We start from the raw sequence: 59,697 nt of genomic DNA on the forward strand, positions 1-59,697 counted from the left end.
GAGAGCACCTCCCTCACCCTGCTCTAACATCCCTTCGATCGGTTCTGCCGCCTCAAGTCTTTACTTCTGGTGGCCCCAGCTCAGAGCAAGGCCGGGGACCCATTGAGCATCTCTTTGCAACTCCCTCTTGGTAGTAGGGTGGGGTGGGGTGGAGTGGGCGGAGGACAGGCTGAGATTGGAGATGAAAAGGGATGAAATTGAGAGCTGAGCTCACCCGTGGCCTAAGTCCCCTGTCTCTGACCTAGGGTCAGCCCTACCCCGGATATTTGGGGAGCTGGGGCTGAGCCTGGGGGCGCCACTGCCTCTGTTGCTTTAAGGAGCCGCTGTTTAGCATTCCTGCCGCTGCCGCTGCCGCTGCCTGATTCTGTACGCTGATTGGCTGGAATCAACTGAGACCCGAGCCAGGGAGAGATGCTCTTGACTCCACTCAGATCCATCCTGGGGACCAGTGCAGGAGCAGTCCTCGCAGCACCCAGCTTCTGCCCAGGCTCCCGCTTCTTCTTTGCCGCTGGGCCTCGGCCCAGGAGCCACGACGGGCGACACGGAGCCGCCAGTGCTGGAGGGGGAGCCGTGGGTGCGGGGCAGCGTGGGGGCAGAGGCCCCGGGACGCCCGCCCGGCCCCAGGCCCCGCTCCGCCCGGGCGCCCCAACGGGTGCCCCCCCCTTCCTGGTCCGAGCAGTGTGAGTGTGCCCGGGAGCCCGGCGGTGGCAGCGGCGGCGGCGTGGAAACCGGCGTGGGCTGGGGGGTCCGAGCCGCGGGGGGCAGTGCCATGCACAAGCACCAGCACTGCTGTAAGTGCCCCGAGTGCTACGAGGTGACCCGCCTGGCCGCCCTGCGGCGCCTCGAGCCTCCCAGCTACGGGGACTGGCAAGTACCCGACCCCTACGGGCCGGGTGGGGGCAATGGAGCCAGTGCCGGTTATGGGGGCTACAGCTCGCAGACCCTGCCCTCGCAAGCGGGGGCCACCCCCACCCCCCGCACCAAGGCCAAGCTCATCCCCACGGGCCGGGATGTGGGACCAGTGCCCCCTAAGCCAGTCCCGGGCAAGAGCACCCCCAAACTCAACGGCAGCGGCCCCAGCTGGTGGCCGGAGTGCACCTGTACAGGCCGGGATTGGTATGAGCAGGTATGGGCGCGGGGGGGGGGGGGGCGGGGGGGCGGGGGCGCGGGGAGATCGGAGGGGGGGCAACTCAGAGGGGCTGCGGAGTGGGGGGCCTAGAGGCCTGGAGTGCAGCAGGGGTTCCTGGGGCTCCAAGCCAGCAGACCCTGAGCCCCAGCACTGCAGCTGGCCCAAGAGAGATGGTTGGAAATGTGTGCTTCTCTGTGTGTGTCTGTTTGGGGGTCTCCATTTGGAGGGGATTGGGAGGAGCTGTGTGTCAGGAGGTGAAGGTATGGCGGAGGGGCACATTTTCCTGTGTGGGGGGATTGGGTTCTTCTCGGTATGGGGGTTGAGCAGTGTCTCTGTCTGACAGGGGGCGGGAGGTTCTGCGGGGGCTGTGTGTGGTGTGTGTCTCCACAGGAGGGGAGGAGGGGGCATGGTGCTCTGCGTAGCAGGGACATGTGTGTGTGTGTATGTATGTTGAGGTGTGTAGAGAAAGGCAGTGGAGCGCCTGTGAATCTATGTTGAGGAGCCATGTGCCCAGCTCGCCAAGCTTCATCCCCTGATGCCATGAGTCCCTCTCCATCCCTTTGTGTGTGAATGTGCACATGGACATGTGGAGATGTCTCTCTGAATGTGGAGATGTCTCTGCAGATGAAGCTGCAGGTTTAGCTGTGTTCGCCCGTATGTGTGTGTGGCCACATGTATGTGTGTGTGAGCATGTGGCTGCAAGTGTGTGCATGTGTGTGCCTCTATGTGTGTGTGTGCCTGTGCGGTGTCCCTGGTGAGAGGCGCTTGACAGGCAAGGGAGGGAGGGGGAGGAGGCAAGAGACACGTCCCAAGCAAGGCTGAGAGGCTGCTGAGAAGGATGGACTCTTTTGTCCAAGCAGCTCTGAAGTGTGTGTGTGCTGAGGCGGGAGCTGAAGCAATCCTCCTCGCTCCAGAACAGGCATGGTGCCTGGAGCCAGGCAAGGGGCAGCTGCTTTGGTTCAGGGACTGGTCCTGGTGGGGCATGTCCCCCTGGGGTACCCCTAGATGTGGGAAAACTTAGCCCCCCAGCCCTGACTTGGCACAGCTTGGGAACCCCTGGGTGCTGGGCACAACTCCGGCTTCTACTCCCAGCCTAAACTGCCAGCTTAGAAAATGGAAGGAGCATCTGTGGGAGAAGCAGCAAAATGGAGGCTGGGCCGGCAGAGCCAGGTCCCTGGCATGCATGGCGGAAGGCCTGTCTGGTTATTCAGCTCTGCAGCCCCCAGTGTAGGGAGAAGGGAGGAGGAGGCTTTGCTGGGGAGGGCAGGTACTGGCTGCCCCAAGCTGGTGACCGTTCTGGCCACCTCTGTCCCCCTCTGGGGATCGAATGTGCTCTCACTCAGAAGGAAGCATGGGGACTTCCTGGGGAAAGAAGTCCTCAGTTCTGCCTGTTCACACCGACTGTTTCCTGTGTTCCTTGCCTTGGCCCCTTGCCCTCTCCAGCGGGTTCCCCTCTCTCCTTTCCCCCTCCACCCTGGGGACCTGCCCTTGTAAACACTCTCTTGTACTTGTCTGGCTCAACTGGGAGATAAATGCCAGTCCCAAGGCTAGGTGGGCCAGTTGGTCAAGGTTTCTTTGCCAGGACTGATCCCTGGATGGCTCTTAGCCCTGGGAATGGGTTCCTTGAGGGGGACAATGCGAGACTGGAGCGCGGAAGCCAGGAGCTGCTGGGTCTTGCTGGAGCTGGGCTTGAAGCATGGCTCTCACATGTGGGCACACATGGTATACCAGATGCATAAAAGAGCTGCATGGAGATTCTTTTGCCTGTGTGTCTGTTGCATGGTACTTCAGGCAGCTGTGTTATTTCGGGGCTCTTAAGAGCCATCAGTTATTCCTCCTGGGATCAGGGACAAGAGCAAGGCTGCAGCAAGAATCTTCCCACCAGCTCCTAGGGCTGCAGGGCAAAAAGTCCTGGGGCCAGGCTCAGGAAAGGTGGAGGCATGATTAGCCAGTCCTGTCCTCTGCTTTTCAAAGCCAGAGCTGTGGGGTGAAGGCAGAAGCAGGGAAGCAGAGCACGGCATGCAGAGGAATTGTTACCCTGGGTCTGCAGCTTCCCTCTTCAGAGGAGGGGATCAGGGGTCAGGAAAGGGGCCTCATAGCCAAAGATGGGAGGAAAGGCACCAGGTTCTTTGGGGAGAGAGGCAAGAGGGCTCCTCCATTCGTGGGGATGAGAACGAGAGCCAGGGAGCAGGTGCTACTTGTCTGTCCAGAATCACATTTTCACTTGACAGTGGCCACAAGTTTGTCACGCATGGGAGGCTATTTCTGTGGGTTGGTCAAACCAACCCTGTGTTTCCATCCTCTTCCCTTGCTTCTCCTCCCATGACTACTGCATGTTGAAGGCCATGGACTCTGCTGCCAGTTAGTCCGTGGGTCACCAGCTTCTTCCTAATGGGGAACCTTGTCCACTCTGCTCCTGTTCCACCCTTGGCTTTGCCCTGACTCCTGACCAGATCCCTTTCTGCTGAGAAACACAAAGGGTTTGGGATCAAAAGCCCCTGGATAGAAAATGGATTAAGACTTTGACTCCTTCTGCCCACTGGAGGAATTGGGTTCTTGGGGACACAGAAGGAGAAACAGAATGAAGATTCATGAGGTACTCTGAGGGGGCAGCTTTTCTTTTTGCCCATGAGCTTTAATGGGCAAGGCGATTGGCCAGAACATCAATGGCCTCGGCAAGCTTGCGTTACTCAAAAGAGCACCTGGAGATCCAGGTTCTAGCCCTTGTTCTGCCACTAACTCGCAATATGCCCTTAGGCACAACCTGTGTCCTCCTTGGTCCTCAGTGTCACTGTCTGTCACATGGGAGAGGTTGAACAAGATGGTGACTGCTGCCTTTCCAGCTCCGACATGGTGGGAGTCTGTGATCCCCAAGTCAGGGAGACCTGTTGTTCAGAGAGGAGCAGATTCCCATCCAGGCACGGATGCTGTGTGCGGCATGGCTTGCCCACCATGGTCCATTTCTGCCATTCCCCTCAGGCCAGCCTTGCACCCCTCCTAGTGCACCCTGAGGCCCCGGAGCCCAGCCTCTTGGTGAGTGCACCACTGACTGGCTCAGTCCCAGACAATTGGTCTGGGCTAAGTGAGCAGCTGGATTTGGCCTGATGTGGCTGGAAGCAAGGAGAGGGGAGCCTCCTCAGGGTCAGCCTGCCCCATCTGTGGCCAAGAGGTGTCCCAGGGTCAATTTGGGCTTCCCTACTCTGCAGGGAGTAGGGAGACAAGCAGGTTGACCAGCAGGCAGATGGTTGGCATGGGGAGGGTTAGGCAGGAGGCACTTAGGGTCCTGCCTGTGTCTTTCCCCAGGTGAATGGCAGCGATGGCATGTTCAAGTATGAGGAGATAGTCCTTGAGCGGGTGAGTCTGGCAGTGGGGCAGGATGAAATGGGAGGAGAGGGTTAGAACCAGGTGGGGGGTTCCTGAACCTTGGTCTCAAGACTCATGGGGACCTGCATTGAGAGGATGGGGAAACGGCCCTCAGAGGCTGCATCACTACATCAATTAACCAACCGACTGTGTGTGCTAAGTGGCTTCAGTCATGTCCGATTCTGTGTGACCCTATGAACCATAGCCCACCAGGCTTCTCTGTCCACGGGATTCTCCAGGCAAGAATACTGGAGTGGGTTGCCATGCCCTTCTTCAGGGGATCTTCCCAACCCAGGGATCGAACCCAGATCTCTTATGTCTCCTGAATTGGCAGGCGGGTTCTTTACCTCTAGTGCCACCTGGGAAGCCTAATCAACTCACTAACAAATATTAATTGACCTTGCTTGCTGAGGCCTGGGGAATTGGGGAGGGGATGGCTTCGCTGAGGCCTCCATGCCAGAATGGTCAGCAGAGGGTGGGAATCTGCCAGATTTGTGACGAATGTGCCCCAGCCTGCCATGGCCCCTTCTGAGGCCTGAAGAAGCTGCTCTGGGGAGGGGCAGGGGTAGATGGGGCCCCAGAAACCCTCCCTTATACCTTTTGTTTGAGCAGACCATGCCTCTCCACTTCCTTCTGCAGGGAAATTCTGGCCTGGGCTTCAGCATTGCAGGTGGCATCGACAACCCCCATGTCCCCGATGACCCTGGAATCTTTATTACCAAGATTATCCCTGGTGGAGCAGCTGCCATGGATGGGAGGCTGGGGTGAGGTGGTCTAGAAGCAGGGCCAGGGGTTGCAGGGACAGAATGGAGGTGAGGGGGGGAGGAGGGCTGCCTGACAGGATGACCCTTCCATGAGATCTGAGAGGGGGAGGGGGGATGAGGGGAGGAGAGAGAAAGAGGAGGAGGTGGGAGGGAGGGTGGAGGGGCCGTGGCAGACTGTCATGCCTCTTGGGCTTCCCCCGCAGGGTGAATGACTGTGTGCTGCGGGTGAATGAAGTGGACGTGTCAGAGGTGGTGCACAGCCGGGCCGTGGAGGCACTGAAGGAGGCTGGCCCTGTGGTGCGGTTGGTGGTACGGAGGCGACAGCCTCCACCAGAGACCATCATGGAGGTCAATCTGCTCAAAGGGCCCAAAGGTGCGGCCCTCTAGGTTCCCGTGCTCTGGCCAGAGGCCCCTGGTTGGCCCTATAGGAAGTGGAAGGGAATCCCCTCACCCCCTGCCTACCTCCCCAGTTCAGCTCACAGTCTTCTTTCTTGACCTCACATCTCACCCTTACTGACCACGGGATGACAGCCTAGCATTTGGGATCCCTGGGGAAAGCTCCTATGGGTCTGGTGGCTTGGCTGAGCATGGGGGACTGGGGTTGGGCTTAACTGAGCACTCTAACTTCTCCTTGTATCACTCTCCCACTCCTTGCTGGCTTCCTCCCAGGCCTCGGTTTCAGCATTGCTGGGGGGATTGGCAACCAGCACATCCCAGGAGACAATAGCATCTACATCACCAAGATCATTGAGGGGGGTGCTGCTCAGAAGGATGGACGCCTACAGATCGGGGATCGGCTGCTGGCGGTGAGACAGCCTTCCTAGGGATGCCCAAATGGTGGGGTGGGGAGGTGGAGCTTTAGCAGCCTCTCCCTCCCCCTGAACCTCACTCCAGGACTAGGCATTATGGGGAATTTCAAGAGCATCATCTGAGGTGTGTGTCCCCAGATAGCAAGCCCCTAGTCCTCTTCATGGCTGGAACTTCCTCACCTGCCCACCGCTACCCTCTGCTTCTCTCTGCTCCTCACAGCACTGTACTTGGGCCTCTTTCAGACAGAGCACCATTGAATTTCACTGAAAGAGTACCCCCCCTCTCCAGGGTTCCCTGGGGAGGCCCTCCCTTCTTCTCCCCAGTGCTAGCCCTAAGACCTCTTCCAGGTGAACAACACCAATCTGCAGGATGTGAGGCATGAGGAAGCTGTGGCCTCACTGAAGAACACGTCTGATATGGTCTATCTGAAGGTGGCCAAGCCAGGCAGCCTCCACCTCAACGACATGTACGCACCCCCCGACTATGCCAGCAGTACGTACCCGCCTGTCCTGTCCGTGGCCTGAAGCCCTACCCCCTGGTTTCTGGAGGGGAAGAAGTTAATACTCCTTGTTAAGAGAGAGAGAAGGGGGGCAGAAAATAAGCCCAGTGCTGGGGAGAGCTGAGTGCAAATCCCAGCTGTGTCCCTTCTTCCTGGATGCCCTTGGAAAAGTCCCTTTCACCTGTCTTTAGTTTCCTCTCTGGCAAAAAGGAGCTAGTGATATATGTGCTGCCCTCCTCTTAGGAGTGCTGCAAGGATCAAATGAGATCATGGACGAGAAAGCCCTTGGAAAACTGTATTAGGCTATAGAGATGTGAGGGGTTATTATTAGTCACACCTCTAGTCATGCTTTTCTTTGTAGACTGCCTTGACTTTAGCTCTTTCTAAGACTCACAGGAGTGAGCTCAGGATTCAGAAAGGGACTGTGGAGGAGGAACCCTAGGGGGTGGAGTAGGGAGGAGAGGCCTGAGGAATCAGCATCCCTTGGTCTGGTTTTTTTGCATCTGAGGGAGTGGGGGCAGCCCGTGGTGGAGGGTGGAGGAGGCTACCACTGGGGAGTGGTCCGGCAACTTCTCTCTCCCTTTCTCCATTCCAGCTTTTACTGCCTTGGCTGACAACCACATAAGCCATAACTCCAGCCTGGGTTATCTCGGGGCTGTGGAGAGCAAGGTCAGCTACCCTGCTCCTCCTCAGGTTCCCCCCGCCCGCTACTCTCCTATCCCCAGGCACATGCTGGCTGAAGAGGACTTCACCAGGTAATACCCCCACCCCCACCTCTTCATCCTATCTAGGGATGGGGAGGAGAGGAATCCTTTCTCGTTGGCCACGGGCCTTCTTGTAGTATGGCAAAGAAGAGGATAAAGCCCTCCTCGCTCCTGTCTTTGGGGTCTGAGGCCCCCTCTCAAGCCCTTGGGACTCTATGGAGGGACAGAGGTGGCTGCAGGAACAAGTTCTACCATCAGGGGGAGCGCCAAGTGTGTGGCCCCTTTTCGAAAGTGTGGAGAAAGGGTAGGATGGAGTGTTTAGGGGGCCGAGGGGGTGGAGGTTGCGGGGTTTCTTGCCCTGTGACGGTTGCAGCGCCCTCTGTTGCAACCATTCCACGTTAGAGAAGAGAGCAGTCCGGCTGCTGGGGCTGGCGGGCCAGGTGGCCTCGCAGGGAATCCGCCCCGCCCCACTCTCGCGGCTGCCACGGAACTGGCCACCTTCGCCGAACTGGTCGGGCCGGCAGGGGTTCCGGGGGACAGGTTTCTGCGGGGTGGGGCCTGGGAGGCTGCCGTGGAGCCGGAAGGGTAGGCTGACGGAGCTGGGGGGGAGAGCTGGAGGAGCCATGGAGAGGACACGCAAGTTCTCAGGCTCCGGCTTGGCCCTGGGCTTGGGCTCAGCTTCGGCCTCTGCCTGGAGGAGGGCTTCACAGAGGTGGGCCTGGCCGCTCCGCTCCCTGCGGCCTGGAGGGGATACCAGGTAGGAGGAGAGGAGGGCATCCGGGTCTCAGGGAGGGAGCCCCGCACTGAGGCTGGGAACAAGAGAGGGAGAGCCTCAGACCTGGGGTTCCTCTGATGAGAGATGCTTAAAGTGAAGAGTGAGCCGGGCAAGTGTGCCGGGTTTGGTTGTGTGATTACACAGGAGCTGCTGCTGCTCTCATCTGATGACGCTGTGACCATTTACAGAGGGGTTCTTTAGACATGATTAGTTGGCGTTTTCACGTGCTCGGCTCCTCTCTTTGGTTAGGCTCCTAAGCTCCTTTTGGGGACCTGGGATTTCTTTATCTCTGTCTCCCACATAACCCAGCAAAGGTACATAGTGGTAGCTGGTGACTAAATCTGTTGTTGGAGAAAGTAGGAGGGGTCATAGCTGGTGGGTGGATTTTTGGGACTGCGGAGGAGACTGTGTAAAGTAAGTACGCAGTTTGTGGGTGGTGAGTGCAGTCAACCCCAGGGCCATTCCACAGCCCCTAACTGATTCCCCTTCTTGTGGCCCAGGGTCCACCACACCAGTTGGTAGGATGGGAGAATCTGGGGAGGAAGAGGACCAGTGAGTGGGCTCTGTGATATGGTCGCTAGAGCCCAGGATAGGGGTTTGTTGACCTGAGAGAGTCAGGGACTGCCCACTGGGAAGTTCACTCCAAGCCCTCAGGAAGCAGGGAGGAAGAACAACTGAAACTTGGCACCTGGCAGCAAACAGCAGCCAAGCAGGTTTCAGGAGAGAAAGGGAGCAACAGAGTATCATACCTAGGGACCTAAGTCCTTCTACAGACATGTGGGCCTTGTTCCAGGCTAGCCCTCACAGGGATGACAATTTATACCTACTTTGTCCTGACTCTTCCACTCTTCTCCCACCAGGGAGCCCCGCAAGATCATCCTGCACAAGGGCTCCACAGGCCTGGGCTTCAACATCGTTGGGGGTGAGGATGGAGAAGGCATTTTTGTCTCCTTCATCCTGGCAGGAGGCCCAGCTGACCTGAGTGGGGAGCTGCGCAGGGGAGACCGGATCTTATCGGTGAGGAAACAAAGGCAAGGTGGGAGGACGGGAGCTGGGCCACTCTAAAAGGGAGGAGGGAAGACCTCCCTTTCTCCAAGGAATGTTTTTTGAAGTGGGGGAAGGCTAAGAGCTGGAGAAAACATATTCTCTTTATAGATATCCTTAGTGAGGGACAGAGACCAGACTTGTACTTAAAGAAGAAATGCATATCACTTGGCTCTGAACCCTGGTTGACATTTGACCCCCACAAAGATAATTATTACACTAGAGGTGTAATCTTTAGGTTTCATCATAATAGGCAGGGATGGGCTACTGAGAAAGGCATCTGAGTAGACTTAGGGATGGGTTACCCATCTCCCTCTCCTAACTGCTACAACAGAGAACTCCTTTCTTCCTTTTGAGGTGGCTCACAACACCTCTCTTTGGACAGGTCAATGGTGTGAACCTGAGGAATGCAACTCACGAGCAGGCTGCAGCTGCTCTGAAACGGGCTGGCCAGTCAGTCACCATTGTGGCCCAGTACAGACCTGAAGGTAGGAGAGGGAAGGCGGAACAAGATGATTTGGGAAGATTAGACCTATTATTCATTGCTGGCTTTTGCCATCATAGGTAACAAAGCCACTTGACTAGTTCTCTTCTACCCTCACACAGTAACCCCTTCCTCTCCCCTTTTCTGGGTGGGTTGGAAGCGTCTATTAAGACTGTGCTCAGAGCCTTGTGATTAGGGCTGCAGTGCAGCTGAAGGCCAGTAGTGGGCAGCAGCCTACGGGAGGAAGCACAGAGATTGGGGCGACTGGAAAAAGGGGAGAGGGAAGTGGGGGCAGAGGCGAAGAACATAACTGTACCCTGGAACAGGCGAGTAACTCTTGGTTAGAAGGACCCAAGGGAGAAGAGTACCAACTTCTCAAGAGAGCTTGGACCAGCCTCTGTGACCCCCACTTCTCCCCTTATCAGGGTGACCGTGAAACACTCATAACCCCCCTGAAAAGGTGATGCTAGGTTCTCCGGATTGGGACTTGGAAGTAGACATCCCCCTCCCCCTACGGGGGTTCTTCTTTGTGTTCTCTTGGAGCGTGTCCCCCGGCCTGGGCGAGTGGGCGGGGCCAGTTATGCAAATGAAGATGTTTGATTGGCTGGGGCCAGCCAAGGTCCAGGTGCCGAGGTGAGCTGCGGGATGGCGCGCCCGAGCCAGCCCGCCGGCGGGGTGGCCATTGGCCGGCCGAGCGCGGCCTTCAGCCTCACGCCCCGCCCCCTGACCCAGGCGGAGGGCGGCGGGCGCCCCTCCTCCCCCCCCCTCGCGCGCCTCAGGCGTCTCCTCCTCCTTTCTCTCCCCTCCCCCCTCCTCCTCTTCTTCCCCTCCTCCCGCGCGGGCCCCGCTTTGTGTCCGTGGTCTCCCGCGCGGGACGGAGGGGCCGGCGGGAGCTGGCGCTTTCTCAGCACTAGACCTGGACTCTGACCCGGCGCCAGGTGAGGTGGGGCGGACAGGGGTCAGGCCCCCTCACAGTCCCCCCTAGCCTCTCTACGGTTCTGTTCTCAGACTCTTTTCCCACACTGTGCCCCCAACTCTGCGCTCTCCTGGAATCCCTGGGCCGCGTGTCCACAGCTCCGCGCGGCGCGGGGCTTTGGAGCCCCTCCTGAGGGCCCCTCTCCGCCCCACGGAGCGCCTCGCGCGGCTGAGCGTTCGCGCCACTGAGTCCCTGCGGGTCTCTTAACCTCTTGGCCATCACCTCTCCCTACCCACGAACTCTGCCCTTTCTAACCCGGGGCCTCTGTTCGCCTCCTAACCTCCTTCGTGCCAGCGGCTGCGCCCCTAATTCCTGTCCTCTGAGGAATTTTCTCCGTCTTCCCCTCCCCCACACCCGTTACTACCCCCCACCCCCGACCTGGCGACCTCTGGGAACCCCCGAGGTGGGCTTTGTATTCTCGCCCCAACCACGCCCGCTTTTGCTTGCCAGCGTTTTCCGACTGTCGCCGACTCCTTTCGTCCCCCCTCCCCCTTGTCGGGCCGGTCTTTGTCCCTTAGGGCTGCAGTGCCTGGGCTCCTGGGACACCTAGGCCCCGCTGGCCGGTCACTGAGATGGAGGCAGGGCCCTCCCCCGGGCAGGTGCTCTCTTCCTTGATGAGATTGGGGAGAGGCTGGCAGCTCTGTTGCAAAGCCGTGAGGGATGGAAAGCGCCTACCTTTGTCCTTTCCGCTGCCCCACCCCCACCCCTTGTTCAGCGCCTGCAGGCCAAGAAGAGAGGGGCCTGCCACCTTTTGCACTAGGCTCTTTTGATGGGGACTAGAGTAGGGAGATGACTAACAGGAGAGCTTGTTGATCTGAGGTACTGGGAAAGAGGGATGCAAATGGACACCTTGAGTCATTTCTTTCCGTGTTGGGTGTCCAGCTTAATGACAAGAAACACATTAGGGTTGTTGTCTTTATGATGCCTGCGTGTGCTGTTTGCTTCTCCGTGTAAACCTCACCATCTGATTTTTATTAGCAACCAATATTTATCCATTTCATGCCCACTGCTTAGGCAACCTAGGTTCTGCAAAGAAAATGGTTTCTTGTGTGTCTGTGGGGGTGTGTGTGTGTGTGAGAGAGAGAGAGAGAAATTGATGTGTTTTGGTTTTACTCACTGATACTGGACACAGGGAAACAATACTGTGAATTTGGTGGTAGTATGTTGGAAACTGGTAACTACATGTTTGTGTGAGTTTTGTTGGGAGAATGTAATTGGTTTCCATAAAGAGCCACAAGTTGTCCAGGCTGAAGGGATTCATTGCTCTCTGGGCATGTTTCTGAGCGTTTATGATGTTTGTCGAGGTGCTGTCTTATGTTAGGTTTCTCTACCATTTGAGAAACAAAGCCCTTCTTCTCTTAGGATTTAGTTGAACCACTGTTGTTAAGGCTCTGCCACCCCAATCTCACTTCTTTCCTTGGTTTGGAAAATCCATCAGGGCCTCAACATGCAAACTCTTTTTTTTGCCCATAAAAAAAATGGACCCTTAGAAACAGGCCCAGAGGGACTATCAAGCATTCTATGTTGGGCTCTGAATTTTCTTTGATAAAGTGATAGTTTTTAAGAATAAGGACTGCATGTTAATTATTTTATAATTATGTTAAATACTGTTCTTTGGAGGATTGCCTCACATAGGCATTTACAAAATGAATAATCCAAATATATATTTGTTGGCTAAAATGGCAGAGACTTTCCATGTTATTGGCCAAATAAGTGTTCATCATTTGTATTTTTTTCGCAAGAAATGTGGGCACTGGAAAGGATCATGTAGTCTAAGCCCTCACTGTGCAGATCAGAACAGCGACAGGAAAGCAGGGACATGACTTGCCTAAGGTCATGAAGGGAACGTTGCTGAGGGTCAGCGATCAGTATAATCCTAAAGTCCACCACTTGGGACAAATCGTGCTTGGGAGTACCTAGAAACCTGAGACCTTTTTGGAGCAGAGAAAAGGAACAGGGAAACTAATAGAAGAGAGAGTGAGGGAAAGAAAAATGTATGTGTGGGGGAAGGTGCGAGTGATCACTGTGGTGGCCCCTGAGGCACCATTGCTCAACCAGTGCAGCCTGTAGCTAGATATCCTTTAGTAGGAGAACTTAAAAAAATAGCTTTAACTAATTAGAACAATCAGAGTAAGAACATTTTTTCTCCTTTTTTTTAACAGCTTAATTGAGATATGATTCATATACCATACAATGCATCCATTTAGGTGTACAATTTAGTGGCTTTTAGTATATTCACAGAACTGTGCATTCATCATCACAGTCAATTTTAGAACATTTTCATTACCCCTCTCTTTTGAATACATAGAGATGGTGCAAGCATTGTAAGGGTGATAAGTGTAGGACAGTTGCTTCCTGATGTATCTCATCTGGGCACTTAAGCTGGATGGCAGCTCTAACTTTGAAATATCTGGTTGCCTAATGGGTTGAACCCATAATGAAGATAGGAATCTTGTCTATCTATATAAACTTTGTATTATGCCTAGCATGGTTGCTTTATAAACATTTGTATGGAAGCTTTGGAAGATATTAAAATGGAAATAGAAGTGCTAAATGATAAGGTACCACAGTGAGAGATGCTGTTTAATAGTTTCACTGTTGATTGCTCCAAACTGTTGTGGACACAGCAATCCTACCTATTTAGCTAAAAATAGCATGATGTTCCTGGGCATGTATAATCCTGCTTAAAATTCAAATTGAAAATTTAAACACTGGCTCTTGGCAAAGGCTCCCTTCCAGTTTATTCTAAAATGAAAAATATTTTTCTGTGACTTGTGGAATTGCTCTATCAAGGGAAGGATGGGTTTCGTATTATAACATTTTTGATTTAGAAACTATCATCTCCTACATTTTCCTCCCTAGTTACTTTCTGTCAGCCTCTTTATAAACTGAGATAGTATTTTTCTGGAAAGCCCTTTTGTTTTTAGCATAGAACCTGAACCCCAAATCAGGGGCAGAGCCAGAAATTGGTCACTAAGGTAGCTAAACTGGGAACTGATCCTTTGTGACTAGTCTTTTCAACTGGAATGTAAATCCAGACAGGCTGGGGCGGGGGTACAGGGAATGAAAAAGAATTAAGTTTTCCATACTTACTTTGAAGTGCTGAAGAAGCACACTTTTCACCATGGAAACATGTACAGGTAAGGCCTGGAAGAGTTAAAGGATCAGTCTTGATAATAACTTGTAAGCATAAAAGGGATGTTTTCCCCATAACATTGAAGTAACCATCATATCTCCCCTGTTTGAGAATGAGGGATGTAAATGTAGCTGCCACCCTATCAGCATGATCTCTCTTGAGAGGGTAGAGGTGAAAGTTTATCAAGGCAAAGAATCAAAGTCCTGAAACTCCTACTGCCATCCTAAAAGAAGAAAGGAAGAAAATGAATTCCTGTTAACAGCATTTCTACACTGAACAATTTGAAGGCAGCTACTATTGTATTTATCTTTGTGCCCCAGCACCTAGTCCAGAGCCTGGCACATATTTTGTTGAATTATTGAGTATCTCTATGTTCTTAGAACCCGCCTGCCAATGCAGGAGACTTAAGAGACACTGGTTCGATCCCTAGGTTGGGAAGATCCCCTGGAGAAGGAAATGGCAACCCACTCCAGTATTCTTGCCCGGAGAATCCCATGGACAGAGGAGCTTTGCAGGCTATAGTCCATAGGCCTGCAAAGAGTCAGACACGACTGAAACAGCTTAGCACTTAGCACAGCCCTATGTTCTTTGGCCACCTGATGTGAAGAGCCGACTCATTGGAAAATACCCTGATGCTGGGAAATATTGAAGGACGGAGGAGACGGGGGTGATGGAGGTTGAAATGGTTGGATGGCATCACTGATTCAAAGGACAAGAGTTTGAACAAACTCCAGGAGATAGTGGGCTTCCCTTGTAGCTCAGTTGGTAGAGAATCTGCCTGCAATGCAGGAGACCCAGGTTCAATCCCTGGGTCAGGGAGATCCCCTGGAGAAGGAAATGGCAGCCCATGGACATGGAAAATGGAGAATCCCATGGACAGAGGAGCCTAGCAGGCTACAGTCCATGGGGTCGCAAGAGTCTGACATGACTTAGTGACTAAACCACCAACCACCACCACCAGGGAAGCCTGGCGTGCTGCAGTCCATGGGGTCGCAAAGAGACAGAGATGACTTAGTGACTGAACGGCAACAGTGTTCTAGATGGCTTTGTAAGCACTAATATCCATATGGGATAGGTGGTATTATCTCTATTTTCTGGGCTTCCCTGGTGGTTCAGACGGTAAAGAATCTGCCTGCTATGCGAGAGACCTAGGTTAGATCCCTGGGTTGGGAAGATCCCCTGGAGGAGGGCATGGTAACTCACTCCAGTATTCTTGCCTGGAGAATCCCCATGGACAGAGGAGCCTGGCAGGCTACAGTCCATGGGGTCACAAAGAGTAGAACACGACTGAATGACTAAGCACACACACACAATCCCTATTTTACAGATGAGGAAAGTGAAGATCAGAGAGGTTGAGTGACTTGCTTAAGGTCCCACAGCCAGTAAGGGGCAGAATCAAAATTTGAAGTCAGATTTCCTGAGAACTTCGTGTCCCAGGCTTTTGCCAATAGACTGCCTTTCTCCACAGCAGAGAAGCTGTGAGCCCCCCTACCCTACCCAGAAGATACTCTCTGAGAGTCCCAATTGTTAGCTTTTTAAATCTTGATGATCACAAACTCCTATACCAAAGGAGGTAACAAAACCTGAGGGAGAACCCTGTCTCCTGCAAAAGGAAAGAGGACTTAGAAGACTGCCACAGAATGGTATTGTGGGGGATACCTCAGGAGGAGCCAAAAGATGAAAGTTGATTGGCTTGACTTAATATGTGCAGGCTTAAGAATACTAATGCAGTAAAATGGAGTTGTGTTTGTAATTCATTTTTTATGACCTTACAATTCACTCATTTAAGGGTGTAATTCAGTGGTGTAGAATTCACAGAGTTGTGCAACCATCTTGTCAATCAATTTTACATTTCACCACCTCGAAAAGAAACTGAATCCTTTAGCTATCTCCCACCCCTCCAACCTCTCCATCCCCCTCAGTGCTGCTAATCTACTTCTGCTTATATGGGTTTGCCTGTTCTGGACATTTTGTATGAATGGATTCATGTATTATATGGTCTTTTATGACTGACTACTTTCACTTGACATAGTGTTTTTGAGGTTCATCTGTATGGTAGCATGTATCAATACTTCATTTATTTTTATGGCTGAATAACATTCTGTTGTATGAATATATCACATTTTGTTTATCCATTTATGAGTTGATAGGCATTTGGGTTATTTCTACTTTTTGGCTGTTACCAATACTACTCTTTGAACATCTGTATGCATATAACTGGATCATATGGCAACTCTATATTTAACCTTTCGAGGAATACCCCAGCTGTTTTCCGTAGTGGCTGTGCCATTTCACATTCCCACCAGCAGTGTGAGGGTTACAGTTTCTCCACATCCTCGCCAACCCTTGTAAATGTCAGTCTTTTTGATTCTAGCCATTCTGGTGGGTGGGAAGTGGTATTTCATTGTGGTTTTTATTTGCATTTCCCCAAATGGCTAATGATGTTGAGCGTCTTTTCATGTGCTTATTATTTGCCAGTCAGTTTTGCTTTGCTTGGTCCCTTGATTCTCAAGCTGTTTACGAATTGACTTGAGACCAGAGCAAGCCAACTATGTCATTACTCAGGTGATTAGAGGGAGGCAGGAGGAAAGGTGCTACCTTTCACTCTTATCAACTGTGTGCTGGAGGGCTTGGGTGCAGATAATTTTAGCTAGGAATGCTGAGCTGATAAAAATGATAGGGCCCACCTTAAAAAAACCCAGCTTATTCACATACTGTACAATTCACCCATTTACAGTGTACCACTCAGTGGTTTTTAGAATGTTCTGAGTGATACAGCTGTCAATTTTAGAACATTTTCCTCACCCCTAAAAGAAGTCTCATCCCATTAACAGTCACTCCCTATTTCCCCCAAACTCCTCCCCTCTTCCTAGCCCAAGGCACCCACTAATCTACTTTCTGTTTCTGTAAAGTTTCCTTTTCTGGCCCATTCATATGAATGGAATCATATAATATGCAGAATATGCAGTCTTTTGCATCTGGCTTCTTTCAACATAGTTTTTTCAAGGTTCATCCTGATGTAGCATGTAACACTTCATTCCTTTTTAAGGCTGAATAATATTTCATCTTATGGTTATACCACAAATCGTTTATCCATTCTTCAGTTGATGGACTTGGGTTGTTTCCATCTTTTAACTGTTGTGAATACTGCTGCTATCAATGTTCATGGGAAGTTTTTGTGTGGTCATATGTTTTCAATTCTTTTGGGTATATATTCCTAGGAGTGGAGTTGCTGGGTCATAAGGTAACCACATTGAACAGTTTTGAGGATCTGCCAGATTTTGTCAAAGTGGCTACACCCTTTTAGGCCCACCCTGTTTTGCAAACTTAGAAGAGAAAAAAATGTTAGCTTTCTTTTCAGTTTTGCCTCCTGGGGCTGAACTTTATATACAGCGTGCGCGCGCTCGCTCCCCCCCCCCCCCCCCCCCCCCGTGTTTGTACTTGCGTACACTGGGCTTTTCTGGCTTCCATGTAGCTTAAGGACATGGTAGCTAGAGTTGGCAAAGCATTCTGATTCTAGCTAGACAGGTGCTTTCTTGTCCTTGTTAGATGGTTTGAGACAAAATCCTAGGAACTTTGGTGTCTATAAAACATTGGTTCTTCTGATAGGGTAGAATGATTAGAATAATATAGAAAATGAATTATTTCTTATTTATTTATAGCTTTTTAGGATTTCTTAATTTAATGTGTTGCTTGTTGAAATCTTGACCCTGATATTTACACTGTTGCTTTGTTTGTTTAAAGCTTTAGACTTATATTCCATAATAGGGTAATTGTTTTATTGTTTTTAATAGAGAGATAGAATAATTTGGGCCTATCCCTGGTGGCTCAGACGGTAAAGAATCCGCCTGCAATGCAGGAGACCTGGGTTCAGTACCTGGGTTGGAAAGATTCCCTGGAGGAGGGCATGGCAACCCACTCTAGTATTCTTGCCTGGAGAATCCAGTGCACAAAGGAGCCTGATGGGCTACAGTCTGTGGGGTCCCAAAGAGTGAGACACGACTGAGCGACTAAGTACGCACACATATCATTGTCATTGAGATGAAAAAATATGGGTTTTGCTCCTTTTATCTTAAGAAAGGGAACCATCTTGGAGGAGTAGCCAAGGCCCTGGGTTCTAGTTCTGACTTTAAGCAGCTGAATGATCTTGTACTAGTCAACTTCTTTGGACCTCAATTTTCTGATCTATAAAATGATGGGATTGTGTGAAATGATCCCACATGTTTCTTCTAACTCAAATTCTGTGTTAGATAAGTGGAATTAAGTTGTGAATTCAATTCACAAGTTCCTGTTTGTGACTAGAGTGTTACTGAATCACAGTTTTGAGTTAATAACAATCTTGCATTAGTAAAGGTCTTGTCTTCCCCTCTTCTTTTGTGTGGTAAGACTTTCATCCTCTTGAAATGGATCTTTGTTTACTTTTCATTGAATTTAGATATCTTAAAAATGCAAACACCTTAGAGATTTGGGGATTTTTCAACTTCATAAAATTAACACATTTTGTATAAATATATACATTAGGGGTCTGCATACATGAGTGTCCTTCAGATTTTCAAAAAGAAGAAAGAATTTTGCAAATCTTGGGTTAAATAAACTAGATTATTGAGTTGTCTTGTAAACACTCAGAAAAAGAAGTGGTGAGCACTGAAACCACCATTGATTCACCAAGGTCAAACAAATCATGTCAGACTGCCAAATTGCCTTGATGGACAGGGTTACTAGACTGGTACATCAAGGAAATATGGTAGATGTGGTATATCTAGATTTCAGCAAGGCATTGGCAGGGCTTCTTTGTTTTACTCTTGGATAAGATGGCAAGGTGATAGTAGTGGTAATACGTTTAAGTGGATTTGTCTGCAGCTGGTTGAGTGATCACTCCCAGGGAAAAATGAAGAATGAGCCAGGAGCAGCATGGAGGGGAATTTCTAGTGCCCGTGTGTCCTGTCTTCATCCTTGGGCCTGTCCTTTTCAGTCTGCCTCCACCTCCCCCTCAGATTATATTTTATATTGTAATATATAATTTTAAAAATTATATTTCTCCTGGGTATATAAATATTACATTCAGATTTGTAGAAAATTGGAAAACAACAAAATACAAAGTTAAAAAAAAGCCCAAATCATGTGTAAAACTACCTCCAGAAATAACCTTGTATTTGTGTGTATTTCCCTCCAAACTTTTATATCTCATATAGTATATATGTATGTCTTTCATGTCTTTCAAGACTGGGATCATTGTATTTAAGCAGTCTTGTATCCATTCTTTTAACTTAGCATATGTCATTAATATTTTATTAAAGTGGTTCTTAATAATTAAATATTCCATCATGTGTGCACCATAATTCATGTAATCATTCCCTTATTGGAGGACATGTAGGTTGTTTGCAGTTTTTTTATTTTATAAATAACACATTGATGCATATCTTTGTATGAGGCTTTTTGTGAATCTGGGATTGTGTATTCAGAATGAATTCCTTGGAATGGAATTATTGGGCCAATGGATATGAACATGTTTAAGACTTTTGATATATTTAATATGTATTTGATATATTTCTCTATCTCCAGCAACAATATAAAAGTGTATATTTTGAGATCCGTGCTAAAATGGAGTATTATTTTTAAAATATCTGCAAATTAGGTAAAAATGTTATTTAATGCATATCTTAATTTGTATGTCTTTTTAATAATAGAATTGAACATTTCTGTGTGTGTGTTCATTGATCATTTTTTGTGTGTGGATTGCCTGTTCATACCCTTTCCCCATTTCCTTGTTGAGGTATATTTATCAGTTTTTGCATGCATGCTAAGTTGCTTCAGTCGTGTCTGACTCTTTGCGACCCTACGGACTGTAACCCGTTAGGCTCTTCTGTCCATGAGATTCTCCAGGCAAGAATACTGGAGTGGGTTGCCATGCCCTCCTCCAGGGGATCTTCACTGACCAGGTATGGAACCCGTGTATCTCAGGTCTCCTGCATTGGCAGGTGGGTTCTTCACCAATAGCGCCACCTGGGAAGCAGTTCTTACTGACCCATAAAAGCTTTAAAGTAGTCAGTCATATATGTTGAAAGATTTTTCCCATTTTGTACTTTGCTTTTTATTTTATTTTGATGTACAGATGTTTTGTTTTTATGTAGTCACATCTATCAGTGTTTTCTTTTTTGTGTATTTTGCCTCTGCCCATAGCTTTGGAAAGGCCTTTCTTACTCTGAGAGAAAATAAATGTCCACCTTTTTTTAAAAAATTCTAGTTGTTTAATGTTTTTCTTTTTGCATTTAAAACTTTAACTTGCTGGGACTTTATTTATGATGTAAGATAGGATACTACCTTATTTTTGCTCCAAATATTTTAAGAAATTACCTTGGAACCATTTATCAGATAATCTATTATTTTCTTGCTGTTTTGGAGTGCCACCTTTATTATGCACATGCACACACAACCACACTCACGTACTCATAATTTGGATTTTGGGTTTCTTAATTCTGTTCTGTGATATTTTACTCTGGGATTATCAGTTACTGAGAAATGACCACAGATGCTTTGACAATAACCAGAAGGGTCTTTCTCTAGGTCTCAGTTTCTGGGTTCCTTCCACAGAAACTTGACCCAAAAGATCCAATTGATACCCCAATAAACATTGTCAGATAATTTGTGATCCTGTTGGAGTGACCACTGTGAAGAATAGTTGAATCTAGACTCTCAGTTGACATGTAAAACATAGAAATCAAGGATTTCCCTGGCAGTCCAGTGGTTAGGATTCTGCACTTCCACTCTAGAGGGCCTGGGTTCGATTCCTGGTTGGGGAACTAAGATCTTGCAAGCTGCTGGGTGCAGCTGCAGCCACAAAAACCCAAAACAAAACAGAAATCAGTTACATACCTATGGCTGATTCATGTTGATATAAGGCAGAAACCAACACAATATTGTAAAGCAGTTATCCTCCAATTAAAAATAAATAATAAAAGAAATCAGTTACATTAACTCATTAGCAAGCTTAGTCATAAAATGTTGTGTTTCAGTCACTATATTGCAATATTTCTGTTAAGTGGGAAAGATTGTTGTGAACAAGAGTACCTGCTACCTTCAGAGCAAGGAAAGGTACAATTCTTTATTCATTCTCGTGTTTTCCAGATGAGATGTTTTGTCTTGGGGTGATTCTACATAGACTTTGACTTATGGGTTAAAGGAGCTAAAGGCTTTATTAATCTTGTATTTATTTGAATACGCTGTATGAAATTCTTTAGAAATAGAGAAAAGACCCTATTTGAAGCTTTTACCCTGATCTCTGTTTGGTGATTCAGTATAGGGTGAGAAGAGCCAGTGGCTAGGTCCTATGAAAAACTTTTTCTTAGCTTGATATAAGATCAAAGCATTTTTATGCTACTCGTTTCAGACCAGGTGGCTGAATGTCATGGCACCTTATATAGTACAGTGCTTTTGCTCAGTGCCCTTCCTGCATCCTCACTAAGCTCGTTAGGGGACAGAAACATCCAGTCAGTAGGAATAATCTGGAATTTTTTATGGCATGCTGATATGGATTGTCTTGTTTTCTGTTGGATTCCCAGTATCAGGATGCTGTCCAGAACTCTGGTAATGTGTGTGTATGGCTGAGGAAGCATTGTGACAGTGGAGGGACCAAAATACAATGACACTGAAGTTTCTGTCCTGGGTTAGTCATAGTTCTGAGCCCATTGTTCTAAAAGTAGAGCTGAAATTTTCTTCAAGCACCATTTGCCCATATGGAGACCTGTTTGCCACTTTTCTGCCCTCTCATATAGCCTTAAATTCTTTTTGTTTCAATTTATACTCCTTACATTGGTATTTTTTGACCCAAAGAATGTAGAATTATTTGCAGATGTGAAGATTTCCTTCTTGTAGATCATGTTAAAAATTTTAATTAGACTAGTCTTAGGTTTGATTTCTTATAGACCGCATTGATTTGATTTTAAAATCATAATTATGTCAAAATCAGAAGGGACCTGAGAAATGGTTTAGTTTTAAAGATGTCAGATATTTTAAATAGTAGGCTCCATAATTGGAAACTAACCCAAGTAATAGGCTTCATATTATTTTATAGAGACAAGTTTGTGATTCTAAGAAATGTGCTTTTTGACGATTCATATGCTTATCTCCACACTGACATATAAAAGGTATCTTCTTTATTGGGCTTATTTTACTTTTGGCTCCATTCATTTCTTTTGAAAACATGAACTATGTTGTTGGTACTGCTGCTTGTAATTCATACAAATCCTGAGGGTTTGCATTCCACAGGCAACTGTGGAAACCTAAAACACTTCATACTCATCAGAATTTGTGACTCCCTCACATGATTCCTCTGAGCTCAGGGCAGCTCAGCAATGGCAAATGAGGGCTGTGTGAATTTGAGATTTGAACACCTTCACTTCCTTAGGAACAAATGAGTCTTTGGGCAACTATTGACTTATTTTGTGATGATAGCAAACCAAGACACTGTGCTGCTACTCAGCCCTGTCTTTTACTCAGTATTTGTGTGGGAACTTAAGGTCAGCAAGTTACATTTCTCTTTTTCATTTTATTTGTATTTGCGTCTTTCCATTGTTCCTGCCTGTCACAGTCTGTGTGTCTGAAGTCTGTCATCCAGTTGTTTCCCCACCTTCATTGTCATTTCTGAATTTGGTAGGCATGGCTTTTATTTTATTTTGGAGCATTTACCTTTTATATCTTCGTTCACACCATAGGTAGTCAGTGCTGCATGCAGACTAAGTACTCTTTGTTGCTTCTATTTGTTTCTTGTCTCTACAACATTTTCCTACCCATAATCAAATAGAACCAAATAAGTTTTCTATAGTTTGAGGAACTGAGCCCCTTTCAGCGTTTCCAAATTACTGACAAGTGTCATTTCTAATACCAAGAAGACAATTTTTCTGTCATTAGGAAGGTAGATGCATTTGAGATCAGAGTCTTAGAGGGGAGATGGCTTTGGAGGCCTGGTTATGTGTCCATTTCATAGTAGTGAACATTGTAGTTTCAGTCCTCTTTGATGCTGTATTAGGCTATTAAGTAGGTCTTGAAAGCTCTGATATGTTAGTGTTTTGCAGAAGTGGTTTACAGTTTTGTTCAGTTTTTACCCTTTTGGGGTGAGTGGAAGGAGAAAGTTTTGTGTTCTTTTTCCATACATTAGTTCCTGAGGAGCCAGAATTTGAGAATTACGGTGTCCAGGTTTGTCCTGTCAGATCTTTATAGCAAGTTTACACATTCATTAAAGGTTGTTGACTCAACAAGGGTGCTAATTGCTATGCTAAACTTTGAGAAGGAAACAAAAAACACATCAAGGAGCTTATAGTTTAAAAAGGAAATGACACCACAAATTCTGGGCACTAGATTTTAAAAAGGGAGAGGTAGTGGAAAGCCTGGAAACCATGTTAGATGAAGAATGTTTAAGGAAGTAACAATATTTAGCCTGGAAAAGAGAGAACTTATTTTGAGGACATGATGGCCGTTCTCTATTATGGCTGATATTATCCCACCTTTTCCTGGTCTTTTAGGAAACAACTCAGAAGCTGCCTTTGATCCTTTCTCATTCTACATCCAATCAGATGTCAAAATTTCTCTCCTCTGGCGCCAGCATATTTCTTGATTCTTGCCTCTCTTTCTATCCTCAGTTGCCCCCACACTATGTCAAGCCTTTGAAGTCACTCTCTGTACTAGTAGAACAGGTTCTTGGTCTCTGTTGCCTTTGTCCCTGTTTTCCTTTCTATATTATGTTCTCAGAATAATCTTCCCCCAAACCTAGTTCTAATTGTATTACTTTCCTATTTAAACACTTAACAGTGGTTCCCAAAGCCTAGTAAGAAAAGCCCTTACTCAAACTATTATAATTTGGCCCCCAACCTTCCATCACTTCCCCTTCCCCTGTTCACACTCTACATTCTATTCAGTCTTGTTCAGTAGTCTTGGAACCTGTTCCAGGCTTTCCAAGCTCTTTGATTTTCTTTAAATTGTTCCTTCGTACAGTTATACAGAAGAGAATCTCTCATGTTTATGCTGTTTTAGACACCAGAATAGGACCAGCTAACAAAAGAGATGGCCCTCAATCTAACAATTTTCTCTTGAATAATGTCTAATGATGAAATAATAGAGAGCTTCCCAACATTGGATGTATTTGAGCAGAGACTGGGAGCTAGCTGGTTTGGATGCTGTAAAGCAGGCTGCCCACCCCCAGGCTGTAGGTGCTAGACAAGAAGAGAAAGCATGGTTCTCTGCTCTGAAGAAACTTACATCTACATGTGAGGCACCACGCTTATTCTCCCCATGACAGCCAAAGTGATATACATACACACATGTTCATGTCATTCCTTTACTTAAAATCTTTCAGTGACTTCTTCCTGTTACTCTTAGGATGGATGCAGAAATCCACAAGGTCATGTATAATCTGACCTCAGTCTGCCTTCCTAGTCTGATCTGCCAGTATCTCCTTACTTCCCTGTGATCCAGATATTTTTTACCCCCACATATTTTGTTTCTTCTATCTGGAATGCTTTATCTATCCCTCTTCCCCTGGCTAACTCTTCATCCTTAAAGACTCAACTTAAATGTCACTTCCTCATGGAAACCTTAGTTAACACCCTGCTATCCCCCACTCAGTAGGTTGGGTCACCCTGTTAGTCTCACAATCATAACTAAAGTTGTAATTAAATAGTTGTTTCTTTCATTATTGTAATTTCTAGGAACCATTTGATTACCTTTATATTCCCATCAGCTCTCATAATGCCTGGCACACAGTAGACATTTAGTTAATATTTGGATAAATAAATGAATGAATAAAACTTCAGGGTGGTGAACAACATAAAGGATATTCAGTGTCAGGCAGGGAGGAAAATTTCAGGACAAGGGAGTAATAGCTAGGAATGAACAAATTGTGTTCAAGAGTTGCAGGCAGGTTAACTCAAAAGAGGATTCTGTTATTGTATGCCAGAAACCAACACAAAATTGTAAAGCAATTTTCCACCAATTAAAAAAAATAAAATGTTTTTAAAAGAGGATGATCTGTCTGATGACACATGGGCTAGATCAGCTAAAAGTGATAGGATGATGGTTTTAGCAGTCTTTGACATTTTAGTTGAGATTTAGTTGCTACTGAATTATTATAGATACTTGGATGAGGGGCTCCAAGTTGGAGTTTTAGGAAGGCTTTTCAAATAAGAATCTTAAACTGGACTGGAATTTGGAGAGCCTGGGGGCAGACTACCAGCTAGAGCAATACAGCAGTGGTTCAGAGAGGAGGTAACTATATGACCTAAATCCAGGCAAGAGATGAAATATTAATGAGAAAACAAAAAGGCAATGACAGTGGAAATTAGAAAGAAAGAGATGGATTGAGGAGGCAGTTAGGAAGAACATCAGCAAAACTTGAGGAAACACTGGTTGTGCACAGGGGAAAGGGGGCTGTTGTTTCCAGTACCAGGGAGATTTGGCTTGAAATTATCAAGTAGGTGGATGCAAAGTGGTCAAAACTAAAAGTGGGTATTTCTAGAGGTAGATAGAATGTCATATAGGTACTAGGACAATCCCTTTAAATCAGCAATTCCACCCATCGGTAAACCTTTCCTGTGATTATGCAGAGAGAACATTTGAGGTTCCTTTTTGTCTATTCCAGAATGCAGTTTTGGCTTTACTTTCACATAACCTAAATGCTTATTAAAGTTTTTTCTCCCAAAACGAAAGATCACTCTGTCCTTAAAGGTAAGTTCTATTTCTTCAGGATCAGAAAAGCTGCTGGAAGCTTTAGAATAGCAGTTTATCCTTACTTCCAGTTAGAAGGGTTTCAGAATGTTGGGGTTCAGTTTAGTAGTGCCAATCAAATTTTTTCATGTGCATGTAATTTGACCCTACAGTTTCAGTTCAAGGAATCTATGCTATAGAAATGCTCATACAAATACACAGAGCAGCACTGATTGTAATGTAAAAAATCAACAATTTAAATATATGTCAGTTGGGATATGACTGAATAAATTATGATCTGTCCATAATATGCAATACTATGCAGCTATTATAAAGAATGAGGTAGATCATGATTCATGTCAGTATAGGTTGCCATGACATCAGAGAATGAAAAAAGCATGTGAATCTTTGTGAGTTGTTAATGTATATAAATGATATATACAGAAAATAAGTCTGGAAGGATACATACTAAAAATCCTAACTAGTTGCTTCTGGGCACTGGGATGGGGAAATGATAGAGGAATGTCCAAAGAAAAAGAATTTTTTTTAATCATATGCTACTTTTATAATTTTAAAAAGTGTAAACTCATTAGCTTTCTTTGCAGGCACATTGGACAGAGGCCTCTTTAGCATTTTCCCATGGAATTTGCAATTATATTACCATTTCTTTTTTTATGAAAGCTTTCCAACCCTCTTGTCTTACCTTCTTTTTGAGACTGGCTACAGAATACTTACCTTATCTTTTCCCTGAACTAACAAAATTCAATTTTGTAATCGAGACCAGCAGTTTCAAACTTTATTTGGCATCAGAATCACCTTTATACTTGTCAAAAGTACAGATTCTTGGGCCTACTCAGTAAGTTCTGAGTCCGTGTGTCACGGGCGAGGGTCCAAGATCCTGGTTTTTCCAGAGGGCCCCCAGGTGGTCAGTGAGGAACCCTGTTTGGGGAATGATGTCTGACTGTCCTCCTTACTCCCACCTCCTTTTCTCTCTGTGATTAGTAAAGAGAATGAGGGAGCAATGACTCACTGTGGATGTCTTTTGTGGATCACAAATAGTTGGGTTCATCTGAATGGGAAAAAATAAATATAACACAGTTTAGTAGACTTAAGATTTTAGTAATAAATATTCTTTAAAATAGCCTGTTTGAAGTAGGACGTTTGGGTTATAGATGCTGGTCTGGTGGGCTTCTAAGGCAATGACTTAGGCCTAGGATATGCCTTCCAGCAACAGGTTTGTTTTGAGTGGAAGGGGAAGTGAGGCCTTGGCAAATTGTGAGGTCTTAGAATTCAGATACTGTTTAGGTGAAGCTTTTGTTCTTGGGAAATGATGCCTCTAATATTAAGATGAGGTACTATCTATCTAAAGACTATTCTAAACAGCTTTTTGTTAAAATTATTTTCTCTTTGTTATAAACCAAGTTTGCTAATCAGATGCCCACTGTGGGTTATTGGTATCTCAAAAAGGTGTTTAAAAAATATATACTCCATTTGCTTTCAACAGTAAACCTTGGGAACAAAAGTAAATGGGAATACCTCTTAACTACCTTTCCAAGCCCTCAGTGAAGCTGACAGCCATCAGTTAAATAAACTATTAGGTTTATTAGTTTGAGAACAGAAGCATCGACTTGGGCACAGTTTTCTAATTTGCTTCTCGTTTACCCAACAATCATTTATTCAGAGGCTATTCTGTGCCTACTGGACATTAGATAACTCTGCAAATAAAAGCCAGAGGCCCGTGAGCAGCTAGAACTCTAAGGGGATCATCTGAATGGGGAAAAGTGAATAAAACACTGTTTAATAGATTTGAAAGCTTAGTAGCATGTAGAAAACAGAAAATGACTTCCTTAAAGCAATAGCTTTGTTCTCTTTCTATAGTCTATTTTAAGTGGGCCCTCTGGCCCAGTGTTATCAACCTTGGATTAGGAGCTTGAGGAAATGGTGGTTTGGTGGTTGTTTTTTAAAGGGTTTTTAAAGAAATGTAATTACTAAGCAACTGCCATGACCTGCTGCTAAGTTGGAGTTCAATGGGCAAGCAATTCCAAAGAAGAGAATATATAAACAAGTTGGGAGAGGGGAAAACAGCTTAAAGATAGATTGGGTGTTTTTTCCTGCATTCAATGCATATTTCTGCCTTTTACTTATCTTGTGCAAGAAAGGGCTGCTTGGTCAGAAATATCTTTGTTTCACCTGGTCTTCTCTCAGCCGGTGAGTGGGGAGGAGGGCCAGAAAGAGCCAACTAGAGAGGGTTGGGCTGGAGGGCTGAGCCTTAGGGTGGGACCCGTGCCTGGGCGGCTCTGGAGGTAGATAGCCCTGCTGCTGTCCAGGGCTGCTATGACAGATTGCTCACCGCCCTCTACCTTTAAATTGGGACACCTCATTGATATTGATGTGTTGCCTTGTAACCCTCAGAACAGGGACATTGTCCAGCTGCTGTCTCTCTTCTTTCCCCCCAACATTTAATGGGTGAGTCAGTGACTTAACTGCTTCCTGCAGGATTTCAGGGATGGGAGTAAGTAATGAGGACAAATCACCATAACACCAGTGCGTGATGAATGAAAGAGCACACAAATTTAACCAGTTGGCTTCACTGGTACCAGAGTGAACAAAAAGAAAGTTGGTTGGGAAGAGGAGATTTGTTTGAGCTAGAACTCTATTCTCTCCCCTTTAGGCTTTTTACTGTTTCCCTTTATACCCAACTGAAGGTCAGGTTGCTTTGCTGAGGGGAGGGGGAGTGTCAGGTGTTGGAACAGGTGTTCTGTTTTCTGCCTGTAGAGTCGTACAGACTAGATGGGGATGCTTCTTGCCAGCCCTCTGTGGTGAATGAAAATGCTTTTGTGGAATTTTTTCCCCCTGGAAATGTGGTTGTTTTTTTAAAGCAGTTCCCAACCTTCAACCCCCTAGTATAAACCTTCAACCCTCTAGTATTGACTTCCTTTAAAATCAGCTTCTCATAATGAAGTATGCCTCTTTTCTATCATTTTCACAGTCTGTGCCTTAGAGATATCCCGTTTTATGTGGCGATCATAGACCTGAAAAATGTGTGAGGTGTGTGTTTGAGTGTGTGTGTCTGTATGTGTGTGGTAAATGTGAATATCACATTTGAGATGTACTAAGAGAATGCCACAGTAAAGTAACCCTATAAAAAGCCTTTTATAGTAGTTGTATGGATAGAGTTCATTTTCCTTTGTCAGGTTTTCTTAAATTGGATATAAACTTGGAGTCACCATTCCAGAATGATGAGGCTTTTTCAGGCTATGTGATGGTGTCAGTGGGCTACATAGTTGGTCACAGACTTATGATCCTACTGACTAGATGATTTTGGAGGAGAGATATATCAGCAGACTTCTGGGTTTGGGAGAATTTTTATTGTGATGTTTGTTCAATTGTTACTGAAGCCAAAGACCCTGCTTGTTAAGAGGGAAATAATTCAGGAGACCTTTGTGATCTCCTTTTCTGATTGTGAGGTTTGTTTTTACCTTTGTACTGCATTCCATTCTCCCCCCTCAAAAAAAAGTCACCTAGAAACAGATCATCTTCTTTGCCTAATAATCATATAATGGCCTCAGGTCTTTTCCTGCCCTTCCACCCTGCATCTCAGGGCCATCTGTTCTCTGCAATCCACTTTTCGGGAAAGTCTCCTTTCCCATCTGCTCTCCTTGGGTCTCAGTGTCTGCTCTAAAGATTTATGAAGGCTGCTCTGGGACCTCTTTCCAGTTATTTTTTAAGATCAGTAAGCTTTTTCCATTCGATTTGTCCAAAAGTTACTATTTTTTCAGGTGTATTCTTTCATTCTTTCACTCTGGGGGTGGAGAGAAATCTGTCTTTCTGTGCTTGCCAGAGGTACTCTGCTTATCAAAGCAAAGATTGACTGGGCTGGCTCTGGCTGCTTTGAAGCCAAGGGTCCTCTTGGCCTTTTGGCCGCTGGCAGATAGGCTCAGTGCAGCTCCTTGGGTTCATTTTTTTCCTGTCCTTTCCCTTGTCTCCCTGACAGAGTACAGTCGCTTTGAATCGAAGATCCATGACTTGCGAGAACAGATGATGAACAGCAGCATGAGCTCTGGGTCTGGGTCCCTGCGAACAAGTGAGAAGAGGTCCTTGTATGTGAGGTAAGTCTCACTTTGGAACACTAGGCTTTGTGTGGCATGAGGGAAGCTCCGTGCCAACCCAGCCCTTCTTGTTTAACTAGTGGGATAGGGAGTGTGTACTCCCAGTACTAAAACAACACTTTGCACTGTGTGCTCAGGTTGTGTACTTTATGGTCAGTATCTCCTCCCTTTTGTGAGCTGGCTTCTTCATTTTCACTCCTGAATGACTCAGTATGGGAAATTTTCAGTGTACTCTCTAATTGTAAAAGACTGTTGCTAGTCAGCATTCAAATAGCACTCAAATGTTCAAAGTACTTTGCTCACAATCTGTGATTTGAGGGGAAACTTGGCATTCCCACTTCCACATATGCATAATAGACATCAGACTTTGTATCCGAACATATCAGCTATCACTGTGTTCTGGTACAGGGTCTCTTTTAAGAGACCAAAGAACTGACAGGTTGCTACATTCTGTTTTGTTTGTTTTAAGTTGTGTTTGCTCACTCCCTGCTGCACTGGTCTGCTGTAAATGAGTCATGGAACATAGGATGGGATGATGTACCTTCCACAGGAAGGGCGGGTGGAAAGGATATATAGCGTTGGATTGCTGCTAAAGCTTTTCAGAGATACTGCCCAAGGTTGAGCTTGTGACCCTTGAGGCACATAATAATACTTTGTCAGGTCAAAGTACAAACCTTGGAGTGTTAGATTGCTAAATGAACACTATGGACTCCTAGAATTAGTGATAGTTTTCTTCTTCCTGCTTGGGCTTCTTGGCAAAACTCCAACAGTCTGGGGTAAGTACATTGTATCTCTCCAAGGGTAGAATCCTCAGAGAAAGAAGCAGGATTACTCCTCTGAGGTGTGTGTGTGTGTGTGTCCTCTGAGGCTTGTGTGTTTGTGTATGTCTGTGTGTTTGTATGTGTCTGTGTATGTTTGTGTGTGTCTGTGTTTTAATGCTTGTATCAAACTCTTGGGTTGAACTTTTTCTAGTGGTCTCTGATACCAGGTTGGGGGCGTGGAAGGGAGGCTACACAGTTGCTAGTTGCCTGGCAACGTGACATCTGTTTTGTCCTTGGGGTTTGAGATGACGATAGCCAACCGATGTAAATGCTAATTGCAGTTTTTCTCTCGGTGCTTGATTTTCTTTTTCCTCAGTTGCTAGTCCCTGACCCTCCTGCGGGGAGAAGAGCCAAGGGAGTCCAGATTTGAGCCTCAAGCCCACTAGACTCCTTCATGGTTCTTTTCTAGAATGAACCCTCAGCTTGATTCCCTCTGTGTTGAGAGCAGCTTTCTTCACGTTTGCTGTGAAGAGAGGAGAGCGGGAGGAAGGCTGGGCTACTCACTGGTGGTCTTTTCAGTCTCCTGTTTTCTGTCATTCAGCCCTTGTTCTGGGTCTGCAGCCTAGACATTGGGGTGCCAATGGGGGGATTCATATGTGCTGTTGCCTCCCTCAAAAGGGTAATACTTATGTGACTTGGTCAGAATTGTTCCATTCCTGTGCTTCCAGCCCCCGCAGATGTGGCACTCCAGTGTGCGTGGGAAGCTGCTCTTTAGGCAAGACGGTTTCTTTGGAGAGCTTTATTTTTAGATTTCCCCTCTCTGCCTGTCCTGCGCTAGAGCTGTCCTTGCCTGGGCAGGGGGAGTGGGGCATCAGCTCCCGACCTACAAGACCTGGAACACCCTTCTCTGGTCCTAGCAAGGGACACATTCTGTCTGACTCTGGGGAGAAGGGTGGAGGCTGCACTCTGTTTCTAGTGAAGCAGTTTATACAGTTTATATCATCTGCTCTTAACCTTATCTAGATAACATCTGTATCCTCAGAGGAAAGTAAATATGGTTTAGAATAGTGAACATTTGTAATCACTAGAATTCATCAAGGGAAATAATATTTTATGGTCAGAGTAGTGAGCTAAGGTATTTCGCTAAGCTAACCCTCTACCAAAGCTTGGAGCCTGGCTCACTCTAGTGCCTGTTTTTGGCCTTTTTTTTTTTTTAACTTGACAGTGGCTTCCTTTTGTTCAGCATTTAAACATATTCAAGTTCCTTCCATTTTTGAAAAGAAAAAAAATTTCCCTCGATACCAACAGTCCTGTAAACTATTGTCTTGTCTCTCTTCTGCTGACCAGATTTGCCAAATTATGTGCCAGGAAACACTGGTTCCTCAAGATGTTAAGTATTGTGTGAAAAATCAGTGGTTCAGTAAGTTGGGCAAATGCAGGATTAAACAGAGGGAGATAGGGTTCTTTACTGTTCTTTAATCTCCAGGAGGGACTATACTAAGCAGTGTTTCTCCAAAGATAGAAGCATAGAAGCCTTATTTGGAGAAATCAGTCTTAGCATCCAGGCTGGAAAATGTTGCAGTCGTCTGTACTTGCTGCTGCTACTTCTTCAAATTGTCTCTCAGTAGGAAAGGAAGTGTGCATTTGCTTTTCAGCATGATGGTGTGGTCCCAAGCAACTCCAGAAGACTCTGGAGGGGCAGAAGCCCAACTCTTTTGGGGTGACTGGTTCAATGATTCTCTGCCATTGGTCTGACCTCTTCACCACAGTACTTTTCATGAATTTACCAGTTTTCTTCTTTAAAGGCTCTCTTTCTACCTTGCTGACCATTCTTCAATACCTTTAATTAGCTCTGCCCCACAGATAGCAGTGTCATTTATTTTCACAGCTTCAAATTCTTTCATCATGTAAATGACAACTCTGATCCCTTTACTGAATCTGAACTCCAGACCTGCATATCAACCACTTGCTGGACATGTGCCTGGTGCTGCCCTCCCAGTGCTTCAAACAAGCAGTGTGTTCCAAATGGACCCCTCCCCTCCACATACACACACCTACTCCTCCTCACTGTCCTTATCTTAATTAATTGCATCACCCTATCATGTGGAAAAGGGATTGGATTTGTTCTGTCACCCAAGGCAGATCTCAGTTCTACATAAGGAAGAAAGAGCTAATGATTAAAACTGTCTGAAAATGGAATAGACTGCTTTTGGAGATAGTAAATATGATCCTTTGTCACTGGAGGTGTTATGAAAGAGGCTGGGCAGCCATTTGTCTGGGGTTGCAGAGCATGTTGAAGCTAATGATCTGCTCAGAGGCTTTCAGTAGTTCCCAGTGTCTTCAGGATGAAGGGGAACAAACATTTAGGGAATACGTGCTCTGCATTGGGACCTCTGTTAGTCTCTTTTAATAATGCTACACAGTAGGTATTGTTCTCATTCTGCAGGTAAGAAAACTGAAACTCCAGTTAGATGGCTGAGAAGTTCCAAAACTGGAATTTGAACCTGGTTGTTCTGACCAGAATATGGTTCTCTCAGCAGTTCCCAAACTTACTGATAGGAATCAGCTGGCATGCTAATAAACATACAGATTCCTAGGCTCCTCTCCTATCAGTTTGGATTCACCAGCTTTGGGGAAATTATTTTTAACAAGTAATCATAATACTTAGGAATGATGACTTATTTGTCACAATAGACGTTTATTTCTGTTTCACTTGAAAACTGAGCATAATGCTTACTTTAACTCCTGCTATATGCAAAGCAGTAAAGCACAGGGTTGAGAAATTAAGTGTGGTTGAGGGGGTAGAGTCAAGGAAGCAGGAGAAGTGGTTCCTGCCCTCCAGCAGCCTACCATCCACACAGAAGATAGTGTGCAGCAGGTGGTTAAAGTAAGGAACCCTTTTCATGGGAGTTTCACCTCTAATTCTATTCTCTATTGCTTCCCCTTCTGACATGAGCCTCCTCCCTTCCCTTCCCCCGAGTCTCTATCCTCCTCTCATGTGCATGGGCTTGCAAAACTATTTTGAAGCAAATACCACTCTCTTGCAGCTGCACCAAGGCTGTAGCAGGTGAAGCCCTAGGGAGCTACAACTGCACCGATGACAGGGGAAATGAGATTTGTGGAGCAAGTCAGCAGGAGAAAGGACAGATAACAGTGCTTGGAAAATGAGACTTGGTTTTAAAGTCACTAGTGACTTAATGGAAAGGCCTTTCCCACCCTTCACCATACTAAAAACATCTCTTAAATAGTATAGACAGGGTGAACAGAGGCCCTCTTTGTGCCCAGTCTGGGGCCTCTGCTCTTCTGGTTCATTTGCCTTCCATCCTGGAAAAGTCCATAGAAATATGCTTCTCCAGCCTTTTGCTCAGGGTCAGGGTGACCAGGTCAGGTTTAACTCAAGCTGTTCTGATGTGAAGGTAGTAAAAAGACACAGGGAAGTTCAGTGTTCCAGAGACCTCCAAGTTCTATGTTCATATTTAATTAATTAATTTCATAAATAAGCAAAAGACCTTGTCCTCCAAAGATTACCAAGAGGTTTGATAGTACATTTGTGGAAATAGTTTTTGAAAGTCTGTTCCTGTTAACCTGGCTACATTCTTATGCAGCCACTGGACGGCATCAGGCATTTTGGGAGTCCTGGCCTTCTGGCTGGCCATCTGCCATCCCAGCCTTCTTCCCCCTCTCGGAAGGAAATCATGCCCTATCTGTAGTCCTGATTCAAGAAACAGTGTGAGAGTCATCAAAGAAAGCTGGAAGACGCTCCTTCTTGTTAACAAGCATTTGTTACGCTACTCTGTGCTTAGCCCAGGATTATGCTTGAGGGGGTCCAACTTTGTCTTGCTCATTAATGAGTTTCAGTTGTGGATTAAGATGCCAACAAGGTATAATATTGACAGGCTTCACTATCTGATGCAATTGGAAGTGATGATAATCTGCATCTTAAAAAGCAACAAGAATTTATATAGTGTTGGGGGCTACCAGAAGATGGGACAGTTTCATGTATCAGTGATTCTGGAATTGCCTGTCGTATACCCCAGACACCAGTCCTAGACACATCATCACCTCAGCTGATCCAACAGGTGCTATGAACCCTGAATATTTACACATCATGAACCTGTGAATGCTTCTCTAACTTCATAATTGCATTCTAAGGCCTGAGACCCTGAAGTGGGCTGAGGAGAACAGTGTCCTTCCCTGTTCTCCATGTTCCCTTCTTCGAGATGTGCCAGGGACTCCTGACTGGCTGCCAGTTGCATTCGCTCCTCTTGTGATGGCCCATCTTGTGTCTACTTAAGTACTCAAGTTTGGGGTTTTGAGTTGCTCTTCAGAAGCTGCTAGAAACTTTGACTCTCACTCTAAGATCAAGGGATGATGAATTACTGCCGCTGCATAGCTCTCTGTGTATCCTTTAGATGGACCAGGCAAGGGAGGGGCTGCTCAACTTTTAAGTAATATGTGCCATTTATCAGGTACTTTCTGTCTCAGGTACCTTGGGCAACTACTACAAAATACCGTAGGCTTGAGTAGCTTGAACAACAACCATATATTTCTCACAGTTCTGGAGCTGAAAAGTCCCAAGTTCTAGGTTCTGGCAAATTCAGGTTCTGGTGAGCCCCCCACTCGCCCCACCTTCTTGCTGTGTCCTCACATGGCCTTTCCTGAGTGTGTTCTGAGGAGAGATCCAGGTCTCTCCTGTCTTCTTCTTCTCATAAAGGCAGTAATGTTAGGATGAGGATCCCTCCCTCATGACCTCATCTAAACCTAGTTACCTCCCAAAGGCCCCAACTCCAGTCACCATCACATTAGGGGTTAGGGCTTCAACATATGAACTTGGAAGTGGGGCACCCAAATATTCAGCCCATAACACTGACCAGAGGAAGAAAGCAGAATCTCCCAACTGGTATGGGAGGGATATATCAATACTATGGAAGAACATGGGGCTTCCCAAGTGGCTCAGATGGTAAAGACTGTGTCTGCAATGTGGGAGACTGGGTTCAGTCCCTGAGTGGGGAAGATGCCCTGGAGAAGGAAATGGCAACCCAGTCCAGTATTCTTGCCTGGAGAATTCCATGGACAGAGAAGCCTGGTGGGCTGCAGTCCATGGGGTCAGAAAGAGTTGGACACGACTGAGTGACTAACACTTTCACTTTCATGGAAGAACCTGTTGTGGGGTGGTAACTGGGAGGGTATTCTGTGCTCCCTACCCCAACTTGGTCTAATCGCCATTCACAAATATCATACATGGCCTTAGTCCTCAAAGGGCTGATGGTTTATATCCCCCAAAGGGATATAATATGAGAGATTAAAAAACTACAAGAATGAAACAGCAGTAAACAGAAAATATTAAGAAAGATCACTGCTAAATACATAATACGAATTTGGAAGAAGGAAATTTGGAGTGGGCACAGTCACAGACAAGGGTGGGACTTGGGTTATGCCTGGGAGGAGCTGCCTGCATTGGCAGCAGATTCTGTACCACTGAACTTCCAGGGAAGTTAGTGGGCATCTCTTAGGGGATACTATTTGAAAGATCACCACTTAAAACAACATATATTTCAAGACCTTTGACGATGCTTTCTCCTTAGGAAACACAGTGGCATTTAAAGCTGATGTGCTGAAACTTAGCTTGGGAACTTCAAGGGGACATGCAGAGCCTCCCAGGCCAGGCAGATGGCTGGAGCCAAAGGCAGAGAGGTGGTCACACTACTAGGTGAGCACACGGAAGCAGCTACTTGCCTTTGAGGCTGAAGTGCTGTTGTTTGCTCTGAGAAACCTGCCTGACCAGTTTCCTGTCATTTTCTTTGCATTCCTATTCCCCAACACAGGGGCGACTGGGCCAGATGCTTTTGCTTTTTCTGGATCTTTCAGACCCAAAGTTTAAAATTTAGGACCTAAACTGCAGAGACTTTGGGCCTAGTAATCTGTTTACTTTGAGCTGATTATGTTCCTGCTTTCCCTCTTGGCAGTGAGGTCCCAGCTGAGAGGAAGATTAGGCAAAGTCCCCCAGAGCGCATGTATCATCCCTGTAGGCAGCTCTTGTTGTTGTTGCTGCTTAGTTGATCAGTCGTGCCCGACCCTTTGTGAACCCATGGGGTCAGGAAGATCCCCTGGAGAAGGAAATGGCAACCTACTCCAGTATTCTTGCCTGGAGAATCCCATGGACAGGAGCCTGGCAGGCTACAATCCATGGGGTCACAGGCAGTGGCATTTAAAGCTGATGTGCTGAAACTTAGCTTGGGAACTCCAACCTGCAGACCCTAGGAAATGAGCATCTGCTTTTTGTGCTGGTGTGATGTGGTTCCAGAAGGTGGCTTCATTGCCTGCTTTCTGTTTTTATGTGCCACATTTTCCCTGGAACATGCTCTTTACCTGCTCTTAAGACAAGTCAGGACAGGGAGGCCTGGCGTGCTGCGATTCATGGGGTCGCAAAGAGTCGGACACGACTGAGCAACTGAACTGAACTGAAAGACAAGTCAGTATTTTTTGGCCTGGCCGTGATGTTTGACAAGTGGCTCTCCTTTGCTTCACTGAGGTGCATGGACATATCCAGGGCTGAAGAATAATCTTTTATGTAGACCACTTGCTGTGTTCTTAGGCTGTGGATGATAATATTTTCATAAGCTTTGTTCTCTCCTGATGTAGTGTTTCCTTCTGACCTGACCAGTCCTTAACTTGGAGACCCCCATGAAATTCTTTTTATTTAGACCAGAAAAGGTAAGGAGTTGCTGAGGTTTCTAGTCTCCCAGCACAATCTCTTGTCAATAAGCTCACACATGAGATGGGACTAAGGTGACAGAATCATTAATTATGGTCTTTCTTTCGGTGTCCAGAGATATATAGGTGTTGCATTTTCCTTCCTGCTCATCCTTGGTTTGAGTCAGAGGTTGGAAAGGTTGGTTGCTGTGTCATCTGGGCTCTGCATGTGTAGGATTTTTGGCTCTGGAACAGTGGTTTAGTCTGATTTAAAGGGGGTGGTATGTTATTGCATTTGATTTTCCCGAGTGCTTGCCCTAAGGATAAAAAGGGGCAGGCAGGAGGATATATTCTTGTTGTAGAGAAAGGTGCCCTTTGATCCTCTTACCAAGCCTGACCGGAAGCATTTCTAACAAGGTGCCAATCCCTGTCACTTCCTTATGTTTCTAGGCTGTTGATAAGAGAGACTGTTACTGCTAGATGGCTACAGTTTAGCATGCTTCTTAAAGATCTTAGGTAGGTAGTCGATATTTTTTCAAAGTTTGTTAAGGGCTAGGGCTAATTTACATACTTTTTCCTTTACATGAAATGTATGTCATTTGAAAGGTGGTTTCACTTTACTACTCAGGCCTGTTCTTTTAGTGAATTGCCTTCCATTTAGCCCAGTAATGATCTTAAAAAAAAAAAAGAAAGCAGAGGCAATGAAGTCAGTCACACAAGGCCTCCTAAATGAATGCCAGACTCCTTAGCTGGACTCCAGGCTGTCCACAGGCAGGCCCTGGCCTGCTGCTCTCCCTAATGCCCTGCCATGTGGCCAAACGTGGATACTGGTGACCCCAGCACACATCCTGGGCTGCTTGCCTCTGAGTCTCTGCTCATGCTGTTCCGTCTCACCGGAAGGGCCTCTCCCTATCGCCGCTGTCTTTTGAAATCTGAACCCTGTTGAGGCCCAGTTCAAAAGTCAGCACTTCCTCATAGATTCCCCAAGCTCGATATGACCTATGCTCCTCCAAAGACTTGGAGGCCTTGGTTTGTCCTGTCCTGTGCCTCTCGCTATAACACACAGTACAAGGCCAAGACTGAATTTGCTTCTGCATCTCCCGTCGATCAAACACAGTGCTGCCAATTAAAGTCAGTGAGTATGTAAATAATGGAAGAAAGGTATTTTCCAGACAGAGCCAAGTGGACAGTTAGCTTTTTTTTCCTTGTTAAAAAACGTGACCTTGACTTAGACCTCACAGAATTTTTCTGAGATTTAAGAGCCCTGGTCTGAGTTGACCACCAAACAACTCTAGATGAGGCCCTGTGCATCTCTGGGACTGATTTTCATTGTTTGTGAGGAACTTTTCCAGCTCTTAGTCAAACAAAATTTCAGCAGGAAGAGATTTGGAAAACAAAGCAAGATCACGACAATGGAAGGACTGTTGAAGGAATTTTGAATGTTTAGCCTGGTAGAGAAGACCTAGGAAAGACTGAGACTCATTAAATGCTTGCACTGAAAAGAAATTTAGAGAATATCAAAGGGGTTTTCTTTTTTAGATAGCAAGTGGGATGAAATGACCTTTGAGGCTTTGATGTTCTACAAAGCTCTGTACTCATTTGCAGTTCCAATTGATAGAAAAGGAAATTCTTGTTAATTCACCTTTTACATTCTCAACTGAGAATGATATTGTAGTTCAGAATTTCAAATACAATTATTGTGCTGCTATGTTTTTCACAAAATCATGGTTTAAAAAAGACATTGTCCATTCTGTTGTTCAGTATTGCTCATTCACAAATTTATGAGATAGAATGCAGGTACCACATTTTATTGGGAAGTTAACTTTTTTCCTTGTTTCCCAGGGAACTTAGAGCCAAACATGTTCTTCATCTGAAGTAAATGACTAAGTCAGATGTTTGGTTTATTGATTCCTCCCTGCCCTGTGCCTTTTTTTTTCTCTTATTTTAAAAGTGCCTAGAAGAGTGGTATCTGGTCATGTTAGATGGTGATAAATATTTTCTTAATGGATATCCTTAAGAATAGGCTGTTGTATCATCATTTAAAATATTAGTTTTGGAAAATAGTCAATGATATTTCCAATATTAATGAAACAATTTCAAGTGATAACTAAGGTTGCAAAATAGTGTATGCATAGCATGTTTTTAACTTAGTGAAATATGTGGTTTTTTGATTTGTGTGTTTATTATACAATATTATACCACAACAGTATGAAGAGTTACTTCTAAGATACATTAAATGTGATTTTTCTTTTTTTAGGCTTTCTATTTTTCAGATATTCTATAATGAGCTTATATTAATTTTTAATGAAATTAATGTATATAGATAATTAAAAATCTCAAATATTACAATAGCATATGCAAAAAAACCCTTGCCTATTTACCCCTTTTCTTGCTACACAAAGGTAATTGCTTTCAAATATTTTAACTTGCTTTCAAATATTGTAACAGAAATAGTAAATCTAAATAGCTTTCTATGTGTTAAATAACAGCTACAAAACAATACAGACGTAGAAATGTAGTCAAATGAAAAAATCAGGTATTTATTTCCACCAGGAAAAAAAAAATAGAAAAAGTTTATAGGAAAGGGGTAGTCATCTATGAACACCACTTACATCATGATGTAAAATTAAATATTGTTTAACCAAAAAAATGTGATGTAACTAAGTTGGGAGAGCAGAGGAAAAAGGATGGGTGAGTGCTGTAGAAAACCAATACATAATGCCTAAAATATAAAAAACAAAACAAACAAGAAGAAGCAGTTGTTTAGAAATATGTTAGAAAAGAAAAAGAAACACCTAAAACATTTGAAAGCAGTTCCTTTTAAAATTGACTTACATTTTTTGAAAGTCGTAAAAGGAACACATGCCTGTGGTTAAAAAACAAGTCAAACAGTTCCATTCCTGACACTGCAGTGGGAACTGCTGGCATTCTTGTTGCCTTGGATCTGTACTTATTTGGTTTTTACTTAGCTTGTGTTATGTGTTTTAATATTGTAAAGTGTCTGAAATTCATCTTAGAAGTAAACCGGCCTTTTAGTTTTATTTAAATCTCAGATGTTTAATCAATAACCAATAATTGGATTCCTCATCCACAAAACGTTTATGTCCACTTTACCATATGTACTTCAGCTTCTTACTGCTGTTGCCAAACATCAATATAGTTCTGTGAGGTGCTAAAATATATATTGGATTGTCCCTTTTATGTTTTAAACTTATAACCGGTAAACTCTCCCCTCTAATCTTCTAGAACCTCATCCTAATCTCTCCTAACTCATTTAAACATCTTTCCCTCTCCAAACTGATTTGTTCTGAATCCAAGCTCTGTTCTTTTCCTTACTACATTTGTTTTAGTCTTTGAAGCTCAGAATGACATTTAGTGTTTCTCATTGTCACTTAGGATAAGGTCTTTACCTTGCATCTCTTCAGAGGAACCTCTGACAGAATACCTTCCTTGCTTTAGGACACTCAGTTTCGAATGCAGTGTAAATGCATTCAGATTTGATTCTGTCACACAAAGCCCAGAAAGAACCTCAGGGATGGAGTGCCTCCTTAACCTGCTGACCTTGGCCTCTCTCCTTATTGCTTTGAGTGTGTAAATTGAGGGAGATAAAGGTCTTCTGAGAGCTTCACTGGTGGCTCAGTGGTAAAGGATCTGCCTGCAATTCAGGAGACCTGGGTTCAATCCCTGAGCCACGAAGATTCCCTGGAGAAGGGAATGGCAGCCCACTCCAGTATTCTTGCCTGGAAAATTTCATGGACAGGGGAGCCTGGTGGGCTACAGTCCATGGGGTCGCAAAGAGTCAGACATGACTGAGCATGCACACACAAAGGTCTTTTGTCAAAGTTCAGGTATTTTCATTTTCAAATAATCTGACAATGATTTCTTAAGGATTGCATCATAAGAAGTTGGCGGGCTACTGTCCATGGGGATGCAAGAGATTTGGACATGACTTAGTGACTAAACAGCAACAACAGTATTTCACACTCCACAGTTTTACAACCTTCTCCATTTCATTTGGGCTGGCCTGCACAGGGGGAAATAGTATGTTTTCCTTTGCAGCTTCCAGCTGAGCCACATACCACCGTACTGCAGGTAGAAGTCTTAAGTCTTGGAACTAGTTCTGGGAACTCTGCTCGGCTGTGTGTGTAAAGGTGTTAACAGAGAATATGAAGACAGCCTAGATTGCAAGTAGAAAAATACAAACTTCTCACTCACCTGTTTGTGGTGACTCCATATGAGGAGAGATCCAGAGGAGGAGAAAAGTAGATACTTTCATGTAGATGGATTTGTTCCCTGAGCAGGAGAGCTCTGCTGTCAAGTACCAGCTTCTCCAGAGCAGGAGTCAGCGGTGTGTCCTGAAGGATTGAGCTTGTAGCTTTGGTTTAAGTTTGCCTTCAAATCTACCCCCTTTCCCAGTATCTGATCATATATGAGGTCAGATTAATGTTTCTAAGGCTCTTTTGATGTGTCACTTCCTTACTCCCAGATCTTCAGAGGTCACTGGATCAGGTCTGTTCAAGGCCTTCCAAAATTTGCCCCAGATCTTTATTTCTAAGCTCGTTTTCCATAACACTCACTTACAACCTAGCTGGTCTCTTACCTTTTTTTTTCAAGAGATGGTATAGCTCTCTTCCCACCTTCTCCTACCTTCCCATTTAATCTTTATTCCACGTGTCTTGTCAGAGGACTTGGGTTCTATCCCAGATTAGTTTGGTGTGTGACCTCAGTCAAATTATTCTTCCTCTCGAGCTTCCATTTTCCTATACATGAGAGAGAGAGAGAGAAAGAAACTGAATTGGGAGACTTATTTATACAGACCCTGTCAAGTTTATCATTGTGTGGGTCAACATCAGCCTTAGCTTTGTTGCTACAGAACCCAGGGCATTTTCACTTTTGTATTTCTTCATCATTTACCATTCATCGCTTGGGATTGTAGTTAACATTTATGTCCTATTTTCAAGTAGTTTTTGAAGATTTGTTATAAACTGAGACAGCCCATTGGCAGAGCTAAATTGTTTCTGGAGGATGTGTCTGAGGGAGAAGACTAGCAAGGGTGTTCTGCTTTGGACTTTCACTTTGTGTCCAGAAGCTGGGAGGAGATGGGAGTCATGAAAGATTTTTGTTTTTTCCCTTATGTAACTTGCTGGGAGAATAGAATATTTACATTGTCAAGACTGAAAGAAGGATGCAGTCTCCCACAGGATTCCTTCCGGTCTGCTATAAGGCTGCTGGGTCTGTGCTGACTCTGGGTTGGCCTTCCTCCACCATCCTCCACCACCCTTCCATCCATCTAGGGTTGAGGCAACAACTTCATCTTTCACTCTTCGTTTCCAGGGCCTTGTTTGATTATGACCGGACTCGGGACAGCTGCCTGCCAAGCCAAGGCCTCAGCTTCTCCTATGGTGACATTCTACACGTCATTAATGCATCTGATGATGAGTGGTGGCAGGCGAGACTGGTGACACCACATGGAGAAAGTGAGCAAATCGGTGTGATCCCCAGTAAGAAGAGGTGAGTTGTTATGATCATGAGAGACGCTTTCTTTACCCTCTTCCTGGTATTGATTTCTTTTTTACCTATTATACTGTAAGTGCTTGAAAGCAGTGGATGTGCATTATTACTCCTTTTTGGTGTTGAATTGGTGCTCAGGACATGATTATGATTCAGTGAACCAAAGATGGCTGCTGAGACCATGCACTGGCAGTAATAGGACTTCTTTCTCACTCCCACACAGGGTGGAAAAGAAAGAAAGGGCTCGATTGAAAACCGTGAAGTTTCATGCCAGGACGGGGATGATTGAATCTAACAGGGTAAGTGGGGATCCCCAAGGAAGTCAGCCATATGTAAAGAGGCATAAGAAACTTGAAATCTGTTTGGTGGATAAGAGAACTGGGGAGCACAAAAGAATATCTCTTTTTCAGGGTGCTGCCTGTGTCCTATCAGAACACTGACTGCTTTTCAGAAAGCAGAGAAAGGGGGCACCCAAACTCTACAGCCAGGGTTACTCCTCTCAGCTGGGTAACTGGTTCCTAAAGATGTATTGGAGTTGCACTGTCTGGAAGGCTGTCTTTCTTGGGGCATATGAAACCATTTGTGGGTATCTCCCTGGCTGTAGACCCTTTTGGAGCTGTGGGGACCCTGAATAGAGCCTGGCTTCATCATCCAGCCAGGAAGGCCAGCCTCAGAGCTCCGACCGCCCTCCAGACCAAACAAAGCATGAGGGCTCTATCCATTCACCCCTTTTCTTCTGTGAGCTTCGCAGGCCAAAGAACTTCCGGAGCAGTAGAGGGAAGAGAGACATGGAGTAGATGGCTCTTTGTTTATCAGTGGCACCTTAGGGAATGAGTCCAGGAGGCTACAGTGACCTTTGTCATTTAGGATGTACCAGTGAGTGCTGTGAGTCTGGATTAGGTAGAAACCTCTAACATCCCTACAACATTTTTCTGTAAACATAATTTTTCCTCTTACATCAACTTTCATTTAATCTCATAGATTCCATTTGTGAGAGGTGGTCTTTTATTTAGCTCACCATTGTCTCCATTTTAGTTTTTCTTGCATGCTTTAAAATCCATTGTTCTGTTTTTTTTTTCTTCTGTCCTTCCCCTCCATCTTCATGTTCTTTCACAGTCGATCAAAACGAAACGTAAAAAGAGTTTCCGCCTCTCTCGAAAGTTTCCATTTTACAAGAGCAAAGAAAACATGGCCCAGGAGAGCAGCGGACAGGAACGTAAGTAGCAGCAGGGAACAGAGAGCAGACCACCCACAGCCCCACCCTCTCTGCCTCAGTTGCACTGAAGACTGGGAAAGTGTGTTTTGTGTGTGTGTGTGCATATGCACACACGCATGTCCATCCGTCCATTGTGTGCATGCATGTTTTTATGTGTGTGTACCTGCGTATTTGCAGAGTCAGGGTAGAAGTTGGTCTGTACAGGGTGACGTTGGGTCTTTTTTGTCCAACTCTTCCTTCTGAAAGGATGTTGGAGGCTCTGAGGTAGAAGTGATTGCAGGGGGGCCCAGTGGGAAGTCCCGGCACTACTAGTGTTGGGAGTGCCAGGCTGAGCTCTGCTCTGGTGCTGATGAGCAGTTACCAGCTACTGTGTCAAGTTTAGAAAATGGTTTTTCAAGAGAATTAAGTCTAGGGACTCAGTGTTGCTCTCCCGGCTTCTTTTGCTTGTGTTTTCTTTCCCTTATCTTTGCTCATCTGTGTCAAGAGAAGAGCCTTTTCTTATCTGGACACTCAGAGTTGGGCCGAGTTCTTGAATCACACGCATGTGCCTACGCACACAGAATGTTCACATGGCTCTAACAGACTCAACTGTCTTCCCAGAGTGATTACAGAGCCACCTTTCAAAATAAAATCCTTGTGCTAAAAGGAATTGACACCAAACAGGAATTACTTAGCATTGTCCAAATAAAGGTTTATTGAAGAAACACAAAACTGGTTTGGTAGAAAAGGCCATAAAGCTGGGCTAAGTTAACTTGCAATGCTGAGAAATATTCTTTTTCTGCCATATGCCTCAGAAATTAACTGCTCTCACCCTAACCTTAAACACCAGGTCAGGCTGGTGAAATGTTTCTCACGTGGCTCATGGTGAATTGTAAACCTCTGTCCTGGGCTATTGGGATGGCAGGAAACTAGTTCTGGAAGGGAATGTCCTTTTTCTAGGCCAGCGTGTCTCGTGGTCATGGGATACGTGGGTCTGGGGTGGTAGCTGGTAGATTACAGGGGTGCCCTTGTCCCGATAGAGGTTAGGGCTCACAGTCCTGGGGAGCTCAATAAGAAGGCCATCTGAGATAGAGGCCTGAGGTGAGGGCGCCACAGTTGTGTGTGTGTGCAGATTCCAAAAGTTACCCGCTGAGCCCAACCTATGAGGGTTCACTGTTGAGTGGCCTAGCTGAATGGGGGAGGGAACTGGCTGTCGGGTAAGAGTTGAAACTGCCTAGTGCTTATTCTTCAGAAGCTGAGCTCATCCCCTGTGGTCTGCACAACTCATGTCAGCTTGGAAGGCCACACCTCAGACTGCATGAAGCTTTCCCTGAAGGGTTTGGACAGAGCAAGTCAGTATTGGGAAGCTCCTTGGGATGATGATTATGGTACCTGCCTCTCTACCACACATAGATGTTTGATTTTTCATTCACCTTCAGAGGGAAATGATGATTTCAGGGGCAAAGCAGAAATGGCTCTGTAACTACAAATTTAGTCAAAGCAGGTACTCCAAGCCTTGGTAAGTCACCTGTCTGTCTTGTCAGCCCGTGTAGGCTCTAGACCACCTCAAAGAGGTCATTCACTCCGAGGCCTTCTGGCAGCAAATTGGGCAGCATGAAGTCCAGGCATTTTATCTGACCCGGGACGTTCTTCCTGTAGCAAAGTTCTTAACCTCACTGTAGCTATAGGTCTTCGTGGTATTTCATACTCTGTCACTGATGCTCACCTGTCTCTGTATTCTTCCTTCCCCTTGTCTTTTTTCTCTATTTTCTTTCTTCTCCCCAATTCTTTCCTGCCCTCCCTCCCTTCTTCCCTCCCTCCCTCTTTGTTCTGCTGTCTGTGAAATTAGGACTTCCCTGGGTTAAGTGACGATTATTATGGAGCAAAGAACCTGAGTAAGTCAAACTTACATACTGTTAACTGTATTTCTGGCATGAGTGGAGATGCTGGGGTTGGGGTTATACGGGACGTGGGGTTGGGTGGAGGGGACGGCAGTGAGAGAGTTTGTGAGGATGGATGCCACCACAGGAGGAAGTAGAAGTGGCTCTGAGTGTCACACTTTTGCTCTGGATCCCTGCAACCATAATAAAAGCCTGTCATTCATCCCTGTTTTTTCCTTTTGTACCTTGAAATGGTGTGGAGCTATCTTGGCATTCCACCTTACAAGTGAGGGGGGCAGCAGGTGCTTCTCCAGGGGTGACCACTCAGCTCATCTCTAGCCTGTTGTTGAGGTGAGGGGTACCTCAACAGTGCCCCCTGTAATCTTCTCCCAGTGACACAACACTAAAGGATTGGGCTTAAGATTTAGCTGTTTTAGTCTGTCTAAACAGGGGGTGATAGTGCTGTGAAGCCCTTTACCCAGCAAACATCTGGAATGTCCCAGCAGGTTCAGGGCCCTCAGCAGATGGTGCAGGCTGGCTCTCCAGAGCGTCTCTAAGGGGCTGGGTGGGTGGGGATCTCAAGAGCGTTTTATGGACTATGTATATTTAGTGCTTTAGCTTAGAAAACTCTGACCATCCTCTCACCTCTGGAAAATAATCTTAGAGTTGAAAAAAGAAGGGACCTAGATGACAGGGCCTCATCCTCCCTGCTGTGCACACAGGTGCGTGTGTGCACACATGCAGCCATGCCCGGCGGGTTCTCTCAGCAGATACTCTCCTTCCATGAATAATAAAGGCATGAGAGTAAAGGTGCTTCCTCTGTGGGTTACTCAGGAGCTAGCATGGGTGACTCAGCCAGTCTTTCCTGGGGGCCACAGCATATCAGTCTGGAACAGTGTCATCTTGGCTGAAACGAGCAATGCCTCACTCCATGGTTTGTTTTGTTCATGTTTCATCTCCATTTGCCTGTCATCTTGGGAGTAGTGCATTTTGTTTGGGCCAAACTGTGCTTTGTGCCTCCTGTGAGTACAGTTGCTCTGCCCACTCAGATATGGGTGGGTCCCAACAGTCTGAGACAAGAGGATCATCTTATCTTCCATGTATTCTTCATTTGTTGTCTCTGTTTTCTCGTCTTTTCATGGATGGAGGAGCATCCCCTTTCACCACTGGGGCCAAGCCCTCCTTCCGGGTAGCGATGTCAGGAGGGCTGTTGGTTCCACCAAATGGCCAACATGTCATTCCCTGGTGACTGTTCATCCAGCCCAGTGCTTAGCCCCCTAGTCCTGAAACACCGCACAATTCTGTTCTTCAGGGGTTCTATCTGGGGAGGAAATTCAAGAGCAGCCTGCTCACTGGGCTCCTCTTTGCCACTGTCACTGCCTTTCCTTTCCTATTGACAGCATTGGGAGATGCATTCTGAGATAGGATTTGGAAACCATCCAAGTCAGTTCTCTTGATTCAGATGGAGAATGGAAGCTGGTAGTCTATAATGGAGGGCCTTGGAAGACTGAAAGCACCCTGGGGACAAGTGTGAGGTGGCCAGGGTCTCAGGATTGGAGCTGCACCTCTCAGCTGGTAGCCTGATGTGGCAGGCCTCCCGTGGCCTGACTTGGTTGGCAGCTCAGCATTCGGCTCTTGGAGCATTTGAGTTTTGTGCTGCGTGTGACCTCTCAGTGGTGTGTTCTGAATCAGAGTCTCTTTCTTGTTGGCTTGCAGAGGGAGTGACATCCAACACCAGTGACAGCGAAAGCAGTTCCAGTAAGTGTGTGTCATTCTTCCCCATGGCATGTAGCTCTACCACGTGTCCCAGCCATCCTCATTCCAGCATTGCATGGCTGCCATATCTGTTCAGAGGCTAGTGCTTCTTTTAGCCATGTACACTTGGAGATCCTGGAAATGCTGTGGCCATTTTGTCCCTGTGGGATGGGGTTTAGGCTGTGGATTAAAGGAGAGAATATATGCCCTGCACTTCTGGCCAGGACTTGACTTAGGAGCATCCCTACTGTAGGCACTTGGGGCTGTAGGTGCTGCCAGTTCACATATTTGCTCAGAGACCAAAAGGAGAATGGCTCCTAGGGGATATTGTCCTGAATTGCCTTTCCAGGTCACTAGTACCTCCTGGGTGAAGGCTTGGTATCTTTGCCTTTTTGCTGGGCTAAATGACCAGGTGACAGCTCAGGTTTCCTACAGAAATCCTGTGACCAGGCCAGAGAAGCCACAATTCAAACCCCATGAAGTTTGGGACTACTGGCCTTTTAGGAGTTGTAGCTAGAGGCCCTGAGAATGCATCCCAGGGCTTGATGCAAATATCGCTGCCTTCCCTAGCACTGCTACCAGTCACTTTGGGACCTCCTAGTACATAGTACCCAGAGAAGGCAATGGCAGCCCACTCCAGTGCTCTTGCCTGGAAGATCCCATGGACGGAGGAGCCTGGTAGGCTGCAGTCCATGGGGTTGCTAAGAGTCGGACACAACTGAACAGCTTCACTTTCACTTTTCACTTTCATGCATTGGAGAAGGAAATGGCAACCCACTCCAATGTTCTTGCCTGGAGAATCCCAGGGACAGGTGAGCCTGGTGGGCCGCTGTCTATGGGGTCGCACAGAGTCGGACACAACTGAAGTGACTTAGCAGCAGCAGCCAGTACCAAGTTGCTTGGTGACTCTTAGGAAGTCCTCATCATTGCTAGGATAGATGGAGCTCTCCTGTGTGGGACGAGCAGGGCTCAGTACTGCTCTTAAAGGGCACTGGGGACCTTAGCCCAGCCTTGTGCCACTTTTCTGGGTGCTTCTTCCAGTGCAGGGAAATAGGCAGACCCTAAAAAGGGTAAAGTTCAGCTGCAGCTTTGGGGACCTACACGAGTGCCCTGACTTCCTTGCCTACAGATGAGGGACCCAGGCAGTGTGTCTCCGTCACTTGAAGCTTTTCCTGTGATTCTTTGTGGAGCAAGAGGGCAACTGAGCAGAGCTGACTGTTATCTATAAGAAGAGTCCTGGGACATTGGGGTGGTTTTTGGTGGAGGCTTAATGGCTTCTGGGTCATGTTCCTTTGCTCAGCTATATTTTGCTGAACAAGAGGACTCCTGACTCCTGTCTCAGGGGTGGTGAATGGTTTCCTGTGCTTTCATTCCAGCAGGCAGTAGACAAGCCCACGGCACAATTGTTAGCAAGAACCAGTTGACAAGGCTGTTTTCTGGTAGAGGTTGGGGTGCAGTGAATGTTGTAGGGAGATGAGGATACAAGGAGGCAGATTATAAAGTGCTAACATGTCTTCAATTTTTGTTGCAGAAGGACAGGAGGATGCTATTCTGTCATATGAGCCAGTGACACGGCAAGAAAGTAAGCCCCCTTCTGAGAGTCTTGCCTTTGAGCTAATCTGGTAGTAATGGGACCCAAACTGGTTGGCCATGGAGACAGAGGAGAGATTGACGAGAGATGGCGAAGGTCAATTTCAGTGGGTGTGTGGCCACTGCTAAAAGAGAGGCTCTGGTCCCTCTCTTCAATGGCTGCTCTGAAAAACCTTGCTTAGCTGTTGGTGCCCATGCACAGATTTCTCCTGAATCTGTCGGAAAGGGAGACGCCTCTGATTTCATACTTGCCTTGGACTTAGATATTCTCAAATTAAAGCCTCTTTGATGTCTTTGTAGTTAAAAGGCAAAATGGTTGAAGATGTGCTGCTCTGTCTGAGCAGTGGCTCCAGCACCTCATTGCTCTAGGCAGACGAGGAGGGAGGTCAGGCCGTCTGGTGAGGGCCTCACTGACTGTCTCCATGCTCGCTCCCCAGTTCACTATGCAAGGCCTGTCATCATCCTGGGCCCCATGAAGGACAGAGTCAACGATGACCTAATTTCGGAATTTCCACATAAATTTGGATCCTGTGTACCACGTGAGAGCCCAGGGTGTCTTTGGGAGGGGGGAGGCGTTGGTGTCCTGGGAATTATTGTTGCTCTCATGTTTTATGGAGAGGGCCTGCGGCTGGGTTCTAGGTATCTCTGGGAATAGGGTACTTCCAACCCCCCAGAAGAGATTAGGCAGCCATATATTCCCCCAAAGCTGTCCCAGCCCACTGGGACAGCTTGTTAGGCTTGCTGGCTCCTGTACCACATTTGTCACCATCTCTCTGCCAGATCTTGGCCCAGGAAACCCCATCTTTCTGGTCCAGTTGAAGCTAAAGCAGATAGCTCCTTGTGTGTGTGAGACCTGGTGATTAGAAGAGATATAGGCAAGAGAAACTTCTTCCCAGCCTCTTTGCCCCATTCATCTGGAGTGACTCTGGGGCCCTGCAGGGGGGCAAACAAGTCAGCCCTTGGTGGCGTGAGGGCTTGGCACATTGTCCTTGTGCCACAGAGCATTTCCTCTCTTCCTGCAGATACTACCCGGCCTCGGCGTGATAATGAGGTGGATGGGCAAGACTACCACTTTGTGGTCTCCCGAGAACAGATGGAGAAGGATATTCAGGACAACAAGTTCATTGAGGCAGGCCAGTTCAACGACAATCTCTATGGGACCAGCATCCAGTCAGTGAGGGCAGTTGCGGAGAGGGTAAGGAGAGAAGTGGTCGCTCTACAAAATTACCCCTGAAGGGAGGCACAGAAATGCTCCTGCCAGAATGCCGCATGGATCCTCATCCTTCCAGCACATGGCCTAGCCAGTGGCAGTGCTGACCAAAACCACGCCTGTTCTGCATGTTCCCAGCCCCTGGTTGGAGATGTCTCTCTCCTCTGTGCAACTCACCCCAGAGCATCACCCTGCCTGCATCTACAGATGTGGCCTTTTCTGGATAGTAGGAGCCAAATGTGGAGCCTGGGTACCTCAGAGGTAGAATCTTCCAGGCCTCTCTAGGTGGCCCCACATTTCTCACAGGTGGATGTTGGGGTCAGCACCATGGGTAGATGGAGACTAGGTGGACTGATGGCAGTCCTTTCTTTTTCAGGGCAAGCACTGCATATTAGATGTTTCTGGCAATGCTATCAAGAGGCTGCAGCAGTCGCAACTTTACCCCATTGCCATCTTCATCAAGCCCAAGTCCATTGAAGCGCTTATGTAAGTATTTGCTGAGATTCTCAGCTAGGAGAGGGCTCTGGAAAGGCAATGAAAAATCAAGTGGTTTGTTGGGCAGGGGTAAGACCCAGTGGGTACTCAGTGGAAAGTCTGTGTCCCTCTCTGTTCACTGGAGGCTCCTTTGGATTTGTGTCCTCATGCTTGTGCCCCTAGTTAAGCTTTAAGACCTAGAAGTTTGGGGAAGATGTTGAGCCTTAGGCCACTACTGTTCTCAGAGGGCAGCTAAGCAGCTTTCCAGGGGGCCTGGAGCAACCCTTTATGTTAATCAAAACATAGAATCTAGTTTGGTACTATGTTCTTCTGTATCTTTGGAAGGGAAATGAACCGAAGGCAGACATATGAACAAGCAAATAAGATCTATGACAAAGCCATGAAACTGGAGCAGGAGTTTGGAGAATACTTCACAGGTAAGTCTCCCCATTGTGCAGCTTGGGTGTGGGAGCAGGCAGACACCTATTCTATGAGGTTTTTCCAAGAGGCCTAGATGCCTGGCACAGTTTCTGGCTGCTTTTGAGCTCGAGCATTTCCAAAGTACTCGAGTGCCCTCCAGCCAGAGTAGTTTAGCCAGTTTATAGTTTCAACCATCATCAGCAAACACTTTGATTGTTTTGTGCATTCTGTCTTCGTGTCTTCCTAGACTGTAGCTCCCTGTTTTAGTTTGTTTTCCTGCCCCCCCAGGCTCCCCCATCCAGCATTGGCTGATTGCATGTTTTACGTGCTGAGTGAACATTTGTTGATGATGATGGTTGCCTGGTGTGGTGTTCAGGTGTTCTCTGTCAGTGTGTGCACACATGTGTGTGCATGTTTATATGGTCACCTACTTTAGAAGGGCAGTTCCTAAAAGGTTGGGAAGGTTTCTGTGTAATATGTTGCTTACCTTTTGAAGTATGGTGACCTATGTATGCAGGTTGGTGCTGAGTAAACTCTAGCTGGTGATGCTACAAGGTTAGCTGGCCACAGGATTCATAACTGTTCTCGCATACCTTGGGTCCTGGAGCTCCGTTCTCTGTCAGCCACTGTGTCCTTGTTTGCTGCGCTGACCTCTGACATAATGCAGATGTGATGGCCCCAGGAGCACTGCATCTTGCCAGAAATTGTGACTTGCAGCTCCTGCTCTGGATAACCAGGATTTTCCAAATCTTCCAATGAGGCTGCATCAGAATTGCCAGCTGCTGGCCTTATGGCAGCCAAGAGCAGTACAAACTGCAAGGTCTGGCATCTAATGGGTGCTCAGTAAACATTTTTTTGAGCAACACATTTTCCTACTCATTGCCGCCCAGTGTCACTGTCTCAGCAAGTTGACTTCAGGCCCTGGGCCTTGAGTGCCCGCTAGCTTCCCCACCGCCCCAGGCTCTTGGACTGCCACCTAGTGAACAAGCTGGGCTGAACTATGGGCTGGTTGGGATGAACCAGACTGTCAGGGTTTGAGGGGTTGCTGTGGACCATAATGATAATTCTGTTTTCTTTTTCAGCCATTGTACAGGGTGACTCACTGGAAGAGATTTATAACAAAATCAAACAAATCATTGAGGACCAGTCTGGGCACTACATTTGGGTCCCATCCCCTGAAAAACTCTGAAGAATCCCCTCCAACCATTCTCTTGTGAGCAGAAGAAATCAAGTCCCTCTTCCCTCCTCCCTCTTCATTCCTGTCCCCACGGGGAGAACAAATGACTACTGTTCTTGTCCCCTTTTTTAGATATGTCCAAAAATTAAGTTTTCTAGTCCTGTTCTGTTTTTTTAAATTTTTGTTTTGTTTCAGTTTAATTTTGGGATGATGCCATCTCACTCATCATGTGACTGTGCCCATGCCTGCATGAACCTTTCCCAAGCACTAGCACAGGTGCAAATCCATCAGAGTCATTGTTTTCATAAAAACCAAGCAGAAGAGAAGAGAGGAGGACTGATGGAAAGACAGACTGGACGGCTGCACGGCTTGTGAAGTGAGCCCTTCACACCACATGAGGAGAGGCTCCCGGGCTTTGCTACGATCTGTATGTGGCCTTGCGGCTCAGGACGGCGCGGTGTCATGGCGACAGAAAGTATCTTATTTATATATAGATATATATATGTAATTTATATAAAATATATAGAAATTATTATATATATATATTATACTCTCTCATATAATATATATATATATATTCACACGCATTTGGACTAGAAAATCTATGGAGACTTCATCAATGGTACTGTGTTATTAGAGAAATGCTTTAATTTTCATATTCTAATCAGATGGCATCTTATATCCCAACTGGTTGGGGAGGAAGTGAAAGTGGTAGTAAGTGCTGGACTGAGGGCACCCACATTGGTCATTCCCTTGAGAGCTAGGCTTTTCTCTAGGAGGGATCAGCCAGAGGACAGTGAGAAAGGGCTTTTGCCCAGGGGTCAGATGCTTGGAGCCGTGACCCAAGAGCTGATGCTGCCCTTGGGGCAAGTCAGGCCCGCATGTGGGGAGCCAGAGAATGGCTAACGGTGCTCCTGCCATATTAAATTGCTGATTGTTTTATGCCACCTGATGTGTCTGCATGAGAGGTTTCCTTTTTGTTCATTTTTAAGCTGCTGTTAAACCAAAACCATGTTGTGCTACTGTGTCAGCCTTTTCATTCTTCCAAATTTTACTTTTACTATTTAAGTGAATGCGTAGAATCCAATTTGACTGTGTTCTAAAGGCTCATAATGTTCTGGAAGAGCCGGACCTCGTGATAGACTACGTGACCCAGGTTGGGCCGTCCCATCAGCAGAAGGGGGAGCAGGTGAGAACTGACAGGAGCCGGGGCTCCTATTGTGTCCCTTCACTCACCTGCCAGGGACGTGCTGGGCTCAGCTGAGGCCCTGTCATGGGGCCCACTGGCAGGGATGGGGAGTCATTTGCTGTCCAGCCCTGTGCTGGGACAGTGGGAGAGCCCTGAGCTTGGCCAGCCGCGTGATGAAAAGTTTGATTTGGGTTTTTTCCACAGCTGCTTCATATGCCCTACCTACCCCACCCCCTCAGTAAAAGCTGGTAGCTTATTGTTTCTTCAAGAAGAAAGTAGACTTTTAATGCTGTCAGTTTGAGCTATAGAGCTAAGATTCACTTACTGTTGAGATGTGAAGCTTTGTTGCTTTTTCCCAGAGTCATACGGCGGTGATTGTGGTCAAGGGGCTTTTTTTCTCTGACCACAGATGCAGGCAGCAGGTATGGCTCAGGCCCCATGCCACCCTCCTGTGCTCCTTTGAAGCCACCATACCTCCCTCAGCTCCACACTGGAGGCGCAACACAGGGGAGGAGAGAGTGGATACGCTCAGCCCTAGGGTTGAGCCTGTTGTTTCCTAGCCCACTGTGTCACAACCACTGCAAACGACACATGTTGAAGATGCTTTGAGTGCTACCATCCAAACTTAGGCAATCTATTAACAGTTCTCCTACCAGCATGACTAGGCTAAGTGTAAAGTCTGGGGCCCAGAGTGTAGGTAAAGAAAGGGTGGCAGCTTTCCCTGGGCAGTGCACTGGATTGAAGGCAGGAGGGGTGAAGTGGTGGCCGATGATGACTCTGGTGAGGAGGGGGTAAGCTGGGAATGTTGTTGATTTCTCTGATGTGAAGTGATGTAGTCTGAATGATGCTCAACCCTCTACCCCTCCCAGGGAAGAAAAGCAGAGATTCAAAGCAAGCATGACACTAGTTGGTTGACCAGTGTTCCTTCCAAGGAGACATATATTTTTTAATAAATGATAGTTGCGATGAACTGTGGCTCAGAGACCTTCTTAAAGTAGTTGAGAGGGGATGGTGGGGCAGAGCAGTGGGAAAAATGCCCCAAAACTTTGGGGGCCAAAAGGCTCTCTCCCTAGTGACCATCAGCTGCCCAAGTCAGGTTTTCCTCTGGATGGCTCTCGACTCCTGTGGTTTTAACAGGCCCTTTGTGAAGGCTGTATGCTCAGTCTTCTGCCCCCGCCCCCGAACACTGTCTCCAGTACTGCTGGCCAGGTGTGTGTGGAGGGCATCCGCGTCCTTTGGGGCAAAATGCCAAAGGTACACAAGACAGGAGGTGTCTACTGCAGCACAGATATTTGTTAGAGAAAGCAGGAGCCAAGGGAGCAGCAGAAATCTGAGTAATAAATATGGTAAGCAAACCCAGCTACCAGAAAGTGTTACTGTGCAGGGGAACCAAGGGTGAGATGGGACCAGGTTGCAGAGCAGGGTGTCAGTCATTCTGGCAGCCCTCTGCTGAGAGGAGGAGCACTTGGAGCAGGTGTCTGTGACTTGGCTGATGTCCCTGCAGCTTGCGTGCAGAAGCCTGAGGTCGTCCTGCTATGATTCAAGTCTAGAGCGATGACTGAGTGTGTGGGGGCTGAACTGCAGTGGGGATGACTCCGTAGCTGTTTGGGGCACGTGGCAGTTTGCAGGGTGCTTCTTTTCACACATTCTCTCATTCACCAGAAGGCAGCCTGACAAAAAGAAGTCCCCAAAGCACTCTGTGGGGTTTTAAGGAAATCTGGCTCCTAAGTGCAAAGGGTACAGAGAGCTGGCCTCTGATCCTGCTGTGCTGAGACTCTGGCTCCACAGCTGCTGTCCCTCCTGGAGGCGGTGCGGCAGGAGAGAATGCAGCCCCGGCAGGAAGATGCTGAGCAAGTTGAAAAGAGCAGAGGTGGACACCCTGACCCTGATCTCTACCACCACCATCTCCACAGGGAGGCAACACTGCCTTCTCTCCCAGGCTTTGCTGCTGACAACACAGCCAGTCACACCCTGGCTTCTTCGTTTAACAGACCTTAAAACATTGCTAGGATGATCTCATGATTACATAAATTACAGATACAAATGACCAACTTTATCTTAAGGTGAAAGTGGTTCAAGAAATTAGCTAATGAAAGCAAAATCTTTGCCCAAAACAAGTGTGGAAGTTAATGCTCAAAGATGAAGCTAATACGTCAGATACAGAGGAAGGTGGGGGCTGAGCTGCAGGACTGGGCAGAGACTAGAGGGAGTGTATCCTGAGTGGGTCAAAGTCAAGCAAAAAAGGAGGGGACTGAAAAGGGACACTGGGTTCCTTGAGCACAAATGCTAGTGTTAAAGGACAATGGAGCCCTCTCCACAGGGACAGTGCTTGCCTGGTGCCAGCCACTGGAGGTCCATGGTGTCAGACTGGCTGCTGAGAGAGCCTAGGCTTTCTCAAGGTAACCCCAGGAGCAAGTGCCCATAGGAGATGCTCGCCTGGGTGCCTGGTGCGCTTGCCTCAGTTGCTCCCTTGTTTTGTCCTTTATCTATGTTCCCACCTAGGATTTTGTGACCTCGATGCCACTAATCCTCTTATTCAGTCAGTTCTGTGGCACCTCTACGACTTCTATTCCAGGTAACACCGTGAAGCTAAAATTCTAATTTCCTCAAAAAGTCTCTCATCTTCATCACTTCCCAGAAATAGCAGAACTGATGTGCCCCCTCCCCATCCCCCCACCCCACGTGTCTTGATTCTTGTGGAACCATTGTGGTCTTGATAGCAAGAGTTGTCACAGAAGATACTCTGTTCAGCAGTGAAGCCCTCACTAGATTTTTATCTGCAGCATTGGGTTGATACCCACTGGTTTTTTACATGTTAGACCTAATGGAGTCCCTCTGTGTCCTGTCCATCCTGGCACTCTCAGAAGCATCTTGTAGTACATGTCAGAGGACTGGAAAGTGGGTGGTTTGAGAAGAAAGATTCAGACCTGCCTGCTGGTAGTGAAGAGCAAGTGCAAGAGGATGCTCTCCTGGGACTGGCCTTCTGTTGCCACAACCATCCTCCCTTCAAGCTTGGAGGGAAGAGATTTGATGAGGTCCAAACCTGTGGTGAATGCTGTTTTCTGTTTTGTGGAGAACTTCCGTTCTGGAGTCCCTGCTACTTCTCTGATCTTGCTCTGTCAATTAGGACTCCTTTTCATTGCCAACTGCTTCCTCTTCTTGAGCTCCCTTTCTTTTCACTCTGCTGTCTTCTCACCAGGAACTGAACAATCTCCAATTCTGCTCCCTCTTACTGATCATTCATTGGTTCAGTGCAAGTTTATCAGGTAACCAAAAACTCTCAGGTTCAGCTAGGACCTCCCAAAAATGATTTTCAAAGACTCCTGTCTCAGCATCACAGAAAGATAAACATCTTTCTGTGCACCCCCTATTCCATTCCTCCCTGGAGCATTTTGGCTTCCAGTAAGACTCCTTTACTCTTCTCCCCCATCCTAAATGCCAGCATTTTCCTAGTCACCTAGGCTCAAAATCTAATTTCTCTCCTTTGGTTATCATATCCAATCTCCTACTGAAAATTGATTTTTTTTAAGGTGTCCATTCAATTTAGTGCTTTGTTTTCATTATCACTGCCACTACCCTCACAATAAGAAGAGCGATGACCAGCGAGCTCCTCATGAGAGGCCTTGTGCTTGGTGCTGGAAATACAATGGCAAATCAAAGGAAGACAGTCCCTGCCCTCAAGGGGCTTCTAGTCTAGTGGGGAGAGGGCAACAAACAAGTAACTAAGTATATAATTACATGTTATACTAAATGCTGTGAAAGAACTAAATAGGAGGTGGCAATAGAGAGGAGACGATGTCCAGGGAAGGCTTCTCTGAGAAGGTGACATTCAGGTTAGAGCTATAAGTTCAGCAGGGCCAGCTTGGTGACAGGAGTCTGGGTTGTGGGGGAGGAATATACTGAACACCTTCCGCAGGCCCTGATCTGCTTTTCCATATTACTTTATGTTTCTCTATAAACCAGTCTAGACTTACCTTTTAACCTGTGAGCAAAGCCTCTGTCTGGAATGTTTCCAGTCCTGGTCTCTATGGAACCCTTCAACTTGCAGCTTCAGTGGCATTTTTCATGGTAATGCCACTGGTCTTTACAGAAGACCTTCCCCCTCCCTTCCTTTGCACCACTTTAGCAGTTTATACGAACATGTTCTTCCTTGTCCATAATGTACTTCTTCAACTAGACAGAAAGGTGCTAGAAAGCTGGGATTGCATCTGATGTATCTTTGTATCCGTCACAGCAGCTAATACATGCTAGATGCTCAATAAATGTTTGGTGAATGAACTCCCCCTTTCTGGGCCTCACTGTCTTAACCTAAAACAGGAGGAAGTTGCACCAATGAGCTCTACAGCCACTCCCAGCTCTAAGGTCATTGACGATGATAAAGTAGAATTCTATGCAGAATCCCTCACAAAAAGACAGTTCATGCCTTTTGTGGATTTGCAGTTGGAAAAAACCAATGAACAGTGATGCAGATGATGTGAGAGGCTTAAATACAGCTGCCAAAGAACACAGCCCAAGAGCACATTAGGTTTATACATGATCAAACATAACATGCTTTTTGCCTGCTGGAAAGGAGGGAGGAAAAGGATCCATAGGCGTGTGGACTAGGATGTGGGAAATTTCCTTTTTCCAGCTGGGTAGAAGTGTAGGATCCCAGGACAGCTTGAAAAATAGAAAACTGATAGAAGAAGGTGCCGATTCTGATTACTTACCCTCAAAGAAATTGTGCTAGGAAAATACGGAAATAGAGGTGTCAAACATGCCACTAGACGCCCTCCTAAGGAGAGTGTAGGTGCCACATGGTGACAAATAGTAGCTCCTGGTGGTGGTTCTCTAGAGTGAGGGCTGTCAGCTATGAGACTCCAACCAGGAAGTGCTTCCTGGTTCTGAGGCCCTGCAGGCAGTGATGCCCCAGGTTGGGCTTTTAGAGCAGTTGCTGGCTTTGTGTTTGTTAAATGCGTGCTTTTCAACTTTCAGCTCTTGAAGCATTAAAAAGATTCCCACACCAAAAAAGGTTCCCTTACCTTTGACCTATCAGAGAGGTTGAAGTTTCTTAGGCCGAATGAGGGGAAAACTCCAAGTAAATAAACTCAAAATATAAAGGTAAAAAAGATCCTAAAAAAGTCAAGGGGGAACCCACCCCCTTGCTGTTAAGTGGAGGAGACAAAAAAGGCCCTCCCTCTCTGGGGTCTACTAGAGTTCACCCCACCATTTTCAGAGAATAACAGACTATAATAGAGAAGGTAAAGGGGAATAAAAAACACAGTCAAGACTCTAATGAGCGGAAGATTGCGAAACAACAGAAAAGAAGGTAAAAACCCCACCTCACTCTGGCTGCTGTATTAAAGATAGGAAGCCTTTCCTGGAGCTGGGAAATTCAGATCTTGTGGAGAAATAGAATGACAAGAGGGTGTCAAGAGTTAGTGGGTGCAGGGAAACACGTGACCCTGCTAGAGAGCAAGAGCCAAATAATTACAAACCTTCAGAAGGACTTATTGTAATAGGTGTCAGGCATTGCTCTACCAGCTTTGCATGTATTTACTTATTTACAACAACTCTATAAACTGTTGTTATGGAAGCTTTATAAGCAAGAAACAGGTCCAAAGTGAGGTTAAGCACCTCACCCAAAGTCGTACAGCTAGTGAGTGGGAGAGCAAGGATTTTAACTTGGGTGGTTTGGTTCTGTGTTTTGCTGCTTTGCTGTGCTGCCTCATCTATTTCTTACTACTTCCCACCTTGGTATTATTCTTTGCAGTCTGGCTTTTGCCCTCACTACTCCACTGAAACTGCTCTCACAAGTCATGAATTCCAAACCAACAGATTTTATACTTTTACAGAGGTATACAAAGCGCTCTACCATATTTCACACTGTTGAAACATTCTCCCCACCAAGACCTGAAATCTTTGCATCATGTCTATGTCTAATAGTCCTCACATCCACCATCATTGTTTTTACTGCTATTATCCCAATTCGATTCTTCATTATTTCATCCCTTCAACAAACACAATTCCCTGTGTCAGGCCCTGGGGATACAACAGTGAGCAAAACAGATAAGTCTGCCCTTATAGAGCTCACTGTGGAGGAGACAGGCATCAGTCATAGAAATAGATATTTACAAACATAAGTGCTATTCATGAAGAGTGTGGGGCCTTATAAAAGGGTGAAATAGAGACGTTATAATGATTTACAAATTAGGCTTCCTCTAGCCATCTAGTCAAGGCTACGGTTTTCCTATAGTCATGTATGGATGTGAGAGTTGGACTATAAAGAAAGCTGAGCGCCGAAGAATGGATGCTTTTGAACTGTGGTGTTGGAGAAGACTCTTGAGAGTCCCTTGGACTGCAAGGAGATACAACC

At 46.2% G+C, this 59,697-nt stretch overlaps 1 protein-coding gene across 7 annotated transcripts; it reads left to right on the forward strand.

Moving 5' to 3' along the window:
• Window positions 1-426: 426 nt before the first annotated feature.
• DLG3 (discs large MAGUK scaffold protein 3) lies at window positions 427-54,312 on the forward strand. 7 transcript variants are annotated; one of them, XM_027533317.1, is made up of 20 exons: window positions 427-1,126; window positions 4,433-4,483; window positions 5,132-5,256; window positions 5,460-5,629; window positions 5,926-6,062; window positions 6,414-6,558; window positions 7,161-7,320; window positions 8,905-9,061; window positions 9,474-9,576; window positions 29,373-29,487; window positions 42,276-42,452; window positions 42,676-42,751; window positions 45,497-45,542; window positions 47,244-47,285; window positions 48,814-48,864; window positions 49,310-49,411; window positions 49,895-50,067; window positions 50,459-50,568; window positions 50,902-50,993; window positions 52,059-54,312. In XM_027533317.1, the coding sequence occupies exons 1-20, from the start codon at window positions 770-772 to the stop codon at window positions 52,163-52,165; spliced, it is 2,496 nt and encodes an 831-aa protein (XP_027389118.1). In that variant the 5' UTR covers window positions 427-769; the 3' UTR covers window positions 52,166-54,312. The 7 variants fall into 7 exon arrangements, with proteins under 7 accessions (XP_027389118.1, XP_027389120.1, XP_027389116.1 ...); XM_027533315.1 differs by lacking the exon at window positions 45,497-45,542 and adding an exon at window positions 43,569-43,668 and having other exon boundaries at window positions 428-1,126; XM_027533316.1 differs by lacking the exons at window positions 45,497-45,542; window positions 47,244-47,285 and adding an exon at window positions 43,569-43,668 and having other exon boundaries at window positions 428-1,126.
• Window positions 54,313-59,697: the final 5,385 nt, after the last annotated feature.

This window comes from Bos indicus x Bos taurus, chromosome X (genome assembly GCF_003369695.1).
Source record: "Bos indicus x Bos taurus breed Angus x Brahman F1 hybrid chromosome X, Bos_hybrid_MaternalHap_v2.0, whole genome shotgun sequence".
In the NCBI taxonomy this organism is placed as follows: domain Eukaryota; kingdom Metazoa; phylum Chordata; class Mammalia; order Artiodactyla; family Bovidae; genus Bos; species Bos indicus x Bos taurus.

Bases quoted from the DNA above. Each gene is read 5' to 3' on its own strand.
- DLG3 (XM_027533315.1), top strand. From the start codon at position 770: ATGCACAAGCACCAGCACTGCTGTAAGTGCCCCGAGTGCTACGAGGTG. The intron at 6,559-7,160 runs GTACGTACCCGC...TCTCCATTCCAG, and splicing joins ACCCCCCGACTATGCCAGCA to CTTTTACTGCCTTGGCTGAC. The intron at 7,321-8,904 runs GTAATACCCCCA...TTCTCCCACCAG, and splicing joins GCTGAAGAGGACTTCACCAG to GGAGCCCCGCAAGATCATCC.